This window comes from Thermobia domestica, chromosome 13, assembly GCF_964235325.1.
Source record: "Thermobia domestica chromosome 13, izTheDome1.hap1.1, whole genome shotgun sequence".
Taxonomy (NCBI): Eukaryota; Metazoa; Arthropoda; class Insecta; order Zygentoma; family Lepismatidae; genus Thermobia; species Thermobia domestica.
In genome coordinates, this window is record NC_137466.1 from 184,425,300 (window position 1) to 184,497,388 (window position 72,089).

At 35.0% G+C, this 72,089-nt stretch overlaps 1 protein-coding gene across 1 annotated transcript; it reads left to right on the forward strand.

Annotated features, from left to right (window-relative positions):
* Positions 1–26,016: 26,016 nt before the first annotated feature.
* Positions 26,017–28,395, forward strand: LOC145667886 (uncharacterized). The gene is made up of 2 exons (XM_081735317.1): positions 26,017–27,577; positions 27,839–28,395. Exons 1-2 carry the CDS (start codon positions 26,017–26,019, stop codon positions 28,393–28,395), a joined length of 2,118 nt encoding a protein of 705 aa, XP_081591443.1.
* Positions 28,396–72,089: the final 43,694 nt, after the last annotated feature.

Consider the following 72,089-nt stretch of genomic DNA (forward strand, 5'->3'; position numbering starts at 1 on the left):
GTATTAAGAAGTCACCTGCAAATGTTTCTCAAAATAATCTATTACAAGTATGACATAATCAGTATGATAATAAAATAAAGAAGAAGAATAATCTAGAATTTCTCAAACTTCACTTATGTGCCTATGGAGAAGATGCATTTTGAACACATCAAAATAGATATAAGAGATAATACAGGCTCTCCACTGGCATTCACTTTCGGAACTATATGCCTTAAACTACATTTTCGACCAATGTGCCATCAACAAATATGAATAATCCATATTTACAATATTATCAAAACCAAGCTCTTTCTGGAACTGGAAAACGTTTATGTTGGATCACCTTATCAAGTTGGACAAGGTATTGGAAATTTCCTTAGGGATTATTTCGTCTGTCATGCTATTAGCAAAACCGGGAGCTAAAACAATAGAAAGGAATCTGGAGCACACGTTATTAATGATGTCATCATCGATAAACAAGCTATTAACAAATCCTTTCATCAACGAATGGGTGAAGCGAGGTCCATCTTTCAAAAAATCTAAAAATAAGCTGAAACGTATGCTACGATCTGGATATCAACGAAGGAAAAGAAGAATTACTCATCATTCCATCTTTAACCCTTCATCATTACACATCATCAAACGCAAGAAGAGGAAGAAGAAGAAGGGCAAGAGAAATCAAAGAAAAATCAGTCTTATGAGAAGAGGAAATTATCACACGATACATTTAATTAAATCTTCTTCAGGATCATCACAGCTTTCTTACATAATCAATCCTGCGAGTGTGTAAAAAGTGAGCTAGATCATTTTTCTACAAAACCAACGCAAACCAGTATACTAGATAATCATATTGTAAGATATAAATCAATCAGTTCACTAGCTGTTAATGCATCTATAGAATTTGTCATCTCATGAACAAGTGATGAATACATAGATTTACCGCATACTCTCTCTTACATTGAAGTTCAAATCGTTAAACCTGATGGATCAGCATTTGTGAAAGTGATAAACCTGTGCCTCCTATTAATGACTTTTGAAATTCTATGTTTAGTGAACTGGAAGTGTATTTAAATAACAAGCTGATTTTATTTCCATCTCATAATCATTACATATCGATCATACATCGAAAAACTGTTAAATTATGATGATTCTGCTAAAAATACTCATCTTCAATGTGCATTCTGGTTTCAAGATACTACTGGACATATGGATGCAACATCTTTTGGTAAAAGGGGATTTCAACAACATTATCAATTAACAAGAACAGTGAAAAATTCAACATGCTTGGACATCTTCATTATGAATTTTTAATCTGGATAAATTTTTAATCCAAGAAGTAGAATTACGCATCAAATTAATTCCTGCAAAGCCAAATTTTTGTCTTATCGCTAGTGATTCATCTGTTGAGGCTAAAGTGAATATATTAGACGGTGCTTTACATATTGAAAAGATTGATGTTAGTCCTACAATAAAACTAACACATAACAAGCTTGTACAATCAACAACCGCCAAATATCCTCTCACAAGAGTGCAAATGAAGTCATTCCTCATTCCAAAGGATCTTCAATCAAAAACCAATTGATAATTTATTTATGGGAGTATTACCAACTTGAGTGATTGTGGAGTTTACTCAAAATGGTGCCTATATAGGAACGATAACTTCAAATCCATTTCATTTCAAACATTTTGACATCAATGTCTTCTCATTATACATTCATGGAAAACCTGTACCTTCAAAACATTTACAACCAAATTTCGAAAACAACCTCTATGTTTCTTCATATCATACCTTATTCTGTGGATCAGGTATTCACTTTTCCAATCATGGCAACAACATTCCTCGCCTTGACTTATCTCAAGGATACTATATCTTTGTTTTCGACATTACGCAAGATGGAGGAGCCAGCGCTGTGCAGCATTAAAACCTTATGCGGCATGGATGTGATCGTCTGAAAGTCCATTTTAAGAATCCTCTACCAGCACCTGTCTCATGCAGCAGATATGGCGAGTTCCAGTCACTCTTAAAGGTGGATCATCAGAGAAACATCATCATGGATTTTAAAGGTACGTTATTGTTATTATTATTTAAATACCGCAACATATATGTACTCCCATGCGCAATTAAAATTGCGCGTATACTGTATATCACGATTTTTTGCATTTATTCCATTTTCCTTACGTTTATGGGTAAAATTGAGTTATTAGTATGTGGAGATCATAGAAAGCAATCCATCTAAGGAGATATTTCCAATACATATAATAAAATAATAAAAATATAAGCAGAAAACGAACTTATGCTCGGGTTTGTGTATACTGGCAATCATGATTTCTAAGTATTTTTTCAGTAGCAAAGCACGATTGCGGAGGGAAATTGACAATAGGCAGTGAACGAACTGGCGGAAGGAATTGGAAAGTGGAGTAAAATATTGAATTTATTGGTTTAAACCTAGCGTCTAGATGGTTTGCCAAATATAAATTAGCTTCTGTCGTACGGAAATCTAGAAACAAAGAGGAAATCCCCTGTCCTGAGGTTGGAAGTGACATACACTATGGATATTAGCATTTATTTGTTAAGAAAAAGAGAACAAGCAGAAAGTAGTTCCGTGGTTGGGTGGGTAGCGTTGTAGATTAGTAGTTCTTACACAATTTTGACACTAGATCGAATCCCATTCCATCCTTTGTTTTACAAAACATCATAATTTTCATGTTAATAAGAACAGAAGCAATATAATAAAGACATGACCTATTGATATTTTGCTGTAATGACGTATTTATCCAGGATTAGAGTGCTATTGATAATAGCTATTGTTTTCAGTTCATGCTGTTGTATAGCTTCTCTCTCTCTCTTTTTATTTTTATTTTTTTTTTTTTTGGAAAAGGAACAATTTTGTTTCCAACAAAGTGTGAAGGATATATACGGACAGAAAAAGACATCTTAGTACCAAACGTGATTTATCGTGGTGAAATGGACTAGTTTGCCATTATTTAAAAAAACTAAAGTAAATTATTGAAGTTGGCTTCTCTTTTGCTTTTAGCTAAAAAATAATTTCTCTTTATAAGACTACACCATATAAGGCATGTTGTGTGATCATACCCACAAATTTAGCTAGGGAGTGAAAGATAATTGTTTATACAAACATTTTACGGGTTTAGGTGCGTGAAACACCAATACATCATGGTCTTGCTTATCCGACCCTGCTTTGTTCCACATACCGTATGATCCGACATATCACTGCAAATAGCACCAATCGGCAAGAAGAACTGCAAGATGTGGTCTTAATCTATTTTTCATGCTCTGGAGTCTATCGCCTAGCGTGCCTGTCTACACCTTGACTCATATGTCTATCATTCTGTGCAGACACGTTTCCAGGTTTTCTATTCGGAGGGGGCCCAACATGAATCCTCGTTAGCACGTAATTCTAATGTTTTAAAAATATCAATAATAATAATAATAATAATAATAATAATAATAATAATAATAATAATAATAATAATAATGCAACAGTACTGTATTTATCTTAAACTTTTTCCTCCTTTTCATTTATAAACCGGTTTACTTTGGAAACTGCATTATAGCACAAACACAATGAAACATATTTTCGAGAGAAATGTAACTAAAGAAAACTGCCTGCTACGTATATAACATAACAAAAATATCAAGAAGACATTGAGTGTATCGTTCTAATATATTAAAGTTATAAACAAAACGGAAACGAAATGTTCTTTAAAACTGTTCTTTAATTCCACCTGGTATAGTATGTTCTTAGAATTATAACAACAGCACATTGCCCAAAGTTTGGACACTGACTCCAAGTAAACTGATATAAAAGAACCTCTTGCTCAGGTAAGTTCTGTAGTTCCGCTTACGCTCTTCGCAGGAGGGGCGGGGTTCAAATAGCTAGCCAATACACGAGGAGAAGCAGAAGAAGAAGAAGAGGAAAAGGCGTGTTTCGTCTTGTTTCTTCAGCTGGTAGTCGTCCAAGAGCATGAGCATAGCAACATACTAGTTTAGAACGGTTTCAGTCCCCTGGAAATGTTACCAGGGCCAAAATTTTCCCACGGGGTTGAACAGCTTTTACTCTACTACTATTCCATTACGCAGTATTGAGCGGATGAAAAACTTTGATGAAATTATTCAAAGAAAACAAAATTCACAATTAGCGTAATTTAGAAAGTTGCATAAGCCAATATAAGTTCACGAAATAAATAATACATTTTAAACTACTTACCGTGATGGTAATTAGCCTTCAAGTATATAGATTTGGATATTATTTCGTTAGGCAGGTAAGTTCCATTTTCCCAAACTTTTTGCATACTTCCAGCATGTTTCTTTAGCGTTAGTAGTCCGGAAGGATTGGAGAAAGATCTCATATTGAAGTGCGACTGAAAAGAAAGCTTGTATAACATAACAATTCAGCAAATGGAATTACTAATATGTTATCAAAATTAATGGGAAATCTTTATTATTGAAAGCATAAAAACATTTTAGTAATAGTATTGATAAATTATGTGGTGCGTTAGCATGTTTTAGTTTAGTGCCTAAATTGGAAAGAATATTTACAGTACTTCTTTAAAAAATGGAGAACAGTAGTATAATAGTTAGAGAGTTGGATTCAGGTCCATGAGGTCCCGGGTTCGATTCCTGGGCGTTCACCAAGCGTCGTGAGGCGAACTGGAGAGTCACGTGACTGAAAGACGTGGCGGCCACTAGGTTAGAAACTGAGTCGCACTAACCACCTGCTCTTCGCTAGGCTGGACGTAGTTCATCCAGTCGCTAACAGATGGCGTTGGAGCGGCTCAAGCCCATAAGGGTTGTTACGACAAGTGGTTAGGTTTGTTTTTATTTATTTTGAAACACCAAACTAAGCTGATGCATCAGTCCAGTAGACAGGGAGTGTACGACAGCCAATTTCGATTCCTTATAATTGAAAGAGATAATACGAAACTAGAAATAGAAGACTAGGGTGATGAAGTATACATACAGCCATGGAGGCATCGAAGTCTACTACGTCAAGTAAGTAGTTATGACTTAGCTATTTATATATATTCAGTAAAATCTTTAATTAATAGTTTCCCGACATAATGACATTCTGACTTCTCAACTTATAAACAGAGGGAATAAAGGGATCCAAATCATTATTACTACAGTGAAAAGAATCTACTTACTTCTCTAAGTCTCCCTCTGTATGCTGGATGGCGACACACCGTTAGGGCTGGAGGCTGGACTTCTTCAGCGAGGACCAACGAAGTGCGTTGTGAGATTTCAGGATTTTTGTATTTACTGAAACATTCCCTTAGCTGCAAATGTAATTATAACATGTTATAAAATTTTGAAACCTGATTTTAGGTACTAGAGCAATAATTATTTACAATAATTATTTACAATTATTCTGCAAATAGAGGAGAGTAGTAGTCAAAGACCAATAAATAAATTATGTTTATAACAAAAGATGTTCTTAGGTAATAAATATCAAAAGCAGCGAGAAAAGAGAAAAATGAATGTTGGGCGTAAAAGTTGATCAAATAAAGAGTCATGAACTAAAACGGGACATTGCTGATTTCATGCAAACATATACATCGAAAGTTATTCAGTCTTATGTAGTGAATATATGATGCTTTAATTTTGGTGGACATACTGACTTATATTTCTATGTTTCTTTGATAGTTTAGCTTTTTGATCTACCCTCATACAAGGGCGCCCATGTTGTGGTTTCCAAGGGGGAGGGGAGCAAGTATAAGCGACGTTTCAAACATAGTTTCAAATTTTGCTGTAACTAATGTAAAAATTCTATTGGTTGTTCAATATTCCCAAGTACAATTTCCTCTTAGGGGGGTGGCGAACACCCCAATTTGCTCCCCCTGATGGGCACCCTTGCCCTCATACACAAATATGAAAAAGTCATTACACTCGTTATTGCTATTCACTGGAGTTGAGCGTCCCTTTCCAGCATCGAGGTTATATGATGCATGCATCTATAGTTTAGGGTGGAATCCGAACCACCGTAATGCGCTCATTTTTTAAAACAAAAACATACCACAGAGAATTGAACCCAGACTTTGTGCACCAAAGGTTCGCACAAGGCAATAGACCAGCGAGAAGGACTACGTTATATTTGTATTTATTATATTTCATATTGTATCATATTCCTTTCTTAACATGATTTTCTTCGTATATTAGAACAAAATAATCTAACATGTGATTGTCAATAACACAAAGAATGTATATTCTTGGAGATACTTATTATGATGATAGTCATATTCATAAAAATACAACGGTACATGAATTGATACGGAAACGGTTTCTGAAGATTCGTCTTATAATTAGGACATTATTATTATTACTTCTTAATACTTTGCCTTAAAATCCCGAGCACTTAATGTGAAAATTCTTGTAAAATTCAATTCGTGCTTTAATTCACTTTCTGTTATTTTAAAGAGGAAAATTCGTCTTGGAATTCGGACGGGGCTTTTCAATAAGTTAAGTTCGAATTCCAAAATATTACTGTAAGTGCTGTTGTTCTCTCGTTAAAAGTATATCTAATCATTAGTTTTATTGCTAGCATGTGGGAAAGAGGTACTTAAAAATTTAGAGCTACTACTTTTACTGAAGACAATGTGTTCAGAATGCATAGAAGTTTGCAAGAGTAAATTTTTGCCATAATTTGCGGAGGGAAGGAAAATATAAGGGATAGTCTAAAACCTTGCCCTGGGAGAAGAAAAAATTCTGGAAATGTTTGATATTTTCCTGGTGTCTGATCCAGCTCGTATGGCAAAGAAACAACTTCATTACAACTAGAAAGTTTCACTAATTAAAGTTAAAGAAATATCAAAGGAATTAAGATCTATTATATTGGTCTGAAAGTATGCCCCATTAGAACAAAAAAAACAAATTTTAACTTTTAGAATCTAAGGTCTGCCTTAAAATAATGCCCTTACAAGAAATTGGATTTTACATTTGTCATATTTTATGTTGTTCGAAATTGTTATTTAAAACCCTATTTTTACACTTATGTATGTATCTAACCTTCCGATATTACACTAAGCTCTTGTAGAACATAGATAGTTTTCGAAGTACTTTGGTAGTAAATGGTAAATCAAAATCAATATTTTTACGATGTTTTCTTAATACTAGCCCACTTTCCATTTTACTTATTGGCTAGAGTCAAATCATAACTCACAAAAAAAAAACATTGGTTAGAGTCGAATTTCACATACTTACATACATATTTACTAGAAGAGATCTGAAATTTTGTACACATACATAAAAGCCAACTATAATACAATATGTTTATATAGTTTTAAAAGAAAGAAAATAGATACAATAACAAAAGAAAAGTTATAGAATACCTGAAAAACCACAGCAACGAAGCAGCTGAGAATGAAAATACATCGAAATACCATTTCCTTGTTTCTTTTAATTCTAGTTGTAAAAGAAATTTGGGTTCTTCTTCGTTTGATGAATGCTCGTTGACGTAGAAGTAGATTAAGTGTATTCAGTTGAAATGAACGTTTTTGAATATCATTATTACTAACACTTATTGTATTAAGCTTAGGTTGATTGGTAATAATAAATCTTGTCGGGTCTTTTACCATTTTTTCCGCTGTTGTTAAAATTTTTCATGCACACTCAAAAATGTAAGGAGTCAAGAAGGTTACTGATAATATAAATGATATTTGTAATAAAACATATTATCCTGATTGTTTACTTAAGACATTTGTAAATATTAATTTTCATTTGTCAAATAATTCAATGCCATCCACATTTTCTGAACCGGAATAATATCAACAAATAATTCTGCTTTGCTCATAAAAGTAGATAAAGCAATCTATTAAATGTGGTAAAGCTATTGATGACCATTTTCTTCTATTGATTATTCACAAGTTCAGAAATATTTTATATATGAATAATAAATTCGACACATTTCGTCATTTCATCTAATAACACAATTTATAAAATGAAACTGTTAATTCTTTATAAAATTAACAATTCGTCTTTACTTCCCTAGGTAAGAAGAGACAACCTTCTAAAATTCTATTACATACACTCATGTCCTACGTAGTACTGATGAGACAACCTTGAGGGACATAAATGGTATTTACTCATTTACTTTACAATAATTGTCAATTTGACATGTCTCGTTGTGTGTATACAGGAGAGTGACGTAACGTGCTAACCCCTCATAGACGACAAAGATCGTTAAGAACGAGTGGAATGTTCTTAAAAATGAAAGCAAATAACATTGGATAAGAAACACAAAGTAAGAAAACGACTGTATTGGGAAGTAGACAGCTCGAAAAGTTTGCGAACACGAAATTCCGAAAGGAATAATGTCAAGATGACAATACTACAGAGGTGCGTGGGCAGACGGCCTACAAAGAAACATAACATGGTCTGACAATACTACAGAGGTGCATGGGCAGACGGCCTACAAAGAAACATAACATGGTCTGACAATACTACAGAGGTGCATGGGCAGACGGCCTACAAAGAAACATAACATGGTCTGACAATACTACAGAGGTGCATGGGCAGACGGCCTACAAAGAAACATAACATGGTCTGACAATACTACAGAGGTGCGTGGGCAGACGGCCTACAAAGAAACATAACATGGTCTGACAATACTACAGAGGTGCGTGGGCAGGCGGCCTACAAAGAAACATAACATGGTCTGACAATACTACAGAGGTGCATGGGCAGACGGCCTACAAAGAAACATAACATGGTCTGACAATACTACAGAGGTGCATGGGCAGACGGCCTACAAAGAAACATAACATGGTCTGACAATACTACAGAGGTGCATGGGCAGACGGCCTACAAAGAAACATAACATGGTCTGACAATACTACAGAGGTGCATGGGCAGACGGCCTACAAAGAAACATAACATGGTCTGACAATACTACAGAGGTGCATGGGCAGACGGCCTACAAAGAAACATAACATGGTCTGACAATACTACAGAGGTGCGTGGGCAGGCGGCCTACAAAGAAACATAACATGGTCTGACAATACTACAGAGGTGCGTGGGCAGGCGGCCTACAAAGAAACATAACATGGACTACCCTCAAAACTGGACTGTTGCTGCATGGACTGCTACCTACGTCATAATTTTCACATGTTCTGGGACTGCTTGTGTGTGAACAGGGAAATAAGTGGTATCTCTCCCGGATAAGATGCTGAGTTAATTTTATCATGTAGTTGTTTCACACTTAAAGGTGTGACAATGGTGGTTTAGACAATTGGCACTTTGACCAATCAATTATATCAACTTAGTTGCCTGCGTAGACCACAATTTCCGAAACTATGAATTCTCGTGTGACATTAGGAGATAAGGAACTTAAAGATCATGCTTTTAAAATTCTCCTTCAACCAAGTGTCCTCACATTTGGGTCGTTATCAGAAATCATTGTCAGAATAAAAAGATATGAAAAACCAGTGCATTTATAATAGTATTTGTGCAATTATTAATTTTGTACCAAGAATGTATGAAAAATTGGGCTCAAACAAAAAAGATTACAAACTCACAACATATTTGATAACAGTGGAGTGAGAAGGACAATTAGTATGGCCAAATATTATGATAATAGTCAACTAGCAAACCCGCGCGTTGTGCGCAAGTGCAGGACACTATTGTTGTCTGAATGATTGAATATGATACAAAATTAAAAATATTTATGGCTATCAAAGTACTTTTAATAGCACGTTAATAATATCTTTCATTGAGAATTTCTAGATAATTACTTGAATTTAAGACGTCCTCGAATCTAAGACGCACTCAGATTTCGCTGGGTTCGTAAGTCAGTCACTTTTTACAATTTCTAAAGCACTCTTTGATATTGGCCATTTTCTTTGATTTTTATATATCCTTCTCCCCTTCCCATGTTGCAGGGCACGGCATCGGAAGTATCATTGTTCAACTCAGGAACCCCAAGAACAGAAGTGTCACTGTTCATCTCAGCGACCCCCAAAACTTCAGATTCGACACTAATATCGGTCATTTTCGATCATTTTCAAATGTCTCTCACCCTCCTCTAAGTTACACGTCAAAATGATATGACATAAACAACCTCAGATTCGAACTTCATCTAGATTGACAATTTCAAAAGATCGGTCCGGATATAAGAGCTATTAAGTTTTATTCATTTTTATATATGTCCCGTTCCGATCCCCTTCCCCTAAGTTATAGGCCCGAACCTCATCTATGTTAAAACTTTCATCCAGATTAATCGTTTAGTTCAAGAGTTATTAAGTTTTATTTTTAAGCTCCTCCTCGCCCTCCCCTAAGTTCTACAATCAAAGCGAATAGATAAATAAAATCCCAGGCCCGAACCTCATCTATGTTGAAAATATGATCGAGATCGGTCGGGTGGTTCAAAAGTGCTGAAGTCACATAGTCATTTTCATTATTTATTTTTTAGATATACATCTCCTCCTCCTCCTCCTCCCCTACGTTGCATAAACAAAGTTAAACGGTAAAAATTATTGCAGGCCAGATTGTCATCAATGTTGAAAATTTGATCGAGATCGATCAGGTAGTTCAAGAGTTATTAAGTTATATATATATATATATATATATATATATATATCCGTTTCCCTCCTCCTGCCCTAAGTTCTAAAATCAAAGAGATATGATTAAAAAAAACCTCCCCAAATTCAAACTTCATTTATGTTGATATTTTAATTAAGATCGGTGGTTTAAGTATGATGAAGTCACAAAGACAGTAACTTTTAATTTTGTTTTTTACATATAAGTCCCTTTTCCCCTCCTCTACATTGTGCCGTCAAAGTAAATTATGAAAGCATCCCAAGTCCAAACCTTATCTACGTTGAAAATTTAATCAAGATCGGTCGAGTGGTTCAAGAATAATTAATTTTTATTCATTTTCATATTTTTACCCTCTTCCCCGTCCCCTAAGTTCTACCATCAAAATGAAATGACAAAAAACTTCTCAGGTTCGAACTTCATCTATGTTGAAAATTTGATTGAGATCGATCGGGTGGTTCAAGAATTATTACCTCACGAACATGGTCACTTTTATTTTTATATTTATTGATTTCCCCCCACCTCCTCCTACTCATCCTTTACGTTGTTTTGTCAAAGTGAAATGGTAAAATCTATCAAAGGCACGAATGTCATCTATGATGAAAAATTGATCGAGATTGGTCGTTTGGTTCAAGAGTTATTAAGTTTTATTTATATTTTTATAGTTCTTCCTCCTCTACCCCCTAAGGTCTGCCGTCAAAGTGAATAGCCAAAAGCACTCCCAGGCGAGAACTGGATCTACGTCAAAAATTAGGTCGAGATCGGTCTCGTGGTCCAAGAGATTAAGTATCACAAACGTACTCACTTTCAATTTGGATCTAAAGTTTTTTCTTTCAGGGACACCGCTATTACTCGTAATATATAGATGAGTGTCACAGCAAACCCAATTTTCATCGCTGGTGACCATTCAACCTCAAATTTAACGTTGATTACTTTTTTTTATCATGAAAAAGAAGCTCATTATTAACTGTTCTTATTCTTCCATTAGTTTCAGATATTATGAAATAAATTCATTAGCTTATCTATTCCTACCAGATGGAAGACCTAAGTGCAATAGTAAAAATGTTCCTGGCCTATTGTTCATAAATTTCGCGGGATGTTACATTCTGCGATCCTGTCTAGAAGTTCATCTAAAAATTACTATAGCTTTCATATTGATGGTTGAATGTTCAAAGTTTTACATACCAGAGTCGAATAGATCGTTTACTGCAATTGGAATATTAACTATGTTCTACTTCAAAATTACCGATCGGTCCAGTTTGATCTTGTATCTAAAGTCAGATTCAGTTGTGATGTTCCAACTTATGAAAGTGAGAGATTTCAACAAGAGCATATCAGGTCGAATTACTATTATTGCTTAATACTTACATATTTAAGAATTAAACACAACAACACACCGAACAAGGCTATGCGATAATAATATAAAACACAATCACGTAACAGTTTCAACACTGTAATTGTGTCTTCGTCAGAATTTCACTCCTTTTCTGAAGTGGAAGAGTAGGAGTGGAACTCTGATGAAGACATAGTTACTGTGTTGAAACTGTTACGTGATTGTGTGTTTTATATTATTGTTTTAACAGCGTATGCGGTGAATAGCCCCTTAGTACAACCAAGGGGGGGGACTCTGAGACCCACAGCACTTTCTTTACTTATAAATAGAAAAAACAAAACACTAAAAACTAAGCAAGTACTTTTTATGATGAATGAGGTCAAGCTTGACTATCTTTTTTTTTTTCAGATTCTATTTGCAATTAGAAATGTTAGAAAATGTAACAAAAATAACATGTGAGCCTCCGAGGTCTCCCACCTTGGTGTTCCTAGGGTTAAGTCACCTATTTGAAAATAAAAAAAAACATTTTGGGACTTGTTTATTCATTTAACAGTCACGAACATTGGTTAAAAAGGAAATATTTAATTTAAAGAATACATTTTTTCATATATTGTAATGTGAATACTGTATTTTAGTCTTTCTCAACCAGTGGAAATGCTGGATTTGAACATACGTTAGAGTCGACCTGTATGTGTAAAATTCTAAAATACATCACTTTTGCATCTTGAAAAGAAGTTAATGTCTCAGTTGTGACAAACTTGGTATTTGCGATTTGTTTTGAACGAAACTCTACATGTTGGTTAAGTTACAAGCATTTAAAATGATATGTATGGCTCTTTATTTGTTTTAAATACTGTATGGGAATGTAGTGAATTTCCCCAATATTATACTCCTTTTTTTAATTAAAAACTGAAAAAGTAGACATTAATTCTCTTGACTTTACAGTATTTTTTAGGGTTTTAAGACATAACACGCAGAGTTTAGAATGCTTTCTTAAGGCAATTGCAATATGGGTGTGCAGTGAGTCTGTCTTCGAATGGCAAACGGTAGTAGCAGCGTTGCTAACCGTAGCGGAATTCCGCTACGTGTTGCGACTTTTCGTTGCCCTGGCGACAAAGCGGTGACGGACGAAAAATACGGAAAATGTAGCGACTTTTGAAAATGATCTTAAAACGTTCAATTTTCCCGCATAGCTTGAAAGAAGTGAACAAATTAGGTTACAAAACATGTGACAAAATTTAAGCAGTACGTGTACAGTTCTTCGCTCCAAGTGAACTTTGTGATGGAAAAACACCTTGTGTGAGGGTATTCTCTGGGTTCTCCCGTTTCCTCCCACTTTCTTCATTCCACCATTGCATTCATTTCTCATCATCATCGTCTCCTTTAGCCTAGCCTGCATAATCGTGGGACGTAAAACTGAAACTTTTTATTGCATTTTCTTCATGTATAGTTCTAACGAACAGGATGTGCCAGCTAATCAATCTGGTTAAGAGGTAGATGACGACTCTGATGTTGAGGATTAACTGCTGGACGTAAACTACCTTGTGCATTTAATGCTTGTCCAGGCCTTAACCAGAATATTTTTTGGGGGAGAGAGGGTCCACTTGTAAGGTACAAGTTCTGTTGAGACAAATGTTTAGAATTTTATATACAGTTAAGTATTATAATATTTTATAGAGTTTCTTGGGGGAGATAAATTTAAAAAAAATATCAAACGAAAATTCACTTTTTCTTGAAGGTAATTATAATAAGACATTTTATAAATTTTATGTTTGATACATGTATCAACATTATTTGCACGTTAATCTTTGTTTAATTTGGTGTTAAGTGACATTATTGTAATTATACTCTCATTACAATTTAGAAGTTGTATGCAGTAACGAATAAAACATGTGTCCCTTTCCTTTCATTTATTCTATTTTTAAAACAAAAATGTTTACAATTTTAACTGATGTTACACAATGGTAATATGTTAACAAAGAACATTATAATAAAAGAATGATGAACATTGACCGTGAGTTTTATTTAATAATATTAATTCAAATAAGAGTGAATTTTTGTTTAATTCATAAAATTTAAGGGGGCCGCGGTGGCTCAGTGTTAGAGCGTTCACCTCTGGTGCTTGGGGTCCCGGGTTCGATTCCAGCCCCCGCCAAGTGAACTTTGTGGTGGACAAACACCGTGTGCGTGGGTTTTCTCGGGGTTCTCCCGTTTCCTCCCACTTTCTTCATTCCACCATTTCATTCATCACTCATCATCACCGTCTCCTTTAGCCTAACCGGCATAACCGTGGGACGTAAAACTCAAAGATTTCATTTCATTTTTTCATAAAATTTAGTGAAACACTAAATCAGGGCTTTCCATTTAGAATTTAGGCCTATTATTAATGTGTGAAATATTTTGTAGTTTTTTAACAGTGTTTTTAGTTTACCATTAAAGTTTAATTTTATAATGTAGCGGAAAATAGCGGAATTTCAGTAAGGGTAGCGGAACGTAGCGGAATTTTTACTGAAAACTAGCGACTTTTCCAGCTGTCGACCTGCCAACACTGGGTAGTAGTACAGCCATTTTGGTGCGCACAGGCGTGTGATGTTCGGTACGAACGCATTTGTTTATACCAGTGAAACATTCGTTCCGTGCGTAAAATGTGAACAATTAATCCGATAAACGTAGTCAACATTTTAAATCAAGCAGTGGTGGAAAAATATAGTGTCGTGAGTGAGAATGGGGTAGAAGATAAGACATTTGCAGGTACATTGCTTGCCTATGTTTCCAAGAACCTAAAAACGTGTTCGGACCCAAAGTGAAACTACAGTTAGCTAGACAGACACCTTTCAACATTGGTATTGATGCAAGCAAATGAGGTAAACTCATTCGCGAACAGGTCAAACGGTAGCTAAAAGACGTGTTTATTCGTGATGTGAAAAAGGATTCCCTGCTGTTGCTTGACTCGTGGAGTGGACGGGTGAAGATGTGCAAGAATTGCTACACGAGAAAAACATTCGTGCTGAAGTTATACCCCCAAAGACCACTACATTTATTCAGCCTCTTGATGTATACTTTTTCTGCACTATATGCTGGTAATTCAGAGACTTTAGGATTATCTTCGACATAAATGGTGTTATGTCTGTGGCCAATGCCCCACGCCCCGGCCAGGCTCGGCGCGTAGTGACTCCAGAGACCATTGCAGCCGTTGAAGCCACGGACGTAACACCATTTGCAAACTTCCGGCACCATTCATAGATTTGTGGCTGTGACAAACACGCATCTCCATACTGAACCTTCATTCGCCTAGAAATGTCAATCGGTTTCACACCTTCACTTCGCAAAAACCGAATCACAAAACGCTGCTCCTCGATGGTGCATGTGGCTAGTGGGGCTGCCATTTTGGAACTGTTGTTGCGCCGGTGTTTGTGCATCTGCCGGCTGCTGCCACCTAGGAGACATCCGGCATACTATCGTAAACAGGCATGCCAACTTACAGCTCACTGGCGCCATATGCGGATTTTTATTTCTACTTTTATGGTTTTCATTTGACTTACCCTCGTATATACAATGTAGCGCGCTTCGAAATAGGTATAATTTGTTATAGTGCTGCTATTCCATTTTTTCGCTACAGGCATTTCAATTTAATTAACCATTTCTCTCACTAGGCTCAAGATCTGATTGGTATATTGGCTATTGTACATCAAGTGACTACTACTGCATTTGTTAAAACCCAGCAACTGCTCGCACGATCGCATTTTATAACACAAATTTAACTCGCACAGTTTTTATATGTTCCTGTAGGTGAGAGAGCTCTTAACTCTGAAGTGAAAACAGATATGTAAACTTCGGTTATGGAAATGGATTCAGGAGTAAATTTCAGTGCTATTTGATACTCCATATGACCCCCTTGCCATTTATCATATTTGACCGCAATTCAATATGCCATCTTTCAAAATGGCGATCATGCACTGTAAGTACTCGCACATATAGATGCCCTAAAGTCAGATCTACCAAAAGCTTCTTCATTTTTGTGCCAAGAGAGTATTCTTGGATATTGCCTACTGGATTTCAAGATGACGTCGTTGTAGCAGCTCAACGAAGCATTTGCGCATCAAGTGACTATTACTACGTTACTTAGCAACTCGAACTAAGTCTTGTCACTAATTTTATCAAAATTTAACTCTCACGGTTTTTGGACCTTTCTCTTAAGTCTATCGAGAATCTAATGTTGTAGTTTGATAGTTAAATTTAATTCTGTTTTCTGAAAATTTATAATGCACAGTTCCAATTATCAAGAATTAGCAAATTAAATGTAAGTTGTTATTTAATGAAATATCTTCTCATCGAAGTGATTATTAAAATGCCACAGTGAAATTTATGACTATATTTTATTTAAAAGAACCATTTGTACTGAATAGTGACTCTAATAAAGCTACCTCGCAAATAATGTTAATCTTAACCATGTATTCTGAATCACTCAACTGTTCTTATATTTAATTATTTTGTGTGAGTATTTTCTTACTCGGCACCGGACGTGTCCAATTTACTCTTAGACACGTTACACAAAGTTCAGAAGGACCTATCTATTTCGAGTGGTTGACTTTATAAATTCTAAAAAGAAAGAAAAAATAGGTGTAGAAACTTGGTGCAAACTGAAATTAAAAAGAACTGTACAATCAAGTAGACACTGTTTAAGATTAAGCTGTTTCCATCGGGCTATCGAAAAAAAAGAAAGAAAAAAAGAAAGTTCTATAAAGTGTGTTAACTTTGCAGTGACCTTCCAACTGGCAGTGTGGATACTCGTGTATTTGTTTCTATACGCGTGTTATAAGCTTTGTAAAAGTGGTGAACTGAACAGAAAGAAAAGATAAGTTGTGTTATCAAAACTTGTGATAAGCCTGTTTTATAACGTTGTAATGGCTAATTCAGGGTATTCTGTGGAACATAGATCGCAACTAGTGTTAAATCATTTTGAGACTGGAGATACAGGAATTTATAATCATTTTCCTGATACAGTTTTTCGTCAACTAGCTACGGAGTTTTAAGTGGATCACATTCTGGGGTAGGTAATCCATTCGTCATGCATACGAGTACAGACAACTTTGCGGAGCGCAGGTCTTTGCTACCGACAGAAAGCGATAGTGATTGCAAAAGTTCAGTTATGTACGAAACAAACATAAAACAATTTCGTAGTAGTGATTGTGACAAGGTGACCAGAATTCTTACTTGCATAAACGAGACGCATACGAATCAGCGACGGGGGTGGGAGTGGGGGGTAACTATATGATTTCCAGATTGAATTTTGGAAATCAGCAGTGCTTTCAATTTACAAAATACACAAGTAAGAGTGATAACACAGAGTTCTAATTTAAGTACTACCCAATAATACTTTTAACTACTAATAAACTACTTACCTCATTATTGAATATCTGTTATTCTCTACTATATCATTGCTTTCACTACATCATCTATAGCGTAATTTTCACTGTAATTTTTTGATGAATGGATCTTTAAAAGTTCTTTGTTCGTTTGCACTTAACAATTTGTAGAAATTGGTACAAGACTGATCAAAATTAATCTTACTGGTCAGCACAGCTTCCAAAGTATCTGTAAACAGTTCAGTTTTTTATCACTTGTCCACAAAGCATTCATGTGCGAGAATACACGCTCAGTTGGAGCATTAGTCCCGGGTAAACAGAGAAGGAACTTTACAAGTTTTAGAAGATTTGAGTACGGTACATTATAAGAACAGAAATGGGAAAATACTTCTACCCAGCAGTTGTCAGGAGATACTTTATTTGAGTTCCACTTAAATGAATCTTTCCAATGAGTGTTGGTACGGAAGAGTGTAGAGTTTGTATTAACCATTTATATCTTGAATAATAATTACGGAATACCTGGGTCATTTTTGCTTAAAAACGGGACATTTAGGCGTCCAGTTTGAGAATCAGAAAAAACGGGACAATGATTGAAAAAAGGGACTGTCCCGGCTTAAACGGGACGTCTGGTCACCTTGGATTGCGAGGATCAACTCTGATACTTTCTCCTTTCGTTGATCACTCGGCAGAAGTAGTAGATAAAAACAAGTTGTCGTCTTATAAAAAAGAAATGGAATGTTATGAAGGAAACAGGAATCCTTTTGTAAATATGCAGTCTACACAAACTGACTCTATGTTATTAAATGATTTTCGTCCATTTAGGAGTAATTTAGATAAGCTCATGATAAGCGTAGCAAATAATACATTTTGTATGCAGAGCAATGAAATTAAATTGTGTGATGGAAATGATGATTTCCACTATTTCAATTTTTGTTAGATATTGAGCATTAAATAAGGGAAATATTTTTCGGAATGAATCTGTAGTTATGGTGACACTAAGCAAAAGTAAGTTTAATTTGCGGAGTAAAATTCTCGAGTACATGAGTCATTATGATATTTGGATAATGTTTGCTCATGTTATATTTCTAATTTAAGTTCTTTACGTAGACAAGCTGTAGATCATAAATATGTAAATGCTATGCAAACTCGCGGACAGAATGCAATAGATTTTGTAGAAATTGTGAAAAATGGATATTAAATACTTCTTGGTAGATTAGATAACAATCATGTAAGAGATATTGTATTGGGTGGTCTCGATCCACGACTTGTAAGGGAGATGTTTGGGCTTCGAGTCCCGAGTACCTTAGAGGTTCTTGAGAATGAATTACATTCGTATGTCATTCATATGAAAAATTTAAATAGTTACAAAAGTATTAATATTTTTTCTGCAGCAGAAGAAAAGTTTTAAAAAGGGAGTCTTAGAAAGCCTATAACCTGTTTTGAGTGTGATGGTCCGCATTGTGCCAAGTAGATGCAATTTGAAACATGCGTTAAATACCTCTAAAAGACTGAATAGTTTGCAGCAATATTAAAGTTTTTATACTTTTGCCTAACGGTGGATCTAAACCCGCTGCAATTCTACTTCAAATTGAATCGGGGTTCTCCATGCCGAATCAGTATACTCTAATTATGTAACTACTATTGTGTAACTCTAATTATGTAACTACTATTGTATGTCCATTTATTTATTTGACGTAGGTTAGAATGTTACAATAACATCTTAATGTACATTAAGATCATGATTGAATTATGATAATGAAAATGTATATACCAGTACAGTGTAGAATGAGTGGTGACACTAATTTCGTTATACATTGCTTTCTATGTGAATATATCTAAAATATCTGCCACCGCTGCCAAATCAATTCTTTGTAGATATATAATTTAAGTATTCTGATATTTATATGATTACAATATAAGAATGTATTCGTTTTATTCTGAAGAGTAAACGTATAACATTGACCACAATATTAATAAGAAATAAACAAAGTTTCAAAACTTTTGTTTAACATTAAAATTGAAGAACAGCATTACATGTATTTTGTTTGAAGTTTGAAATATTTTAAATTCAACTCCAAATATATACGTAAATATCATACATTCAACATTCACTGTAAATTTATTATGAAAGTCTGGGAAATATGTTACATCAAACACAAAATAATGAGAGTATTCAAATAAATTATACAATGAAAATCGTAGGATCATAAAACTACATAGACAATGTGAAGACCCATTACTTACAGTTCTTTGTCAGACATTCTCTATTGATAGTCGTATAAAACGATAATCTGAAATTTAACACCTAATGTGGTTCTTTAATTTCGTCAGATATTGCATTAAATGATTAAACAAACTTAAGACAGATACTCCAAGTAGAAAGCCCAGAGATCCACCAACATCAGCAAGCAATTGGGACGCATCGTAGGTGAAATACTCTTCAACGTGTTCAACCAAATTAGAAGTTACTCGAATATTGATGCTGCAAATCTTATCCATTCCCAGATTGGTTGGATTGACATTGAGTCTTATATTTTGATAGAATTTGAAATGACAAGATTTAAAACAAGAGCAGTTCTCATACAAGTTAGCGTTTATTGTGATATAATGAAGAATGATAGTAGAATAAGATTGCGGTTCACACTCTGGGAGATCTGGTATCTGAGCCCATGGTAAACTGCAGTGAAACATTTTGGCTATCCCATCCTTTGCACACATGATCGTACACTGTAATAGAAATCAAAGCGAAAGTAATGAGAAATATCATTTTAGTGAAGTAAAACTGCGAGTGACCGATTTGAAAGCAGCTTATACTATACTCGTGTTGTATTTTTATTTGCAGTATCGGTTTCAAGATATGCTAATAAAAATGTTACTTCGGGGGTATATTTCTGAAAGTACTAGTCTTGTAATACTGATGGTGTAGCAGCTTGACTGCTACACCTGCTACAATGCTACATCTGTTTCACATGCTACACATGTGAGCAATGGTGTTCGCCCAAAACAAGGTTTCTTAAAGGCAGACTCAGTAGTAATTACATGTCCTCCTTTATCTTGTGCAGAGTGCGTGCTTGACCACGTAATATGTGATCAAATATGTCCTTTATGTTCCTTTTTCCAACTGTGTTAAAGTGTGCAGTTACATAAAGATATATTAGAAAATCTTAATATTAATTGGTTGTGGTTTGATATGAACGTAAGTGGCATGGCTATATATTCCGGCTACGATAAACCTATTGACCAACACATGACTCTCATAAAAATCGTAACTAAAATAGTGTCCCACAATAGTCCCAATTAAAATAGTATCCCACAATAGTCCCCTGACATTAAGATTTTATTACTCTAGGGAGTAAATTTTCTGGGAGAAAACCTGGTCCAAGTATGTTCAGGAAGTAGCTTTTTAAAGTTGACTGCAGCGCTTCGTAATAAAACATGAAGTTTTGGTCAGCAAGTGTGCTTATCATATCTTTGGGCCACGAAAAGCAAATCTCAATGGGAGCCGGTTCGCGATGATGCTAAAGTCTATTCGACAGTACGGCAGTCTTCCGACATAGGACTTAACAAATCAGTGACTAGTTACGTCAAAGAAAAATAACACTTATACAACGAAACAAAATATGATGACTGGTGATGAAGGACAGATGACTCAAAGACTCCAACGGTAAGAAAAAAGATATCAGAAAAGCAAAGGAAGGAGCAAAGCTGGATACAAAGAAAGTACACTAATGCCCTGTCTACCTTTATAGTGGTTGTGGATGAATGGGTTTTAATAATTTTGGACATAACCGAGAGTACATAAGATGCTAAATGTGGGAATTAAATGGCTACTGTTTGTTCTTCATTGGGAAATGAATAACATTATAAATCGTACGAGTTCAACTGAATTCATCCGATCTGGTTCAAACTTGTATAGTATAAAGCTTAATCTGCTATTTGGTTCCAGGGTTATTGATCCTAATGTATAAAGCTTAACCTGTTATATAGTTGTCAAATATTATTGTGTGAAAAAGTTTGGTTTAAGTTATTGATCCTAATGTATAAGGCTTGACCTGCTTTATAAAGTTGTCAAATATTATTGTATGAAAACTTTTGATTCCCGAGTTATTGAGCGCCAATATTTAAAGTTTGACCTGCTATATTTAATTATCATATTATTTTATGGAAACTTTTTATTCCCAAGTTATTGATCGCCAATGTATAAAGCTTGATCTTCTATATAAAGTTGTCAAATATTATTCCGTAAAAATGTTTAGTTCAGAAATTATTGATCGCCAATATTTAAAGTTTGACCTGTTATATATAATTATCAAATATTATTGTATGAAACCTCTTGGCTCCCGAGTTATTCATTGCCAATATTTAAAGTTTGACCAGCTATATATAATAAACAAATATTATTATATTAAAACTTTTGATTCCCGAGTTATTGATCGCCAATGTATAAAGCATGACCTGCTCTATAAAGTAGTCAAATATTATTGTAAAATATTTGGTTCCCGAGTTATTGATCGCCAATGTGGGGTGTAGACGTAATTAAATTTTGGAAAATTGTTATAAGTTTTAACAGGTTTGTTTAAAGAAAATCATTGAAGAACAACGTTTTTCCGTAATTAGGACACTTATACGTTTTATCCATGGCTTCGTACCTACGAGCTGAGATAGAACATGGGACTCTTCGTGTAAAACAAAGTACAATGTTAGCGATCTAGCCACGAAATAAACTTACAAAAGAGCCCCGAAGGAAATGAAATTAATACTCACTTTTGTAATACTGTAGTTAGAGTCACTGATGCATGGATCGTGAAGTTTATTTATTGAGTGAAAATACTGAATACGAAGATCAATTGAAACGTCTTCGCCAGAATTCACTTTTATCAAATTTTCCTTCATACCTTCTACGTACAATTCTGGAAAGCAAACAAAAATAATATATCCAATTTCTCATGAAAAAAGCATGCTTGATTGTATGTTTGTGTTCGTAATTGTAGTTTGTATTATAGTTAATCTTGCGGGGACGATTCTTCGAATATTAGTTGTAGGACAAACGAAAGCCTCTAGGAATTCAATAACAAAACCTTATACCAAGATGTGGCTACACTAAAATATGATAAACATTTGCAATTAATTGATTGTTTAGAACGAAATAAGGGTAAGAGGAATTTATCTTTCGCTGAATTTAATCAAGGCTTTGGATACGAGGTTACGTAAAAGTAAAAACAATTGTCTAATAATTTCTAACGTATTTACTAATCTCAAGGTATTACACTCATTCATATCTCAATTATTTGTAGTTCCCAAGAGGGAAGACTACGAAAGTAAAGATAATACGTGAGAAAGTAAAGTAAATAATACTTATTTCTCGTCAATTGTTGTTGCTGGTGGCTCATGTCAAGATTAGATACGTCAATATATCACACTTCAGTTTGTGTACAAACAAAAATTTTACATGCAGAAAGGATACACCAATGATTCAGGCATTTTTACGCCCATTGACTTTGGTGGGGAGACTGGTACCTAAACTAGATACACCAATATTTTAAAATTTCTTTCATGCACAAACGAAACTTTTGTATACCCGAACATACATAAACGATGTACTAACGATTGAGATCATTTTGCGGTGAATCGACGAAGAACAGCCCCTCCAAATTATTTTGTTAATATTTTAAAATTGTTTTGTTTACAAACATGCACAAACTATTACATTTATTTTAGTGATATTCGGCAGAGATGCGGGGCTATCTACATGGATGTTCTTGATTCATTAATTTATTTTTGCGAAGATACGGGCAAAATCTCGCGACCGAAACATCGCCGCTCAAAATCTCACGGAGTGAAACCTCGCGTGGTTAAAATCTCGCCTGATGAAAACTTCGCCCCCAAAACCTCGCGGGCCATAATCTCACCCGACTAATAACTCACCTGAGTGAATCATCGCGTATCTAAAACATCGCGTAGCCAAAACACCGTTGCCCAAAACACCGCGGGCTAAAATCTCGTCTAGCCAGAATCTCGCTTGGAGAAAACCTCGTGGGTCAAAATCTCACCTGGTCAAAACCTCACAGTCCGAAACATCGTTGACCAAAATCTCACTTGGCAAAAAGATTGGTGGACGAAACCTCGCCATAGAATTTACCCAATGAGTTTCTTAATATGCAAATAATAATAATTGTAGAGACTTTTATAGTGAGTTTGTATCATTGATATTACATTTGCATAACGTTTCTCTTTTGTCTTAAAAAACAGTTTGTGTGTGTGTGAGTGTCAGCAAGTTGAGCACCAAGAGATCCATACAAGACGGTCCTCCGGAATTCGTAAAAAGACAATATAACAGTAAGTTGTAAGTGTTTCAGTTGTTGTGTAGTTAGTGCAAATAAACATTTATTCATCTATCACAATTAAGCTGTTTTGTGAACATTTATTCAACAAAAGACAGAATCATTGGTCAACTCCGACCGGATCACAGTGAACTAGCGTGTGATACAAACTGTGAATGTGTATGTGAACAATTGTTACAATGCTCTTTGGTTAGTTCTGTTCATGTGTGCAGTGACATTTATTAATTCTTCTGGAAACTATGTGAATAGACATAAGTGAGAACACGTTCATCAGTGTGGACTTGTGTGTGGACTTGTGTTTATTAGTTAGTGTGGACTTACAATATTTTTCAAGATGGAGGACTCAGACAGAAGCAAGTTAGTGAAACAACGTGGTGTGTGCAAAAGTCAACTGACAAGAAATCAAAACTACGTAAGTAATATTAATTCAACAACTACAATTAGTCAGGTGAAAGTACGTAAGACTGCAATGATTGAGTTGTATACAAAATTCGATGAAGTACAATCACAGTTAGAAATAAATTACGAACAAGTAGAGGACGATGCATATAGGGAAGAGTTTGAAACCAGTTACTATGATGTATTAGCGCAACTAAAAAATTTTATTATTCAGCGTAGCCAGGCATCTCATTCAAATAATTCCTCGAAAAATGAAAATAAGGTGTCAAATGATCAATTAAAATTGCCTCGTGTTGAATTGCCATCATTTGAAGACGATACGAAAATTGGCTTTCATTTTCAGACAATTTTAAGGTTATGATTCATAATAACGATAACGTGTCAGTGTTGCAAAAGTTCCATTACCTTAGGAGTGCATTGAGAGGGGAGGCGTATGATTTAATAGCGAATCTGTAAGTTACAGAAGCTAATTATAAAATTGCATGGCAATTATTGAAAGACAGGTATGAAAATAAGCGTTTGATTGCAGCTACTCATGTCCGTAATTTGTTACATATTAAATGTATCACAAAGGAAACTACATCAGAATTAAGAGAATTTATTAATACAGCTACTAGTAACTTGAATGCATTACGAGCTTTAGATTTGCAAACACCACTAAAAGAGGTTTTGTTAGTTCAACATTTCGTTTCACAATTAGACAATAACACTAGGCGTGAGTGGGAGTTACAAATCACAGATCACTCTTTCCCTCCCTTATCAGAGTTCTTTGCTTTTTTGGAACGTAGGTGTCAAGCATTTGAAACTATAAAAAATACACCATCGCAGGAAGTAGTGTCAAGGTCAAGGGGCGATAAAAATAGACAGAGTGCTGAACCAAAACAAAAAGAAAAAACAACCAAATCATACGTGACAACAGCTCAGTCTTTCTGTAACTTTTGTAAACAAAACCTAATACATCAGTTGTTTAAATCTCCTGCATTTTTAAACGCTAAAGCAAAAGAAAGACAAGACTATGTTCGAGATAATTTATTGTGTTTCAACTGTCTCAAAAAAGAATGTAAAGTAAAGACGTGCAGATCAGGTGGCTGTAAACGCTGTTCCAAAAGGCATAATACCTTGCTGCATTATGATGTAATGTCAAAAGCAGATGAGAAAACCAGTGTTGCTAATTCACAATCAAGAAATTTTTCGAATCATTCTAATACTAATAGGGAAAATATGACACAAGGTTCTTATTGCATTTTCAAGGGAAAACCAAATGTTACTGTTATGTTATCTACTGCTATAGTAAATGTACGAGATGCAAATGGTAAATTACATTCATGTAGAGTATTATTAGGTTCTGCCAGTCAAAGTAATTTTGTGACTGAAGATTTAGTTCAAAGGTTGCGTCTACCTAAAAATAAACACCGAGTTCCAATTCAAGGTATTAATAGTGTGATTAGTGAAACAAAGTATTGTGTAGATGTACATATAGAATCAAGAATTCGTGAATTTGCAATTGATGTAAACTGTTTAGTTTTGCTCAAAATAACAGATAACATTCCAAGTAGGCCAATAGATCATGCTGTTTGGAACTTGCCGACAGACATAGTGTATACAGATCCTAACTTTCACCAACCAGATACTATTGACATTTTGTTAGGCGCGGAAGTGTTTTTGGACATAAACTAACTAGACCAGGGAATTATCCAGTAGTACAAGAAACTGAATTTGGGTATATTTTGGCGGGTAAAGTTCCTACAACAAGAGATTCTAGTATACCACAAGTGTCATTTTTTGTGCAAGAAAGTAGCCTTGATAGACAGTTACAGACATTTTGGGAGCTCGAAACTATACATTCAACAGTCATGACTCAAGAAGAAAGGCAATGTGACCGACGAAAACACTACCAGAGATAGCAGTGGTCGGTTTGTTGTACGTCTGCCAATTAAGCCAAGCCATAAACCTTTAGGAGAATCATATAATTTAGCTCTTCGTAGATTTTACCAGCTAGAAAGACGGTTGCAGCAGTGTCCAGAAATTAACGAACAGTACTGTAACTTTATGAGGGAATATGAAGAATTAGATCATATGAAACCAGTGAAAGAAAAACATGAAGATAGTGGTATGAAATGTTATCTGCCACATCATGCAGTATTGAAACCATCCAGTACCACAACAAAGCTAAGAGTGGTTTTCCACGCTTCTGCAAAGACTTCAACAGGGGTTTCATTAAACGACATACTCATGACAGGACCAACAATCCAGCAAGATTTACATTCAATTGTCACGAGATTTCGAACCTTTCCTATTGCTTTTACAGCGGATATTCAGTCAACGTATCGAATGATTAAAGTGCATGAAGATGACATTGGACTTCAAAGAATTCTGTGGAGGTATTCATCAGTGGAACCAGTCAAGATTTATGAGTTGCAGCGGGTCACATATGGTGAAACATCATCACCATATTTGGCGACGGCGTGTCTTCGAAAGTTAGCGGAAGAAGAAAGAAGTAAATATCCTCAAGCAGCAACAGTATTGGAACGTGATTTTTATATGGATGATGTAAGCTCAGGATGCCATAACGTTGAACAGGCGTTAAAGCTTCAGAAAGAACTTATTCAATTATTGCAAAGCGGTGGGTTTACTTTAAGAAAATGGTGTGCGAACGAGCCAGCATTGTTGGAAGCAGTGCCAGAAGAACATAGGGAAATTCACTTACCGTTTGAATTTGAGTCCGAGTCAGGTGTTTCAACATTGGGTTTATCGTGGAATCCTGCATCAGATAAGCTTCTCATCACCAACAAGCCAGTTAAAGAATGTCTCACGACCAACATACCAACCAAACGTCAAGTGACTTCGACCATAGCAAAAATATTTGATCCTTTAGGACTTATAAGCCCTGTAGTTACTCCGTTCAAGATTTTCTTACAACAAATGTGGATCCATATGATCAATTGGGATGATCAAATACCATCAGAGCTCTATCAGCAATGGTTAGACCTGTGTCATCATCTTCCAAGTGTTAACGAAATACAAATTGAGAGATGTGTAGTACTGAAGAATTATGTTCATGTCGAGATACTTGGGTTTGCTGACAACAGTCAACTTGCTTACGGCTGTTGCATATATGTTAAAACTGTGGACATTTCAGGCAAAACTACTGTTAAACTTTTGGGTTCTAAAGCGAGAATAGCTCCTATTAAAAAGGTAACGTTACCAAGACTTGAACTTTGTGTGGCAGTACTTTTGAGCAGGTTGTATCACAAAATAATTCCGATATTAAACATTTCAGTGGATAGTACTTACTTCTGGACCGATTCAAAAATAGTGCTTGCATGGATATCATCTCCAGCTGCCAGATGGAAGGAGTTCGTGGCAAACAGGGCTGCAGAGATACAGGAGATCACATCAGTCAACCAGTGGCATCATGTGTCGTCAATGGACAATCCAGCCGACATTATTACACGGGGAATGGATCCGAAACAGTTGAAAGAAGCAGATATTTGGTGGCATGGACCCGCATGGCTTGAATCATCTGCATGGCCCGAACAATCAGAAGTAGTAGACGAAGATGTTCCAGAAGAAAGGAAAGTAACGACCATATATTTAGCCAGTTATGAAGGTGAGATAAGCTGTCTAGAGAAATTTTCATCATTATGGAAACTATTTCGAGTTATTTGTTTGTGTCGTCGTTTTATTTACAATTGTAAAAATCGCAACGAGAAGAAAGTAGGAACTATTTCCACTACTGAAATTAGTGATACTTTACAACAATGCATTAAGCTAATCCAACAGGTTAGTTATTCGCAAGAATTCAAGGACTTAGCTTCATCAGGCCAAGTTTCATCCCAAAGTGAACTTAAATCTTTGTATCCATTTATAGATAATGAACAGTTGCTACGAGTGGGAGGACGGCTAAAAAACTCCGACTTACCGTATGATAGCCGACATCAAATCATCTTACCATGTAAAGAGCATCTCACCAAATTGATAATTGAAGCTGAACATAGAAGATTGTTACATGCTGAACCACAGTTACTGATTTCATCATTGAGGCAAAAATATTGGATCCCACGAGCTAAAAAAGTCGTTCGATCTATCATTCATCAGTGTCTAGTTTGTATTAAATTGAAAGCGTCAGCCTCAGAACAACTCATGGGTCAATTACCATCAGCACGAGTACAGCCAGCTCGAGCTTTTATTCACGTAGGGGTGGATTTCGCCGGTCCCCTAATGATTAAGCAAGGAACTAGATCTCGTAAAGTGACAAAGGCGTATGTTGTAATATTCGTGTGCTTAGCAACCAAAGCGATTCATATGGAGTTAGTGAGTGATTTGAGTAGCCAAGCATTTTTAGCAGCTCTTCGAAGATTTGTATCAAGAAGAGGCAAATTTTCGAACATCTACAGTGACAACGGAACCAATTTCGTTGGAGCTTAGCGAGAACTTAAGGAGCTTCAACAACTACTCAGTTCACAACAATTTCAAAACTCAATTCAAGATGTTGCAGTGCAAGAAGGATTTACATGGCATTTCATTCCACCCAGAGCAAGTCATTTTGCAGGCATTTGGGAAAGTGCAGTGAAGTCATTTAAGTTTCATTTAAGAAGAATAGTAGGTTGCACGATTTTGACATTTGAAGAACTCAACACAATCATAACACAAATAGAAGCCTGTTTGAATTCAAGACCAATCACCGTTCTATCCAATGATCCCGATGATCCTTAATTTTTTTCGTCAGGACATTTCCTTATTGGTGAACCTTTGATGAGCACTCCTGAGCCAGATCTAGTGGACATTCCGACCAACCGATTATCAAGATGGAATCACCTTCAGAAGATGAAGCAGCATTTTTGGAAAAGATGGTCTCAGGATTAACTACATGAACTCCAGCAGAGAAGAAAATGGACAACAAAACAACCTACTATTGCTATTGGAGATGTGGTTCTAATCAAAGAAGACAATACTCCTTCATTGTCATGGAAATTAGGTGTCATTCAACAAGTGTTTCCGGGAAAAGATGGACTAGTGAGAGTAGTGAGTGTAAAGTGTAAGACAGGGGCTGTTAAGAGACCAATTACTAAAATTGTACCTTTACCTAAACGTGATAATGTGGATTGTGTGTAAGTTGATTGACTTGGTTCAATCAAGAGAGGGGAGAATGTAGAGACTTTTATAGTGAGTTTGTATCATTGCTATTACATTTGCATAACGTTTCTCTTTTGTCTTAAAAAACAGTTTGTGTGTGTGTGTGAGTGTCAGCAAGTTGAGCACCAAGAGATCCATACAAGACGGTCCTCCGGAATTCGTAAAAAGATAATATAACAGTAAGTTGTAAGTGTTTGAGTTGTTGTGTAGTTAGTGCAAATAAACATTTATTTATCTATCACAATTAAGCTGTTTTGTGAACATTTATTCAACAAAAGACAGAATCAATAATAATAATAATAATAATAATAATAATAATAATAATAATAATAATAATAATAATAATAATATTTAAATAACATGTTTACTTTAGAGATTAGAAGCATAAAAATATTGACAGGTTTACAATGAATGGGCATATACATGTAAAATAAACCGACAATCTCCAATCCTTGGATTTGAAGTCTCGGGTGACTTCACTGAATAAAACAAACTACAAACACTATATGTGTTCAGGGCCTCAATGAAAGAAATACGTTTATCTTTGACTTTGATCAGAAACGTTTAATGACGGAGAAAGGGCTAATTAAAGTAATTAGTAGAAATGATTGTTACTATAATTATCTTTAATTAGCCCTTTATTCTTAGCCCTTTATTAGCGTTCTCGATAAAAAGTCGCATGTACAGTTTTTTCTTGTATTGAGGTCCTGCACACGAATGCCAAGTTTGTCGGTTGCTTTATTAGTGTCGTCACCTTATGACAAATTTCACTAATTACCCTTAATTATCAATATCTCCGTAGTTAAGCGTTTGTTACCAAATTTCCAGATAAACCTTTTACAAGTATTGAGGCTCTGCCCACGTATGTGAAGTTTGAGGGTTGTTGTGACGAGGATTTATATTTAAGACAAATTTTCCTACGAAAAATTGTGTCCCGCGTAGTTTAGGCCAGGTGAAATTCTGTGTTGCAAGATTTAATACAGAGAGGTTTTGGAAGCCGGGATTTTGTCCAGGTGAAATTTCGGGACGCAGGTTATTTTGCGGCGATGTTTTAGTCATTCTAGATATTGGCCCGGCGAGATTTTGAGTTGCAACGTTTTAGGGCTAGGTTTTAGCCAGGCGAAGTCTTGTACCCAAACCGTTTTTGCCACCTTTTTCATAAGTGGTGGTATATAAGAAGAGACCCGTATTTGAAATATGATCTTAAGATCCTTATGAGAAAGATAAATATTCTGTTTTCTCTAAACACAAAAATCAAGCATTTATGAGATTGAAGAACTAATATTTTACTACATTCTTAAGTTCTGTTTTCAGACTGATTACCAGAATTGTATATGGGGCTACTTACTGTACATATACAATTAATAGAATCTGAACAATTTGGAACATTCTCTGTAGTTCTTAGCCTACTAGTCAATATGAGACTTTCATATTTATGTTTACTTTTTATATATATTATATTTACCTGTCCAAGGATCCGAAAGGTCATGAACAAATACAAGATAATTCACATCTTTGTCATTACGTTCTTTATCAAGTAATAGCATATAAAATCCTTTATCCTTCTTCACTGTGGCATTCATGGTGAAAGTGTAACAGCTTCCATAGTTAAAAGACAACTCCCTTTCCTGTTTAAGATTATAAGCTTGAAAATTAAGAAAACAAAGAGATTATTTGCTCCATTAATATCATGATTTCCAAGTTAAATCTTACAGAGAAATCGATTTTGGCTGACAATTTTCCCTGACAATTTTTATAATCAGGTTTTTGCTCACTAACATTCGACACTGGAGCTTTACTGATAAGGCAATCTTTATGTTGAAAATTGACAGACAGAGGCAATGAGGACCTACTCTGGTCAAAAGAACACTTAGAAATTAACTTTACATATACACAATATTCTTCGTATATGTAAATCATTGAATTTGATCGTGTCAGACAACCATTTATGTGTTGCATAAAGAATAGGCCTATTTCGACTCGTCGACTTATTAAATGCAAATTTGATTGTATTTTCTCTCAAATTCCTTTCCATTGCCACAAAAACTCAGAAGCTAAAAAATTGAGATCTGAGTTCGTCAAAATAACAGGCCACACTTTACCTACCACTGTGCAATTCCATTTGATAGGCACTACACAAGTAAACACGTTAACTTCGCAGAGCACGCATTCACGTCTACACATTTCCACGGTGAATGAGAAACTCCACCACTGAACTAACAAGCATTCTTCGTAACATGCTTTAAGGGATGTATAAAGGGCTCTCAGGACAATGACATTCATATGCGCTGCAAACGCTATTTTTGTTCTACTTTGACTTTTATTTTAGTACTCAGACGAGAATTATGTTCTCTTTCTTAACTTTGAGCGAGCATTCTTTTACATATGGAAAGTTTCTTTTACGTATGGAGATGAAATGTTCTTTTGCGTATGGAGAGCTAAATGACAAACAAGCATGTGCTGACATTAATACAAGGTTTCGAAATATTGTATCATTAAGTATTTCAATCAATGTTGCTTTTTCTTTACATTTGGTAACAAGACTTATTATATTTAAAAGAAGAAAAACACATATGCAAAATTTTTCCCGATTGCAAAGGTTGGCTCGGAGGTTCGAATCTGGTTTACTTTTTTCCGAAGGTACCTGAAGTTGTAATTAGAAACATTTTCCCGCGAAACAGCAATAAAGAGTCCGGCCAACCATTACGAGACTAAGTATACAAGTGTTCGTGAATGTCGGCCATGTTTGTTGTCGGTGGAGTGTCAATTTTTGCATTTACAAGGATTTACGTGTTGCTCAGGAAGTACGAATCAGACGAACACTAAACAAAAACGAATGTTTAGAGGAGAGACTAAGGTACACGCAGAACATATAATTTTGCTTCTAAATAAAGATATAGTGTTGAAAACCAATACATGAAATCACTGGGAAAAGTACAGAAATTACATTTTTAAAGAGGCTGTATTTTGGAATGGCATAAAGTGAGGGTTCATAAGTTTTGTGCTGAATACTATTGCATGTAAAGAGTCTATAAAGATATCTACACTTACGGTACTACTGGCACCATATATTTATGGGGGTCGAAAGTTGATGTTTGTGATTTTGATGCAATGTTTGGGATTAAATATCTCAGGAGGGCAAAGTGCCAAAAATTAGTCCTTAGGCCACAAAATATTTCTGTATGTGAAAAAAGTGCGGACATGGTAAAAAACGCGAAGAAAGTAAACGCGTGACAATGGTCGTGGCCCGGAAAAAAATAAATGTGTTGATATGTTTCATGCTAGCTCTGAGAAAGTACGCATGGTTCAGCAATTAGGTCCGCTTTTGTTTGTGTTCAGTTGTGCAAAAGCATGCGAGTGGCGTTTGTTCCATCTTTCTAGCTCCATGATCATTGCCAATATATCTTGACCATCCGCTATAACGGGAAAACAGAGAGGGAAAAGCAAAACTGTGCAGGAAGCAACTATAAGGAGGGTACATCTATGTGTCCATTAAACAGATAAATCCAACAAACAGTGTGGCCAACCCAATATAAAGTTTTATTTTTCAAATGGCAGTACGTCAGATTATTAAATATTTCAATTCAATGTGCCAAATGTAAACTTAAAATAACACTTTTATTTTTCAGTGATACAAACTATGGATGTTATAGTAACACAAACATCCAAAGTTCGGAAGCCTCTAACGCAAATGCAGCATAACGGAGATGCACAGAATTATGCACATCAAAAGGACTTTAGTGTTGGATACCATGGTCATAATATGACTTGTTTCGAATGAACAGGAAAGACGTTACCGAGGCTTGAAAATTGTATTGTTTTTGAAAGCCTTTATTTCCAAAAACTGCTGAGATAAGTATCATATCTACTTAGTTGTATGGTTTGTAATGTATGTGTAAATTATTTGTGCCTTTTACAGCACTTCGATATCTCAAACTGCTAAGGAGATATTGTGAACGTTGCTGAAGTGTGGAACACTAATTAAATGAGAAACCATTTCTGATTTAATATTTTTGCAAAAAAGTTGTAAATGGCTATATATCATGTGAGTAGTTATTAAGTCAGATCAATTTTCACGTACCGGCTAGAACAACACGGTCTAGTGATCTCTTTCACACTCGAGCGGCGAGAGTTAATATTGTTCAAAAGTTACTTCTAAACCGAATTGTCAGTACTTATACACAGTTACTAGAAACTGTAGGCCTAGACGTTTTCTTTACGTTCAGATCGTCTATAAACAAGCTATTTTTGTAATGTTGCTGTTGTGCTGTACCATCTTAAGCTCAAATTGTTATTCAATTGTTGTGTTATCAAAATGTTAAAATGCTTCAGTGTAAAATGGCCAAATGCTGTATCTGAAACCTATTTTAAATAAATAAATGCTGTAATTACCAGCACTTGTTGTAGTTACAGCTACTAAAAGCTATTGCTGTAATGCTACAGAAGAGAAGGGTAACAACAATAGTTTTAAACGTTTTCCACAAATACGCCATTTTCAGCAGGATAGGATAGATAGGTGTTCGCAACCTTGTGAACACATTAACTTCCGTAGCTGGGGTTGGATTTCAATGATACTGATACGTTAAGTGCGTTAATACCGCGGTCCAGTTCGACGATGGGTGTTTGCCCCTTACCATATAGAAGTGGCAATGATCATAGAGCTAGAAAGACGGTACAAAGGCCACTCGCAAGCTTTTGCACAATTGAACACACACAAAAAAGCGAACCTAATTCCTGAGCCATGCGTAGTTTTTGGGATCTAGCATGAAACATATCAAAACATTTAAATTTTTCTCGGTTATGACCATCATCCCGCATCTTCTGTCTTCACGTTTTAACCATGTCCTCACTTTTTTGTCCATGTAATATCAGTCATGATTTTTTTGCAATAATTTATTCACATACATAATTACTTCGTTGCCTAAGCAGCAATTTTTAACATTTTGCACTCATGAGATATTACGCCCCAAAGATTGCATCAAAATCACAAACTTCAACTTTCGACCCCATAAATCTCTGGTACCAGTAGTTTCATAACCCTTTCCGCACGGGAGTAGAAATTCTTAGATTATTTTCATGAAACCGGTTTTTCCATACTATGTGAAACATGTATAGAGCACTTTTATTAAAACAATGCATGGGTCTAGAGTAGGTTGTGAGAAAGTGGACCCACACAATTGTGCGTGTTTTGAAGCCGTAGTGAGCGCGAAAAATGGAAAATTCTCGTTTGTGTAATACAGAAAAACTACCAGCACAACTGTGCGGGCTCGGGCGGAAAGGGTTAAGTAGATATTTCTGCAGACTCTTTATATGCAACAATAGTGAGCACAAAACTTATGATTATGCCCCCAATTTATGCCATTCCAAATTACAGTCCCTTTTAAAAGTGTAATTTTCTGTACTTTTTCTAGGGAATTCATGTATTGGCTTGCAACACTGCATATTTATTTAGAAGCAAAAGTACCTCAGTCTCTCTTCTGTACATTCCTTTTTTTTTTTTGACTTTGTCTGATTCGTACGTCCTGAGCAACTGTAGTTTTCGTAAATGCTTCCAAATGCAAAAATTGACACTCTACCAACAACAAAGATGGCCGCCATTCAGGAACGCTTGTACATACGATAACATGAATGATGTTGTTGACCTTCTCATACACAAGGTTCATCACACTCCAATTTCTATAATTTTCGGAGATTGTCGAGCAAGCATTTTCTCCATCTTTGGATCACTTTAAGTGGATTTTCACGGATTTAACGAGCCAATAGTTGAAGCCATCTCTTGAAATGGTATCATAGAAGTGTAGCCTCGTCTTGGAAAGTGTAATGTTTTCTATATAAAGAGCTCTATATACGAAAATTCTGTCCTGTCTCATGGGGACATCTTAATATTGTACATTACTACAGTTTATTGGCCCGTGAGTATCATTGGAGTTATTAATGTGGTCAGCAACACTGGCTGGCAGGTTGAAGGCCATTGCTCTAAGGACTGTTGAGCCAGAAGTACATGAAAAGTGGAGAACCTTGTAGCACCGATTTATCGGCTTGCTCGGGTGGTGGATTAGCGCTTAGGCCTAACAAAGAACAAGTTTGGACAAGAATTGGTTATCAAAAATTCAGTACGACAAATAAGCAGTACAGTATCAAGGAAGAAGAAAGAAAAAAGTAAAAGAAAGAAAAGAGAAGGACATACTCTTTTATGTATGTTTTCGTTGTTATACTGAAGGAAGGTTTTAGCCCGTTTACCTGAAAGAGCTACTAATTAAGGGAGAAATGCATTAAGTATGGGAAGTGTGATTAGTTGTCTTCATGTGGTTCAAGAATACATGAAAAAATATTCCAGATGATGGTGGTGAATATCTGAAGTAAAAGAATAGAGGGAGAGTTGTGATTATGCATATAACGTACTGTATAAGAACTTAGTAACAATGACTACGTTACAGACTTATTCATATACGACCCAATAACATTTATATTACATAATCATCTCTGATTGCTTGTAATCAACATGCTAGGTCGTTATAAGGATACATCTTTTATATGTAGTAAGTATAAGAATGCAAACAATACCTAAGTCTTGTTATTAAAAATTTAAAAAATAAAGACACTCAAGAATCTAGGTTGAATAACAAAAAATGGATCATTTCAAAATTTTGACGGTATTTTTAACTGACTTCTAAGAAAGGAGAATATTCAAAATTCTACCAAGTGCCTTTTTTCTGGACACTATTGAACTTGTTCGTACCCTGATTCTGAATAAGAAACGAGTGACTGTTAATGAAGTTTCAACCCATATGCAGATTAGTGATAGTTCTGCATATAGCATCAAGCATAACAGGCTCAACATTAACAAAGTTTGTGCGAGATTAGCTCCGCGATAACTCGATGAAGAGCGCAAGTAAAACCGTGTGAGAATCTTTTAGCACCTACTGGACCGTTATGCTAACGAAGGTGAAGCATTTCTCAAACGAATCATCATTGGAGATGAAACGTGGAGTCATTACTTTGAACCAGAGAGCGAATAATTCCGGGAAGATATCTTCCCCGGCAACAAATAGCAAGAATGTCAATAATGCGGACCACACACAGGAATCTGGATCTGCGAAGGTGACACCAAATAGTGTGAGCTGAGAACACTGCCTTATGGAACACCGTTTCCTACAGAAATAACTCTCAGATATTGACAACGACACGAACTTTAAAAATACATTCATTAAGAAAATCTTTCAGGAATTTGCCTTGTGGTGACGAAGACTTCAGTGATATAACTGTTTTATAATTCTGAAACCTCAAATTTTGTCATAAGCATTTCCCAAATCAGAAAATACTAGAACAATGTGCTGTTGAAGGAAAGAAGTTCATGTCAGGCTTTCGAGTTTAGCAGGGTCGTCTGAAGTGAATCGAACGAGGCGAAAATCACACTAAAACTTCCCCAACACAGAGTTTGATTCTAAATACAAAACGGAACGCGTATTAACCCTCCATAGCCCGCGTAGTCAATTGTAACATCAGGGTACGCGCGCGGAGTCTCACTCCGCAATATTTATTTATCTCATTTTAATGCGTATTTTGATTTTGAAGCGATATTAAGTTGCTTAATAATTTTTTTGCAATATTTTAGACGATTGCCCACGTACATTTTACAGCACAAACTCTTTTAACAGTTCTAAGAAAACTAAAATTTCTCTATCCGTGGAGTCTCCGCGGCGCGAGCTACGGCGGGTTAAACGTGTACTCAAAGAGTTTACAGATGCAATTGGTAAGAACAATGAGTCTGTAACTTAAAGAGGCAGCTTTCTCTGGTTTCAAGGTGAGAAGAACCAGAGTTGTCAACAAACATTTTTTAATATTTATAAACATAATAAGTTAGGCCTGTACAGTTTTTGAATTTTAATTCCTGTAGTACTTTATGTACTCTTTTTACTTGCAAAGTAATGCTTAGTTACATATGTTGTGTTCAAGTAGCTTCCTTCTATTTTAGGAATAGTTCGTCTCCAAAGCTTAAACGTTGCAGTCGTTCGACAATGAACAAGTCAAACTAAAATGTTTCAAAATTAATATTACAAATTGCAGGAGTATTCTACGAAATTGTGAAGCTTTTGGAAAATTTAGAAATATGGTTTGAGTGATTAGGATAGGTGTATAATTTTTTCTGAATTAACACCACATTTAACTATGCCATTACGCACTATTAAGTGGATGAAAAACTTTGATTAAATTATCCAAATGAAATGAAATAAAATAACAATTGGCATAATTTAGGAAGTTACATAAGCCAACATAAGTTCATAAAATAAAAAAAATAAATTTTAAATTACTTACCGTGATGGTAATTAGCCTCCATGTATGTAGATTGTAATATTATGTCGTTAGAGAGGTAAGTTCCATCTTCCCAAACTTTCTGCATACTTCCTGCATGTTCCCTTAGCTTTATTAGTCCGGAAGTATTGGAGGAAGTTAGCATATCTAAATGCGACTGAAAACAAAGCTTGTATAACTGAACAATTCAGCAACTGGTATTATTAATACAATGTTATCAAAATTAGTGGAAAATCTTTATTGAAAGAATAAAAACGTGTTTGGTTATGGTGTTAATGAATTATGTACTATTTTAGCATGCTTTAGTTTAGTGTCTCCATTCGAAAGAAAACTTACAGTACTTTTTTTAAAAATAAAACTAAGCTGATGCATCAAGATAGTAGAAAAGGAATATACGATACTCAATTTCCCTTCCTCGTAGTTCAAAGAGATACTATGATACTAGAAATAGGCAACTAGGGTGATGAAGTATTTTTATGGCCATGGAGATAACGTATACGTCAACTGAGTAATTATGACTTAACTATTTCTATATTTAGTGAACTTCTTAAATAAGTTAAAGGTAGCCAAGAAATTTTGTCTCTTTTGTGAAGGTTTGTGTTCAATTGGCCCTCATACCGTGAGTTGAAAATGAATAGAATAGAGATAAGGCGAAGGTCAGTTGGTGTGGGTATGTTCAACATACTACTTGTCTCTGGCAGTTCAGTTACACCATGAACTTGTGTAAGGACAGGTTGAACATGGGACCACCACAGGGCGTTATAAGGGTGTATATGCTGTACGAGTTCAAACTAGGGTCAAACGCCGTTGCAGCAGGGCGGAAAATATGTTAGACCTTTGGTGAGGGTGTCATCACTATGCGGACAGTGCAGCGGTGGTTTAACAAGTTTAAGGACGGTGACAAAACACTCTAAGACGCAGAAGACCTACAGACGTACAAATTGAAGATTTTCAGTCAGCAATTGAGGTGAAACGTGACCAGACATGTGAGGAACTGGGACTACAATTCAGTGTGAGTGGAGAAACCATTCAGCAGCACCTCCATCAACTTGGGAAGCACTACAAATTTTATCGATGGGTCCCACATGATTTGACTCCGGGCCAGAAGACAACGCGAGCAGACACCTATGTTTCTTAGCTGTCTTGTCTGAAGAAGGAGCCATTTCTGGATAGGATGTTGACATATGATAAGAAGTGGGTCCTGTACTAAGCTTCACGGTGCCTTTGTCATTGATTAGCATCCCATGAACCGGCTCTAAAACAACCGAAACCAGCACTGCACCAGATGAAGATCCTCCTGTGTGTTTGGTGGATTGCATGGAACTGCTACTAGCTGATCAGAGCATGAATGCAACTTTGTACTGTCAGCAGTTGAGTAGTGTTCAAGAAGAACTCAAAACTCTGTAGCCAGCACTTCTTAAGCGCAAAGGAGTCCTCCAGTTACGACGCTAATCCCCACATGGATAGGATGACCCGGGACACCATTCTACGCCTTGGATGGAAAACACTATTGCATTAGCCATACTTCCCGGACATTACACCGTCCGATTATCATCTGTTCCACTCCTTGGACAATCACCTTAGAGGACGCCAGTTCAAATCTCAAGTAAAGATGCAGAATGCACTTGACACCTTCTTTGCTTTTGGGCCCACCAACCTGTACCGCGATGGAATCCATTGTCTTCCAGAACGTTGGCAGAAAGTCGTTGATGCTGATGGGGACTATTTTTGATCTTCCAGGTACTTCTTTGGTATCATAACGATGTTTGAAGGTGGTGCGTGAAAAAGAAACAGAACTACCTTTGCAGTTTTAAGATATAATGATATTTTGGATTCTCAATTTATGAACAGAAGTAATAAATCGATGGAAAGCATTATTAATACAGTAATAAGGATCTACTTACTTGTCTAAGTCTCCCTTTGTATGCTGGACGGCGACATATCGTTAGTGCTGGAGGCTGGATTTCTTCATTGAGGACTAACGAGGTGCGTTTTGAGATAACAGGATTTCTGTATTTGCTGAAACATTCTGTAAGCTGGAAATGTACAACATATAAGATTATAAAATTTTTGAAACCTGATTTCATGTACTGGTGAGTAAGTTTGGTATACGAATTATTTTGAAATCATTCTGCAAATAGAGAAGAGTATTAGTCAAAGAACAAAAAAGAATTATGTTTATGACAAAAGATATGCTTAGGTAGTGGCGAAAGCGGAGACAAAAAGAGAGAGAGAGAGTTTATGCATAAGTGCTAATCAAACGAAGCGTCGTGAACTAGAATGGACTATCGCTGATTTTTTGCAAACATTGGAAATTATTAACCTCTACGTAGACAATACTTCACGCTTAAGGGTTGATGTACATACTGACTTACACATTCATGCTTCTTTCACAGACTAGCTTTCTCTCCTACCCTCATACAAAATAAGAAAAAAAAAAGCATGAGATACGTTGTTTCTGTTTCTAGAAGTTTATCATCGATACGTCCTCTTTCAACGCCGAAGTTATATGACGCGTGCACCTATATTTTAAGATAGAATCTGAATCCTGTAATGCGTTCATTTTTTTCTAAAAATCTTCCAAAGAAAATCGAAACTGGTCCTTTGTCATCAATAGACCAACGGAAAGGATTACATTAAATTTGCATCAGTTATATTTCATATTGTGTTATATTCCTTGTTCGGAATGATTTTTTCCCTCACATTAGAAGAAAATAATCTAACATGCGATTGTCATTAACTCATTGGAATTATATTCATGAAGATATATATTATGATGGTAGTCATATCCATGAAAATAGAACAGGATGTGAATTAATATGGAAAGAAATTCGATATATTCTTCTTATATCATAATTAGGAAATTAATCATTATTATTTCTTAATATTTTGCCTTACAATTCAGAGCACTTAATGCCAAAATTGCTTTAAGAATTCAAGTTCGTGGAACCCAGGAATACAATAATCCATTTTATATTATTTTAAAGACGAAAATTCTTTTTTGGGATTCGGAGGGGGCTCTTCAATAAGTTAAGTTCAAGTTCCAAAGTATCACTGTAAGTGCTGTTATTCTTTCGTTAAAAGTATATCTAATCGTTTATCTTATGTCTAGCATGAGGAAAAGAGATACGTATAAATTTAAAGCTGAATACATTTACCGAAGGCAATATATAGTTGAAACATTTATTATATTTGTGTTCAGACTGCATAGGATTTTCCAAAAGTAAATTTTCGCCATAATTTCCGGAAGGAAGGAAAATATAAAGAATATTCTAAAATCCTGCCCTGGGAGAAGGAAAAAATTCTGGAAATGTCTGAAACGGAATGGTCCCACAAATTGTCGCTAAAATCTGACTGCCGCATAGCACATCTGATAGAGCATGATGAGAAATTAACATGAGCATAATTTAAGGCGCTATGGAAGACAGAAGGATAGAAGCTACTGGGCTTCAAAATTTGAATATCCAAAAAATTATATCATGGAATTATGTACGTTTAAAGTAAAATATCTTGAAAACCGTTAAAGCAATGAAAACAAAAGTTGCATAGTATAGTGAGAACAAAATGTCCTATCGAAAACCACGAACAGTGTTGCCCAGGAGAAGGAGTAGTAGCAGTAGAAACGCGTTAGAAGCCCCGCAGGGCTCGTTTTGTTCCACGTTGACAACATGATATACATTTTGTTACCAACTTAAAACAGTTGGCTATAGTAGCGCGCGATAAAAACATACTTTCGGGAGCATTATTCTCCCGATCGCGTCGTGTTGGTGTTTGTGATCGAGCATGCTAGCGCATGGACTATTAATGGAAAGCACTTTTGACGAGGGTTCAAACCCGGACCAAAGAAAGTTTTAAATTTTTTAAAATTTTAATATCACTTTTGTCATTAAAATAACTCGTTTCCTCTTGTACGTAATATATCATGCATAAATAGGGATTTAATTACGTTATGAAACATTGCTTAGCGAGCGTTAGGAAGCGAAATGAGTTAAAATCCCCGCAGGGCTTGTTTTAATACACCATCGCCCCATAATATCATGTTATCGGGTGGATGACTTAGATGTAAATTTAACCTTACCCGCATCCTTGTGACCAATTTCAAAACAATTAGCTAGGATAGTGTGAAAAAAATTGCTGTCCACAGTTCTGTTTCTTAATTTACCAGTTTTAAAACAAAGACAATTACAAATCAGAGAGTTACAAAGTTACAAGTAAAGAAAATTAAAGAAGATAGGAAGAAAAGAAAGTTACTAGTATACCTGGAAAATCACAACGACGAAGCAAGTGAGAATGAAAATCCATCGAAATAATGTTTCCTTGTTTCTTTTAATTCTGGCTGTAAAAGAAATTCGGGTTCTTCTTCGCTTGGTAAATGCTCGTTCATGTAGCAGTAGATTATGTGTCTTCAGTTGAAATGAAGGCTTTAGATCATCATGATTAATTACACTTATTTTATTAAGCGTAGGTTGCTGGGTAATAATAAATCTTATCGGGTCTTTTGTCATTTTTCCGCTGCTGTTAAAATTTTCATCCAGAGTCGAAAATGTTAGAAGTCAAGAAGGTTACTGATGAAATAAATAAAATTCTTAATAGAACTATATTTTTCTGATTCTTTACTTAAGATATTTGTAAATATTAATTTTCATTTGTCAAATAATTCAATGCCATCCACATTTTCTGAACCGGAATAATATCAGGAAATAATTCTGCTTTGCACACGAAAGTAGGTAAAAATTAATTTACTAAATGTGGTAAAACCTTTGATGATAATTTATTTGTTAATTTATTTGTTTATTTGTTTTATTTGTTAATTCACAAAATCAGAAATCCATTATATATGAATAATAAATTCGACATATTTCATCAATTCATCTAATAACACAATTTATAAAATGAAACTGTTAATTCTATATAAAATTAACAATTTGTTTTTAATAGATAAAAAGAGACACACCCTTTAAAAATTCAATTACATACAGTCATGTTGTCCGTAGCACTGAGACAAACTTAATAGAGACAATTAGTATTTACTCGTTTACTTAATTATAATTCGCAATTTGACGTGCCTCACCGTGTGTACACAGGAGACTGACTTAACGTGCTTCTCTGTAAAAGAGGACAAAGATCGTTAAGAATGAGTGGGAGGTTTTTATACAGGAAAACAAATAGCAATAGATATGAAACAAAAAGTCGAAAATGATTGTATTACTAAGTAGTCAGCTCGAAAATTGTGAAAACATGAAATTTCGAAGGGAATAATGAGAAGATAACAATATTACAGAGGTGTGATGGCAGGCGGCCCTAAAAGAAGCATGGACTATCCACAGAACAAAAATCAAACACAATGAATCTACTCTTCTCCACCACGACAATAATCCTAAGAGTCAATGACACTGCGAGTTTCCTTTAGATACAGTCCTGAGTAATATGTAAAGTTACTTAACTGTACAAAAGAAGTGAATTAAGGAAAATCTCAGAGACGATGATTACACTGTTTCCACTTGTCCTATTACACAGATGACATCAATGAACCTTGGTTTCATTGCTAAGGTCACCATGCTAGATGCCATGGCACGAGGGAAGAGGTCTTTGGCTCTAATCTAATCTAATTATGTCGCTCAACGAGGCACAGGTTCACCCTGGCAATCCAATCCTCCACTAATAATTAATTGAGGAAGTTTCTAAAATGTGCTGGTGTGCCATGCTATTGTGAGCACAGTAGCTGGTTAATTGTTATTGGTACATTGTCTAAAAGATCCAGTAAGACAGGACAACAAAAGATAAAAACTACAGCTATCAGCAAGACCATGCAGGGTCTCAATGCATACAACTGATTTTTGCATGGTTGAATGGTTCTTGTTACGTATTTTTGCAGACCAGTTACAGCCTTACTCTTGTATATTATTATCATATTGGCACTATTCGTTTTGAAAGTTCATGATTCCATACTCTTCAAATTGCTACATATCTTTTTGGTTTGCTTTTATGTACAGCTCCCTCATGAGTCGTCAATGATCTCTTGTTAAGCAGAATAGATTAGTGGTAAAGCGTCCAACATTTTTACAAACGATCCCAAATTCGATCTCAGGGCAATTGAATTCATTGCTAATTCCATCATGTTTTTTTTTTATTTTATTTTGAAGTTCTTTCATTTCTTCTGCATTCACATTCTGGCAATTCTTGAATAACCATAAACATTCACTTTGATTAACCAATTGTCTCTTTTAGCCCACAGAATATAATCGTTCTAACTCTGAATAAATATTTAATTTACTTTGGTTTCGCTCGCTACTCTATACTCATGCAAAACTTCCAAAAATAATAGTTGATATCTCAATTCTGTTCGTGGTATCGATACCAGGAAAAGGAATATTTGTTATTTATTGGGACGTCACTTCATCTGTTATCAATGAGGTCAACTTTTGTTAATGGAATATCCGGAATGCTTCACTTCCTTAGGATAATTTTTTGCGTTGTGATTAGATGATTCTGAATCAAGCACTTCTGGACATAGGTTTTTATAATTCTACGATAATTACACGCAGCCTTACTGTGCGTCTAATAGCTTTGGAAATGTTACTCTACACCAAAGTTCATTTTTTTCTGCTTTCGGCTTGTATATGTACACTCATGTCCAAAATGATTGTCGCATATCTATAACTGTCTTCTTGTAAGAATATAATTTGATAATGATTTTGCAAGGTATTTTTAACACTGATACTATATGTATAATCGGGAAATGTGTATTTTGTGGTAAATGTTATAGGGAAAGAATTATAAATACGAAAATTAGAGTAAGTATAACAAAATGTTGCTAAATGGACAAGAAAGTTTTACTTTCGTTTTATTGTTCTTATTTACAGCTCTTTTGACATGAAATCTGCCATATACATGTCTTTGGAGATTATATACATACTAACATTATAAGAAATTCCGGGCGAAATCTGATTATCAAATTGTATTCCTACAACATATTTATTGACATGCAACAATAATTTTGCACATGAGTGTACGTATGTATGTGTTTGTTGAGTACTCAAATTCGTACTATATATATATTTTTTTCTGAAGTCAGTAGTGTTTACACTTTGCTGTCGATCTATGCTCTGCTAAGAAGAGCACGAGAAATCAGTGCTGAGATAATATTTTCATTTCTTCATGCAATTAATAACTTTGTATCAAGAATATATGATAAATGGGTTCAACTACAGAGTGTTACAAACTCAGAAGTATATGCTTGATAATGGAGAAGTGAGATGGATAATTGGTATGGTTAAATATTACAATAATTGTCAATGAGCGTCACAGCAAACCTAATTTTCATCTCTGGTGACAATTTTATTCCAATTTCAATCTTGTTTATTTATCTTTTTATCATGATAGAGAAGCTAATTATTAAATGGTTTGCAAGGTATCTTTTTCATTAGTTTCAGATCTTATGAAACTTATTAATTTCGTCTATTTGTACCATATGAAAGACTCAAGTACAATAACAAAAATGTTTCTGACCTATTGTTCAAAAACTTCACGGAATATTACACTCTGAGGTCCTCTTTAGATGTTCATCTGAAAATCACTATAGTTGTCGAATGTTTGAAGCTTTACAAAACAGAATCGAATCGATCGTCTACAGGAACATGAACATTTAATTTGTTCTACTTCAAAACTGAGATTGACCTAGTTTGAACTTGTCTCTAATGTCAGATTCAGTTATAATGTTTCAACACTGCAATGTGAAGATTCTCTTTTACACAATTGCATATCAGTCTGAACGATTATTATGGCTTAAGAGCCTGCCTTACTAAAAATAATACAAAATTTACTATTTATTTTGATTATTTATTCTTAAGTGAAAGGAGGTAATGAAATGCAACTTACCACAATCATAGATAATGTTACTCTATAACAGAAAATATGAACCTGAGGAATTTTTAGTGTTACCATCCATAACAATTACAATGTTGCCAGAATAACAACTCGCCTAAGATCTAAGTTAAGGCAGCAAGTAGAGGAACGATCTCAACTGGATTTGGTTAGTATCAAGTTGTTTTGGTTTCCTGTGAACTACTTTTTAAATAACATTATTATTTAGTTTAAATAACTGTATGTTAAAAATATTTTGCTTATTACAAACTAAATACAACAACTATTTAAAAAGTAGTTCACATGAAGCCAAAACAACATGATAGATAATCAAAAGCAATTGAGTTCGTTCCTCTAGTCGCTGCCTTAAGTTAGACTTTGGGGGAGTTATTATTCTGACAATACTGTAATTTCTATGGAGGGTAACACTGAATATTCTTCAGGTTCATATGTTATGTTGTAGAATAACATTATTTATGATTGTGGTAATTTGCAAATCATTATCTCCTTTCACTTATGAATAAACAAGCAAAAGAAAAATGGTGCATTTTATATTATATTTAGTAAGGGAGGCTCTTCAGCGATAGTAATAGTTTGGATTGATATGCTATTGTGTAACAGAGAATGTTCACATTGCAGTGTTGAAACATACATATTTACCAATGCTCACATATTTAGCAATTACATGAACTAATACATGCTATCAAAATTCGATTTCTTTTTGCTGTAAGTGGTATAAGCAAAGCATCTTAAAAGCGGAGACTTTACAATCAAGAAGATAATAACACACGAGTTATTGATTATATATTGAGGGAAATTTTTCTTGAGTTACTGACACCTTGAAGAGATCCTATTAAATATTTCGACTACTTGCCTACCTTTCAGAAGCTTCGTAAAGTTTGGTCTTATAGTACAGGGTGTCCAATATACAATGCAACCCGGAGTTTGGGATAGTAGAACTTTTGAACCGGAAGCGGTACACAAATAAGGGTTATACCAAAATGAAGCCTTATTCATGCATATATTTTAAACTAGGAAGCAACGATTGAAATACGCTAGGAACCATAGTGTTGCCAGAAGAAACCAAAGGTATAAATCAATTTTTTTTACAATACATTTAAATTGACTCATAACTCATATGTATAGATGTTCTGTCGTTAATTTTCGGTTTGTATAGTTGGAGTAGCTTGGAAACTACGAAATGGAAAACAGAATGTTTCATTTCCACCGATAACTAATCGGATGAGGCCTCTGTAAGAGGTTACTAGGGTAAACGTGGTTTTCATAAATTAACATTGGCAACAGTGCTGATGTTTCAGTGCATCAAAAGGTGTGTTAAGGATCTGTCTACATTATGCAATTCCTCAAAACAATGAAAGAGAAACTTTGAAATTATCATGATAAAACTTTTACTTACATGGCCCCGGCAACATTGCTATTCATCACGAACTGAGTTGTCAGTTCTACGGCATATTCTGGAAATGTCCTCGGTTTGATTCAATGAACAGCAGTGTTGCCGGGTGCATGTAAGTAAAAGTTTTATCACGATAATTTACAATTTCACAATTTACTTCCATATATCAGTTAAATGAATAGAAATGAATATGAGAAATAATTCTTTAGATTTTCTCAAAATCAAATAAATGTATTATTATTTACGATTCAATGAACTTATTCCAGCTCCTTCGTCGCTAACAGTTAGCGTACGTGCCTTTGTCGTGGAAGATTCTGGTTCGATTCCCAGGGGGGTGCTCATATGATTCGGATTCCATGTTTATCAGTACGTTCACGTCTCATCTTGCCTCGCTCCTGAAAGTGGAGCTAAACTGAAATTCAACTCAATTCAATTAACTTACTAACTCAAGTTTTTCTAACCCTCTTGTTTACAAACTTCTTACTGAATCCCTTACAGTACAGAAAAAAAACTGCCAAATTTAGCTTTGCTTTTTCAATAATTACGGGAAATAGTATGTTCCTTCGCTCTGGGATTAGCGAAAATCTTCCGATATGAATTTTCTTAAATTCGTCATTTCGTGATTTTTCCCTAGATAGAAATCTACCTCAGTCGTTTCTTGTACCGTCGCTGAATTCACTCTCTTTCATGGAGACAAAAAGATGACAGGCTTTGAATTCATCTGTAAAAATAATTGAGGAGTTCTATGTAATAAGGGTTCATGTTTTGAGAAAATTGCATGTAAACATTTCAAACATATATATATATATATATATATATATATATATATATATATATATATATATATATATATATATATATATATATATATATATATATATATTATTTAAAGTTTGTACATTTGAACCCTACAAGAGAAACATGAATTTATTCTTTTTCTTCTACAACATACAAAGAAACTGACAGTTTGTTTCATTATAACATAAATATGAATGTTTTAAAAAGGCTTATATAGGCCCGTTTTAGAGAGAACGACTTTGCAGGATTCTCGTGTATATGTCTCGTAGCAAGCGTGTGATATACTTTGTGAAAATGAATTAAGAAACACAATTGCAAAGTAAGGAACACAGTATAAAGTAAACAGAACAATATATATGTAATAATAATACATTAAAATAGTCCATGCACTACCTAGAAACTGGACATGTAGCAGTTCTGGGTGCTGTAAATAGTCTATGCATTATGTGGGGGTGGTAAAACATACTCATGAAGATCATCTTCTGCATCCCCGTTGTCTGGTTCTTAGTTTACCGTTTGGGCTTGACAGAACACTTCCTCGCACCAAGCAACTACATCTGGGTCCAGAAAATGGAACAAACTCCGTACATCTCGTTCTTTGGCTGAGTACGTCTACTCTGTAGTAGGCCTGACAGCAGGGCATCTTCTTGTTCCTTTGAACCACTTTCTTAAAATTGAGCAAACAACTCTTCTTGTTCCTCAGCATTTAAGTTCTTTTATAGCACCTGTCCACTAATGCAAATTACTTTTCGGCAATATCTTTTTTCACTACTTTTTATATACCTCTAACATGAGTTCTTTTTCTTTTCCTTTGCTTCACGATCGCTTTTTTGATTCTCTCTTCTGTTTCTTCCGACTATATTCGAACTTGTACGAACTCGTGCTAGCACACTGCGGCGTGTTCAAAACTGTTCAAACAACTAGCCTACTAACATAACAGCAGCAGATACTCGCTTTTGTACTCTGTTCCTTCACTGTAGCAACATCGAGTCTTACGATATCGCTATGAACTTTTGAAGGTTTACAGAATGACTACCAAAGAATTTAAAAATGCAATCTCTCTAAAAAAGGGCCTATGCCGATATAAGCCCCTATTACATAGAACTCCTCAATTCCCTTCTCGAAAATTGAAGATACTGCACCAAAATCGAATGGATATCCGATTATCTCCGTATAGTGCACTACCATAAGTGACCCTACAATCTGTTTTTCTAACGACATCCATATTATCTCAACGTTATATAAAGTGGATTTGCAGTTGGGTTAACTTATTAGATATACGTAATAACGTCAAGTGAGAATATCACTACTATATCTAGTGAATAACATTTTACAACCTTATTAAACAAGAAAGACAGTTAACAAAAACTACACGAGTTCCTGATTAAAGACATTTATTCAATTCACTGGTTATACAAGTAGGTTGTACCTTCTATAAGCTAAAAGTAGTTGCTATAGACCATCTTTTCTTCCTAATATTAACTTCCTTTGTTTTGAGGTCAACAACAACTGTTCTTTTACTATTGGCCTCATTCACAAAGATTTCTCACATTAACCTTTGGACTTCTAATTGTTTCTTTAACATTGCAAGAAAGTATGTAATTGCTCAACATGTTTGGCTAAAGCGTATAACTTACGGTGGTTCAGATTGAAAGTTAGTGTGTGCCATAATATTTGCTACTTGAAGTTGGTAGACAAAAAGTTGGTAGGAGATGTGACTGACATTTAGTAGTGTCAGTCCTAGATGGCAGTATTATAGATAGCAGATCTTGCCTTTTTCTGAATTTGGAGGTTAATCTTATCCCGGGTACTGTTAATTTTGAGAGTTGCACGTTAGGGTGTCTCATAAATATGCTATTTTATGTTGGTGGGCACAAATTAACCCTCGTTGGTAGGAAATGTGACTGACATTTAGAAGTGTCACTCCTAGATGGCAGCTTAAGAAATAGCTGTAAGTCTTATCCTGTGTACTGCTCACTTTAGCCCCTGTAGATTTTTGAGAGAGTTTCTAATTTGTTTCTTTTGCTAGATGTATTTAATATTAACAGGTGAGCACAAAATATCCCCCCGTGGAAGTCCGCGTTACCAAAACTACCTTGGTATTGCGAGGGTTAATCTTAATATTAATAATTCAGTACACATGGTTATGATACAAAAGTTAACAATATATAACAATACAACGTTAACACTCAGTACAATCAACTATGATATACAGCTTCAACGACACAGTTAATCTGTAATACAATAACATTCCAATTTAAGATTCGAAAAGACGCTTAAACAGAAATTAATTTGTCCATATTTGTATTCGTCTTATAAATTTCCTTACTTGTAATTCTATATTCTTCTAATCCCTTTTTATTTCCTTTACTATATATTATTTTAATCATTTCTTGTATCACCTATTTCGTCTTTAAACATTCCATTGAGAGAAATCAATCATTATGTTTTAAAAAAAATCTAACGATCTCCGTAACGAAGTATAACGATTGTCAAAATTGTAGATTTGGAGGATTACTCCTTTCAATGTTAGCTCATATGACCTAATATCTTTATAATTATATATAGGTTACTTTCGTTGATTCAATAAATTGCTAATGAAAAATTACACAAGAAAGTTTATTACAAGCAACCGTTTTTGGCGTACGTGGTAGCAATGTGCTACAAACATATTTGCATTTTAGAATGCTGATCCCTTGAGCATGTGTCTTAGCAAACTGTTCTGAGGCCTGAGCTAGAACTAAATGTTCAAATTATTGTTCTATCTATGTATATAATATATCTATAAATCATAACATTTGGAATGAATTTTCTCTTTACGTGAGTTAACATTAGATAATACTTCTATCGCAGTCAATCCTATTCTTAGTATACTCTTACGTATGATATTTAAAGTACGACTTCAATATCATAAGATATTGAACCAAAAAATTAAGAAACTTAGCACAGATACCCCTAGCAAGGAACCCAGCGATCCACCAACATCAGCAGGTGACTCGGATGCGTCATACGTGTAATACTCTTCAACGTGTTCAACCAAGTTAGAAGCTACGCGAACATTAATGAGAGTTGTATTGGTCCGCATTTTTCTTGGATTGACACTGAATCTTATCGTCTGATGGAATTTCGTATGACGAGGTCGAAAACAAGAACTGCGCTCATGAAAGCCGACACATGCACCAAGAAAATGGATATCAAAAACTGAATAATATTTCGGATGGCATTCAGGTAGACCAGGCACATTAAGCCATGGCAAACTGAAGTTACAAGTCTTGATTATTATATTTTCTGCACATTGCAGAATGCACTGTAACAAAATTGGAAAAGAGTTTAGAGTCTATTTGTATATTTTATACTGAAATATTCTAAATCACTATAATCAGAAACAATCTTAGTCTAAAGTTTAGGGTTGGTAGACAATGAAAGTACAAACTTATCGAGTTCTCTTGTAGTTATATTATATAGTTAGTATACGCGACATTAACGCTGGAGCAGTATTTCTGACTAGAGCAGTGTTTCTTAAAGTGTGGATCGGGGGTTTTCTCGGCGAGTTGCGAGAAGCTTTTTCCTTTTAATTGTGAACATTTATTTTGATGCAGAATCATACGTTGTGAAGTACTATTCAGAAAACGAAAATTCGAAGCGTTTGTTAATGAGGTTAAAACTGAGTGGTTATTCAGAGCCCTTCCCTTTTATGCAATCAATAGAGATGCTGGGTTAAGATGGGAAGAGAATGGGTAAGTTCAAAATCTGTCACGAGGCAGGGTGTTGGTACGGATTGTGTTAACTGTGTGTTACTTTTCTATGAAAACATTTTAACCCTTTTTGCGTATGTGTACAATTTCATATGAAACAGTTAGTGAGAAAGAAATTTACATTGCACCTGCTCGATCGTCACCGACCGATATTCTCGTACCGACTGAGTCACTATATTCATAAATTTACATTAGTTTGAAATTGAGATATTTACGATAGACATAAAAGAAACCAACTAAATTTCGATTTATGAAAATTTAAACTTCGAGCTCTACTTTGTAACATTCGTGGTCGCTCGGGGTGTTCACAACATCCCCAACTAAATTTCATGTTAATCACTCATACGAACTGTTATTGAACGAACTGTAAATAAGATGTATGATTTACAAAATTTATTTGCTTTGAAATATACCACCATTACGTAGAATATCAATGTGTATTTGAATGAAAGTAGGTCGTAGAGCCACAAAATACTTTTTATTATTTAATGTGGGTCGCGGTAACAGCAAGTTTGAGAATCACTGCGCTAGAGCGTGGCCGCGGTGTCTCGGAGGTAGAGGGTTCATCTCTTCTGCGTGGGGTAACTGATTGAATACCACCTCGCACCAAGTACACTTTATGGTGGACAAACACCATGTGCGTGGGTTTTCTTCAGGTTCTTCCGTTTCCTCCCGCTTTCTTCATTTCACCATTCCCACTTTTGCCAGAAAAAGAAAGTTTATTATCAAGAATAAGATAGAATGGGGCAAAATGGGAAAGGGATGTAAAAAGGACTACCCTGACAAGAGACAAAGAAACGCTAGCTTTTTTTTAGTTGGAAGTTCTTTCCGATAAATAGTTGGGTTTCTTGAGGGGGTGGCAAGAAAAAGTTTTAATTGTTTTAATATTTTGTGGTTTTATTTTTTTTAATAAAAAATATGTTTGAAGTCAAAAAAAACAACCATACTCTCGGCTTTATTTTTATTGTAGTGTAACGGCGATCTGTAAGCTATAGAAAACATGAATTTTGCCTGACTAATATTATAAAATAGACTGTATTTACTGATCGAATTTGTTATCGTTGCGAAGAGGTTTGGAGATAATGGTGATTTTGATGTACTATGATTAGATAACTGATTGAAAGATTAATTTTAGGATTGATCCACTTGACAAATAAATCACCCATCTTTTATTTTATTTTTTTACATTTTAAAATTAACTTACATTGGTTTAATCATATCCTCAATCTTGTAACGTTAATTAACTTATACCTCGATATGATTTAATGATGAGATTTTGAACAACGACGTAAGTCAAGTGGCAATATAACTATCTCTATACGTATTACGTATTTAATTATGTATTTAATAATATTATGTATTTAATGTTATGTATTCAATTATCGCTACAATCTACAAATTAAAATAAACGCAACAAATACAATAAAACAAATCATTCTAAAATGTAAAATAAAATATATTTTTAAGAATGTTACTTTAAAACTTACTATTTATGCGTGACAAAAAATAAATGCATGGGGAGAGCGCTCTCATATACAGTGTGTCTGTAAAGTCGCGTAACCCAAAGTTTGATTGCGTATACCTTTTAATCGAAGAATGATAAAGACCTAAGACTTTAAACAAATGTACGCATGTTGTATGTAGATGTTTCCGAGATCATAACCAATGGTGGAACTTGTAATGTTTTTGTGTGGTAACGAAAGAAATTAGCGGAAGTATAAAATGAAAAATATACAAAATGAAGGAAATCAATATTCAATTGCAGAAAACTGATTTCCTGCGAGTGAATCCCTGTGTATATGTACAGTATGCATCAACATTTATCCATTTGTGCGAAAATGTGACAAAGTTGATGCAGTGTTGCCATGTAAAAAGGCCATTTAACGCAAGCCCGTAAAATGGTTGTTTTTGACAGTAACGTGGACCCTGGCAACACTGCTGTCGTAAAATTACTGCAGCAGGTGTGTTTAACGTTAATTAACGATAAGCAATGAGAATTTGCACATAATTGATAAATGTACTAATGCATAAATGTACTAATTTTCATTTTTGTTTAATTAGGCCGCTTATCTTTTTTTCTAACGGTAATAAGGAAGTGCTGCACTACAATTCGAAACTAAATCACCCTATAATCAAAATTTTTTTGTTAAATTTAATGTATTTATTGGCATAATGTTTTGTTAACGTTTTATACCTCACACCATTTTCATTGTTAATATTTTGACCCCATATCTTTCAAAAAGACTAAATTTTGCCGAATTTATATTAAATTTGTAAATAAATAAAATTCTGTATTTGACAATATCTATGCAATATGTATAAATAATATATATGGGATTTTTTTTTAAGGTTACAGGGTTAGGGATTGGTACTTTAAACTTTATTCATCTATTTTCATCTATTTTCATTTCAAAATGGTATGCTGGTAGAGTGTCTCCTAACCCTAGCCATTAGAGGGTTACGCCCTCTCTTTGGCACAGAATTGACGACACTGGTGGGTTTATAGCATATAAGATGGTCTAAGTGCAGTTTTATAAACGAATAGTGCTGAAAGTAACAATAAACAAAACAATAATTGAGTGAATAAATTTAAATGTGCAGATAAGTAAACAAAATACATATATAATTATATAATTGGCGCAGGTAGAAACAGAATGGAACTTTGGCATGGAAGCAGTGCGTTGAATTGTTATGAAATAAAGATGATAGTATAAAATGAAATGCAGTGCGTACACGCCACAATGAATGTTATGTTATCGCCAATGTTGTGCACTATCATTATACTGTAAAGTAACAGTGAAGTGCTTATGAGATAATTGTGTAAACTCTTAACTTAATTCGTTAAATTCAATTGTTTTATTAAATTAAGTTTATCCACAACAGAATCATGAACTCTTAAATTTCAACGAAACAAAACTCTTATTAGTGATGTACATTTCTAATCAGCTTGAATAAGCATGTATTTCTTAATTGTCGTTTCTGAATTTCTCAATAAACACGGCTAGTTTCCTTCTTGCTTTTCCGCGTTCCCTTCCGCTTAGCCTGACACTTCCTAGTTGATTGAATGAAGAGGCATCATTTTTCGATTAAGCAAAACCACGGAGGACACATCGACAAGGGGTATTTGCCACAAGGTTTTACCCCTCAAGGTTTGGGAAAGTGCGAGATAGTCGTGAGAAACACATCGCATCATTGGGGAATGACCAAATTCATGTCTTAGGAATACCATTCTGTTGTTCATCACCACAGATTCATTTGAGCTTAACATCTAACTAGTGGAATGGAGATGTAGCAGAACATTGTAGAAGACGCATCGTGAAGAGAAAACTTGACGCCCCTAGTAGTTCAACAGGATTGAGATTCAGTTGTTGACTGATTCTAGCATTTCCAGGTTCCACCAGAGAAGGTCGTTCATCATCCCAGATGACCAGGACGACGCCAGACTCATTGGAATATCAGGCTAGTGCTCATAGTGCTACTTCTTTTTATAGTTTAATCGTTTCTCTTTCTCTCACCCTTCCCACATCTAGTCATTCTCAAAGTTGAAACGTTTGAATTTTATTTAAATTCAATCATAACTTTACAGTTAAGTACCGTGTTGTACATCAGTTTCATCCCCAATTGTAACATTCATTTTGTGAGTGTTTTAGAGCACATTTTCAGCTACAAACTGATGGCACATCGCGGCACATGGTGGAGATGCTGTTAGGCTTACGCCGTTTAAACGATTCCCTAGAAACATAGCTCATAGTCATTAGAATTATTGGTTGCTGATTTTTTTTTCTTTATAGAAAAGTACAATTCATAGTAGCGATAAATAAGTCAGGCATCTTAGAGATTTTTTGATGATAAATGATATTCAGCTGAACATAATGAAGACACATTTTAAGTAAAGAATATAGTGTAATTTATAGCTTTTTGCTGAGAAACAGTTTGAGCACTAGCGCAAACCCCGGGGGGATGAGGGGGACATGTCCCCTTCAATCTTGGAAATGGGGGGATTGTCCCCCCTAATAATCCGATTTGAAATGTGTTTCTTGAGGAGAAATGTGATGTTTTGTGTCTGATTGCCACAAAGGAAAGTGAGATGAAATTGATGTTCCCACAGAATAAGCCTCAAATCTACTCGCCTCCTAATGTTGAAGACAACTCTGCTCCTTCTGATCCTCCATAGCACAGTTTTTCAACTTTATAAATATTTTGAACATCGCCTAAAAAATTATGAGAACGGTCTAACCCCCCCCCCTCCAAATTTGAAGACAGGTTTGCGCTGCTGAGTTTGAGTAGAGTTACTTTTAGCTCACCCGCCCACCCTCGCTACGTTTGTGTATTTGTTCATTTAGAGTAACCTCTGTTTCATTGCTTCTTTGTTCGTTGATTTATCAGTGAGTGAGAAGAATTACGAGTGATTTTGCCAAGTTGTTACATTTTGTTTTTCTTTGTGGTAGCATATAAGAAGTTTGATTTATATTTTATTGTGAATAAATGTAAGAAATTTGATTTATTTATACCACTATGCATTATATATGCATAGTGGTATAAGATTTTTATTTATTAGTATGATTAGGAATTGTGATTTAGAATAATAGATATATTGGGAAATTTAAGAGTTCATGATTCTGTTGTGGATAAACGTAATTTAATAAAATAATTGAATTTAGCAAATGAAGTTAAGAGTTTACACAATTATCTCACAATCACTTCACTGTTACTTCACAATACTTTCACGAAGGTAAACTATAATATATTTAAAAACATACAACATTTAGAAACATTTAGAACATTATATTTTCCTTACTATTGACGCATTGTAGAATTTATTATCCCTTATATTCAGAGTAAAATTTACCTATAAGATTTCTTAAGAGCAAGACTTGCAAGACTCTTGCAAGCAAGACCAAGACTAGGTGTGCAAGATCAAGACCAAGATCAATACCAAGCGCTCCAGTGCAAGACCAAGATCAAGACCACCCGGGTCCTGGTGTTGGTCTTGCATTTTCTCATCACTAGTAGTTGACACAAAAGGGCTTGGACGCTGTACAGGATTCCACACTATGACTACCCAGGCCACAATTCGAATAAACAGCAGCACTGCATTACACGAGTTGCTGTTGTGTCCGAAGTGTTGACGTTGGAAACACCGGAGGGAACCGGGAGTATATGGACGGACTTTAAGGAGATAATAATCAGCCTTTACGTACACCGGAAATATAGGAAAACTGAAAGTAAGAATTAATAACGGGGGAAGCAAGGAGTTCACCTGTCTTCATACTTTTAATGCGAGCTATCTCTACAACTTGTTGATCAGGCAGCTCTAATTTAATCTTCCCCTCTGTGACGTTTAGGAGATTTCAACATGATATCACATCGTGAGAGCCGTTCAGTAGACGAAGGAGTTTTACCGACACGTTCACTGGTCCAATGTTAAGGTGGATCACTAGGTTTCTCGGTGCTATGCTAAACGCTGCTTGAAATAGTGCGGAGTTGCCAGATAGTGTCGAGTATTTACTGATGCCAGATAATAAAGGGAGTAATCATGGAATTCTGCTTAGTTACTTACTGGAGAAATTATTTTTCGACCCTTACCGCGATTGCTCTTCTCGAACTGTAACGCTAGAATCCAGAAATTTTCTGACTACTACAGTAACATGAAAAATGGCCAAATAATATATCTATTTCGTGGTAAGATTGTTATTTTAAAAAAAATACTTTACACATACAAACATTTCATGGAACGGAGCACTTCTAGTAAGATCTAACAGCATGTGCAATCTTGTGTACTCATTGTAAAATTAATCAAATATTTTCTTTTATTTGTTAACATTTTTCGATATTAAGAGACACAACCAAATGAATCAGTGTCTTGTACTTTTGTCTTTTAGTACAATATTTATAATATGTAACGTTTCATTGCGCAGTAGTAAAGAGAATGAGCTAAAAATATGTACTGACTTCCAGGTTGTGATCCACCTTAATCAATTTGAGTAGCTTCGCTGTTTGCTTCTCGTCGACCGTTCCCACCAATAAAGTGTCATTTCGTAATTTCTTGATATCTTTAATCTGTTTGAAGTTATAGGTAATAACTTTATTAATGAGGAATGGGGGCAAGCTCTTAATAGAACTAGGGGCAATTTGCTTCAGCATTGGCACCATTACTATCTCTACCTTTAATTACCAGGTATTGAACTACAGGCATCGCGATACATGTCTTTTCCACACTACCTACACGTTGAGAGTTTGTCTCGCTCTAGCCTATTTTGGTCTTCTTACAAGAGGGTGAGCCAAAACAAGATTTTACAATTATTTTAGTACCCATAAAAAGTTGATATTTATGAACAGAAAATGTGTATAAACGCCGTAACTTCACACAGGGGTGCTTGCGAGGAGATCTTAAGCTACTTTCCTGGCTATTCCCTAACTAGTGTCCTCACCGTAGGCTCAGTGATAGAGCGTTCACCTCTGGTGCTTGGGGTCCCGGGTTCGATCCCAGCCCCCGCCAAGTGAACTTTGTGGTGGACAAACACAGTGTGCGTGGGTTTTCTCGGGGTTCTCCCGTTTCCTTCCACTTTCTTCATTCCACCATTTCATTCATTGCTCATCATCACCGTCTCCTTTAGCCTAACCGGCATAACCGTGGGACGTAAAACTCAAAGATTTCATTTCATTTCATTTTTTGTCCTCACCGTAGGATCAACGTGGGGAGGACGCGGTCAAAGGAAATGGGAGTGTAAGAAAACCATTCCCGTCGAGAGAAACGCATGGCGCCGGGAAAAGTAGAATTGGAAGTAAAAGAATAAATCTGTCGAACAAAAGGATTGAACTGAAATGGATTCATATTATTTAATTTTTAAATTTATGTCAACTTTGCTAGATTATGTGTAATCTAACTAATGTTCATATTTCCTTAGAATTAAAATTCCAATTCGAACAAATACTTGTATTTAGAACGGTGTATTTAGCTCCTATAGGTAGTATCGAGCCTGATTAAAATATATGCGTTCATTTCTTATTAGACTAGAGAGATGGTAATTAAGAAATGGAGCATGTTTTTCGGACCCAATATCCCTACCATCATCACACTGTCTTACCGATTACGCCCTATAGAAACCAACATTAAAACCGGAAGTGGTTGTAGATTTTTACCATTTTCGATTGCAATAGAGGAGTGAAGTCAAAAACAGAACCTGTTCTTGAGGTACTGAATCCGATGAATGGAAAATAATACTTCTTGTCATCTATTGCCGTTTCTTTACTATTACGATCAGTACTGAAACCAAAAGCCGTAGTTTTCCACAACTTCCGGCTTGGATAAAGCAAGCAATGTCAAGTTGACACTTACTACTGGAACGGTGAATCCATTTCAAAAAGTCATATCTCACTGTCTGGTACTTCTTTTCTTGTATGAGGATCAATATTGTAACCTGAAGTAGTAGCATATCACACTCAATTCTGGTTCCAATGCAGGAATAAATTTGGTGATACAACATACCCTTGCGGTGCTTAATCCATATAAAAATCTGTTTCTGGCTATATATATTACCGTCTTTTTTACTACTGCAATGAGTGTTGAAACCGAAAATTGTAGTTTTTCACTACATGCGGTTTGAATAGGGGAATAATAGTCAAGATGATACTCACTCCAAGGACTCTAAACCCATATCAGAAACTCATATCTAGCTAATTATTACTTTTTATGGTGTATGGAAATCAATATCAAAACCGGAAGTGGTAGTAAAATCCTGCCATTTCCGGTTTTAGTTGAGAGGTAAAGGTGGAGATAGAACCTATTCTTGTGATGCTGAACTATTGCGAGAACAACACTTCTAGCTATCTCACACAGTTTGTGCTCTGTAGAGATCAACGTTGAAACTAGAAATGGTCACTTTGTACCATTTCTAGTTTGAATAGAAGATTAAGGGAAGATACTGAAGCTAATCTTGAGCACTGAATCCACTCAATAAATAGAGGATTAGCGGAAGATACGGAAACTAATCTTGAGATACTGAATCCATTTCAAAAACGAATAGAGGATTAAGGGAAGATAGGAAGCTAATCTTGTGATGTTGAATCCATTTGAAAAAAGAAAAGCAGATTAAGGGAAGATACGGAAACTAATCTTGAGACACTGAATCCATTTGAAAAAAGAATAGAGGATTAAAGGAAGATACGGAAGCTAATCTTGTGACACTGAATCCACTTCAGAAAAAGAATAGAGGATTAAGATAAGATACGGAAGCTAATCTTGAGACACTGAATCCATTTCAAAAAATAATAGAGAATTAATGGAAGATTCGGAAGCTAATCTTGAGACATCGAATCCATTTCACAAAAGAATTGTAGATTAAGGGAAGATATGGAAGCTAATTTTGAGACACTGAATGCATTTTATTAAAAACAAATCTCACTATCTCCCACCTAGTGTACTCTTACAGTTATTGGCACCTAGACAGGCAGACAGGCGGTCAGGCACGCATAGCTATTACACAAGTATAAGATTTCCGATGCTTAATAAAGAATTGCTTGGAAATCGAATAATTCTATTCATGTCAACGTATGGTTCTAAATGTTAATTCTTGATCTATAGCTTCTTGATGCATATATTTTTGAACCATAGGTAAATAATTCTGGCTTAGTAGTCGTATTTATTATCTATTCCTTCTGACTTCTAAACAGTCTGAGGGGAAAACCATGAGAATGCCAGTGAGATATGCGAAAAAATTATGAGTTCAAGTTTTTTTAAGTTCGAATTCAGTACGTTCCGTTTCTATACTTTGCCAATTATTGTCGATTTAATTATTATTCATAATAATGATTAACTAAACATTTAAGTGTTATTGTGCCACTAATAACATGTGTAGACTCTCATGCGTTTTGCGCGCTCATTGATAACCTAATGATCCTTCCCCTGATAGGTAATATTTCTTACGTGAATATGAAGCCTCTGTGGTTTCCAATAAATTGTACTTGGATTAAACATTTCAAGAGCACTAGTATCTCAGTTTCAATTTTAAAAAGAATGGCGTTGATAGTTTTCTGTCAGCATTAAATTGTTCACAGTTAAGTATTTAGATTGAGTTTTGTTTAGCCAAGATACAGCTCTTACAAGAATCCAAAGTGTAATAAACGGGAGAATCCCGAGAAAACCCACACGCACAGAGCTTATCTACCACAAAGATCATGATGCAAGTATTACATATCATTGTTTTCAATTTATCGTGAATAGCGATTTCGTATAGTAAATTATACAGTGTGGCCACAAACTCCCGTTTCCCTTTAAAATAAGTAACATAAACTACTAACTGTACCTTGATAACTGCACGAAAGAACTGAATGGCATGAACAACACTGCTTTCGAGAACTTTATTGAGATAGGAAACATTAAGTATCCAAAGGGTCAGTCTGTCGACCACCATTCTCATTGTCATTCTCATGACAAAGGCTAATACGCCGCCAGGTTCTGTGCGACATTTTGCAGAGCATTGACAGGTGAATGAAAACTTGTTTCACAGCTTCTGTCTGTTCAGCAGGGACGTTGTAACAGTTTTGTGTAACGATGCCCTTTATAAACCCACATAGCGCATTATCACAAGTGGTGAGGTGTGGGCTTCGTGGTGCTCAAGCAAGTGGTACGTTCAGATCCGGACTACCACAACCAATCCAACATATAGGAAAGCCTTCCATAGAATATTCGCGTGCGGCGAGGGCATAATGGGCAGGTAAACCATCATGCTGAAACCAACATCTCCTTTTGGATTCCGTGCTCCTCCAAGAGAGTAACAAATCAGTCCAGATATCGCTGGTGATTCGCAACAGCTATCGTTCACACAATGTGAAAGAATGGAAAATCTTACATTAGCATATATAAAGGGGTAAGGGGAAATCTTACATAAACATTTATCAAGGAGTAAAGGGACTTTGTGGCCACCCTGTATTTTGGATTTGAGAAATGTGAACTCTATGAGTAAAAAAATGTAAAAGAAATCAATATTTCTTTTCTTTATAGAAAATATGCGCGGAAACCTCTGCAAATATTCTTAATATAGAATTAATACAGCAGACGAAATAAAACCAAAGTAATTGTGGCAAGTTCGTTTTGACTTGAGCAAATAACTGTCCCTTCACAAGTTGATGAGGATTATGGTTCAAGCTTAAATCAATGTGATTGAGTCGTACTGAGTGGTACTTTACGAATCTGTTTAAGTTTCTTTGCAATTTATCAACTTCAATCATTTGCTTCTTGACACAATTAATGTGGTATTCAATATTTGCTAACGTTTTACTTCTAATAATCAAAAGACATGTTTAATGTGTTTTTACTTGACATCGCATGTAAGAATCTTCAAGGAAAATTATGATAAGACATTTTTAAAAATTGTTTCGTAAAAATCAAGGATATAAAACAGGGGTTTCGAAGATACTTATCATTCCTTATAAGAAGTAAAAAAATACATAAATTCAACAACAATACTAACAACTCTATTCCTTATACATTACGTAGAAATCCTTTCCCTATGAAAGAAACATCACAGTCAAAAATGTCCACGGAAGATTATTTTCCCAAACAAAATACCAGTTTATGGATTTTTTCCTGTTTGAAAACGCTATTGATTTTCATTTGCACTGCTATAGTGTCTTTCCAGGTATTAGTGATTTTATAGATTTAACACAATAAAATAAAATAATGAAATAAAGTTATAGGTTATAGAAGAAAACATAATATATATGAGATTTTTAAACAAATGCAATTTTATTCCCATCTGAAGATGGGCGGGTCGCAGAAGGTAACACCTTCTCTTGAGCCATGAACATTTATTTATTTGTAATTTGCAATGGGAGATGTGTTACTAGATTCATTGATTGATCGATTTTGGTTGTTTACAACATAAAATTACAAAATACAACATTACAGAACGGTACAAATAAAACAAGAAAATGCTTTCTACTAGTAATTAACAGTCGTTCTTTCAGAAAATATGTTCGCGGGGAGTCACACTTACTATTCCGGGGGGCACTGCTGGTACTATTCTATTTGAAATGAAATGAAATTTTGAGTTTTACGTCCCACGGTTATGCCGGTTAGGCTAAAGGAGACGGTGATAATGAGTAATGAATGAAATGGTGGAATGAAGAAAGTGGGAGGAAACGGGAGAACCCCGAGAAAACCCACGCACACGGTGTTTGTCCACCACAAAGTTCACTTGGCGGGAGCAGGACTATTCTATTTATTATTATATTAAAGACGTATTATTTTGGTCTCCTCCGGGGGACAGTGACCCCCAAAAAACATGTCTGGAAGAAACACTGGTAATTAAGCGCTGAAGTGCTGAAAGGGTTTCTCCATTCTACGTTAATAGTTCAGAGAAGAAATCTGTGAGGATGGTGAACTTGGTGACCAAATCTGGGGCGGTTTTCAGCTTTGCCATGTAGGCGCGTAGCGTGTATATTATGTTGGTCAGGTTTGAATTTTTCAGAAGTTGAAGAAGTTCTTTAATGTCTTGGGTGATGTCTTCAGAGGTTGAGTTATCATCAAGAGACGTCTTCGGTGTTGAAACTGCAATAGTGTGTGATATTGTAGGCTCAGGTATTGTAGCAGATGTGGCAGCGGTGTCTTGAAGAACTGGTGAATTTCAGATTATGCTTGCTGGTATTGTTTTCCTTTTTGCTTGTAAAATTTGTTGTATTTGCGGACATCCGGAATAATTAACAGGAAGAGTTCCTTTACATGAGATTCCCAGTTATCATTAATAGTGAAGAAGTTTGAGCGAGTTTATGTGAGAAATACAAAACATGACAGTGATTTCGTTCTTCTTATTAAGATTAGTTTATACATTATAAACACACAGTTTAGTCCTTTTACTTCTTATTTATGTACACTCATGTCCAAAATTATTGTCGCATGTATACAAAAAGGAAGTAAAGTTATGGACTGTAGGAATAATTATTTAGAACCGCTATAAAGTGAATTGAAACCAGTGTTAGAGTGGGTAAGAGACAGACAAAAGACTTCGGCAGTTAAAAACTATAGAGAAGTAATAAACTACACCAGTAATGCTGAAATTAATAATGATTGTATTTTGTTTAGTTTAGATGTTAAGGCCATGTTCCCTAGTGTAAATAGAAATGCTATACTTGATACAATTAAGAGAATTATGGGGGGAGAATGTGTTAAAGGCTGGAAATGAGAGAAAGTTAGAAAAGCCCTCAACTTAATATGGGAGTTTGGTTTCTGTAAAGTTAAGAATGACATATGTAGCAGTAATGCGCCATAACGGGTACACTGCTATTTTCGAAAGGGTTTAATCTTACTTTGATGCGGAACTAAAGGCAAATCATTTAGTTAGCAAGAAGTATTCAGTAAATTTCAATGTGATTAACAATTTATTTACAATATATGTAACAACTAGAATAATAGCAATAACCAAATATATATATTTAACACATAACAAAACAAACAACACTTTAAATTGAAGTCTTCCCCTTTCAATTCTTTCGATAGCGGTGTGAACAATTCCACAATTTAACGCCCATGAATTACTACTATCCAAATAACATTTTAAACCTTTCAGTTTTAAATCCAAAAATCTTTCATCTATTTTAAACGTTATTTTCAATATAAATAAAGAAATAGTTACGTGTGATCCGATGAACATATCCCTCGGAATCGAAATATTAATCGGTCCAAAATGGCGCAAAAATAAAAAGGTTAGAATTTAGAACATACTTACGGTCCCGTTGAATATGCCACATCAAACCCACACTTACAAAACGATTATATAATTAATCACATCTCAGGCTTTAAATTCACACCACTTCACAGGCGGATCTTGAATTAATTTCTAACACTCATAATTACGAAAAATGCTTCTATTCAACTTAGCAAAATCATTACAGTTTCTAACTTGTATTCTTATATCCGAAGTGTAATTTTAGATCCGTCGACGTTTACCTGTTCTTCTGTTCTGACGCTAATCGCGGGTTGACATTTCTACCACAGTTCATAGGTGGCGCTGTTAACTCTCGATGAACAAACGAAGCAACATATATCATAGTTGCTAACTGTATGTGGAAATAACTAATCAGCTGTTTCAGTTTCCAGACTAAAGTTCTTTTTTTTCTTGGAGAAATGTTACATATAAAATTCCCACGGTCGAGTTTTTTTTCTCAAAAGAAACTGGTTATAAAAATTTCGAAAAGAAAAAATATTGTTTATCTTAATCACTGCATGCAGAAGAATTGGAACAAACTCACCACGAAATTCACCAATGTCTCTCACAAGTAGATGTCAACAGGAGCTCCATTTTCCATTCCATGAAATCAGATGACGAGTGTCCATCCATTACAGAAGAGATGACAAATAACCAGTATGTTGCGCATACAGAGTTTTTCCATCCACCTTATGACTCAGATTGGGCGTCAGATAAGAACGAAAGGGATTTACATAACGAGGGTGTCGACGTTTACAAGGACGTTCACAGCCATGGCATAACATACCCAATTCTGAACCTGCAGAATTGAACAACAAGCACAGTATACAAAAAACACAACAAGATTACATTTATAAGTTTAACACAATAAATAATGACAAATTCTTTCTTAAAATTTTCATATCTTTACAAAGTCATTGTGATTATTATTATTGTTGTTACTACTTATTTCGCAGCTATAACTAGCGTTACAATTTTCAGAATCAAAATTATCAAGCTGTCTAAGATAGTTAGTATTGCTAAAATTGCAAGAATTGTTAGAATTACTAGTATTGCTAGGATAATATTTTTTAATGAAACTAACATGCCTTTTTATCTTAATATTCTTATCAGCTACTAACTGTAACCAGACGGTGTTCCTTGTTGGGTAACTAAGGATTTCAAATGGGCCATGGAACTGACTACTTAATTTTGGTTGAAATCTCTTTTCAAGAGAAGCCTTTATTATTCTCTTTACAAGTACTTTCTAACCTATTGGCAAATCTACGCCCCTATGTTTCTTTGAATAAATCTTCTCCTTTCTTTTCCAGGCCTTTTTAATGTTTTCTACAATAATTTTACTTAATTCTTCTTTATTTTGCGAATTTTCAAGAATACCCAAGTCTAAAATCCAATTAATGTCCAAAGGATTAAACATTTTGCGTCCTAAAAATAATTCACTCGCTGTCTTCCTCGTTTCACTATTCTCACTAGTGTTTAAAGCAGAGTTTCCCAACCTTTTTCAACTTGCGGCACACTACAGGTGTAACTTGAATTCTTGCGGCACACTCATATAGATATTATTATTATTTATTATTATCATTATTATTATTTGTAAATATAAAATACAGTGGTATTTTTTTGTCTTTGATTACTGATCTCCTCACAGAGAAGAAAGCTCGACTACTGGTTTTCCCCTGTGATAAATCATTATGCATATTTTCCATTCTAATTTAAAACTTGACAGCAATTGCAATGGAATATAAAACTCAGGTTTCTAAAAATACAATTCCTTTTTCGAAAACTGTATCTAACCTTTCACAAAGAAGGAAGATCACTAAATAATGAACGAACAAACAAATCTCTTACTTTTAAAACATAAATGTAAAATGTAGGTAATTTGTATGCACGTTTGCTTTGTCGAAAGTATTGAATGATATTTTAAAATATCAAGTTACGAAATTGTCTGCAACAATAAAGAAGCAATAATGGTCATAACAATGATAACAAATACTTTTTTCAACGTTAAAAATGTACAGAAAAGTAAGTCAGTATGAAACTTAAAATTGTAGATTCATAGTAGAGGTTCATAGTAATGTGAAATACAAACATGCATTTTTCCCTGTCTTGCAATTTGATTGCTATAGAATTAATAATTTCGTTTCAATTTCCTCGCGGCACACCTGCGACCCACTCGCGGCACACCAATGTGCCGCGGCACACCGGTTGGGAAACGCTGGTTTAAAGTATATTGTACCTGATAAATATACTTTGACCATTGAGTTTGATTTTTATTTACATAACATTTTATTATTTGTTTTATGTTTTTATTTTGACGCTTCGTCAAATTACTGGACATGGAGTAAGGAGACGTATGAATACGTTTAATACCTAGACTAAACAAGTAACTCTTGAAGTATTCGCTTTGAAAATAACTTGCATTGTCACATATAAGTTTGTTTGGATACCCGTAGGCGTAGAATATCTTATCTAATTTTAAACAGATCAATTTCGCATTTACATTTCTAAGAGGTTCAATAATTACAAATCGTGAATAACCATCTGTTAATACCAAAACATTTAAAACCATTACTAACAGGCCAGGGACCCATTATATCTAAATATACGGAATTGTTCGGATATCTTTCTTTATGTGAGTAGTAAGTACCATATTGAGTGGTATTCCTGTCTTTACAAAATTGACAAATCTGACATTTTTGTACAAACTCTCGAATACTTGGAAATAAATCTTTACAAGTATATCTACTAGCTATCTTAGCAATCGTACGTTGCGATCCACTGTGGCCACCACCCACAGGGTCTTCGTGATGATATTTAATAATACTATATTTAAGCGACTCAGGAATAACCGCTCTTAAGCCACCATATTGTTTCCCCTTAGTTTTCTTTAACAATAATCCATCTTTAATCAAATAAGGATGTTTATTCTTACCACTCTCAATTTCTTGGATAATAGTACACAAAGATGGATCCTCTCGATGATGCTCACTCAAAGGTCTATGGAAAAATGGATTTCTCCAAAAATTTACAAAATTTAAATGTACATCCTTCCTATCTACTTTCTCAATTTCCATAATGTCCTTCGAAGGAGGGGTAAAATCGATATAATTATTCATTCGTGAAATATAATCCGCTAAATTATTGTGTCCACTACGCAAATAAACTATACCAAACTGATATTTACTAACCTTTTCTATAAGGAAACCATATTGCTTTTGACGCTTATGATTTCGAAGAATCCAAGTCAAAGCTGAATTATCACAATAGACCGTGAACCTTTTATGTAAATACATATCGAATTTATCAAGAGCAGGAACTAAGCTTCTTAATTCTAGTTCAAAAATGCTCTTGGACCAGTCTGCTGGGGGTATACGTTTACCAAGAAAATAAACAGGTCTCAATTTACCTTCTCCATCATATTGACTTAATATGGCCCCATAATTTTTAGTCGAAGCATCAACATGAATTACAAAGGGAGCATCCATATCTGGGACTCTAAGAATCACGTGATTTATGATAGCTTCTTTAATTTTCTAATTTCTCGTGGAACTGAATATGTATATATATGTACTCATTTGTATCATGTGATGTATTTTATCTTTTAACCCTTATATCTTTACTCACACTTCTAAAAAGTAAGATAATAACGGAAGTAGCTACAGCTTTGTATCTATAGTTTCTTATTGGACGGTTCAGGTTTCGTTAGATATATTCTCAAGCCACATCCTTTCCATTCCAATACTCAGACTGATGACATTACGAAAAAAAAAGAAAGAAAGAAAGAAAGAAAAACTTGAACACCGTTTGGACATGCGCACATGCAAGTTTACTCTAACGTTTGACGCATGTTTCTTAAAATTTAAGCAGATACGCTTGAAATATTCTCTTTTCAGGTTAGACAATGCTACATAAAATATCGTGACCCTGATATATTAGTGCGCTCAAGAATGGTTGTTGTTGAAAGTGTACCAAGTCCAGCAATCACAATATGCCGTTATCCAGGATTCAAAGAAAACGTAATGAAGGTGAGACATCAATAGTATTTATATATTTATGAGTTTTTTGATATTCACGTATACTAAGACATTAATTTCAACACAGGTTATACAAGGTAATGTAGATAAGCATACATTTTCAACATAAGTGTAGAAATCCATTGTTTATATAGTGGCTATTGTTTAGCGATGGGGTGCTAGCTTTCTCACCTACTCTTTTGCGATATTATATTTGGATTCAGTCGTTTTATGCTTTCATATGTTAAATTAAGTTACAGACAATATTGCCGAGCGAGCGTATGCGAGTGGTGGCGGGTTGGTGCCCACAGGGCACATTGATTTCTGTCTTCATTACGTATAGTTCACGTTCTTTACCCACATAACTCACTATCAAGTTCAAGCTCGGTAATTTAGATACAATTAGTTAAAATTTTCATCACAGTTACCTCAGACATCAATTGTCAATCACCACTATCAACACACGTCTCCTGTAAATCATCCCTCCTTTTTTTACCAGTTTTGATGCTCCATCTCTAAACAAGTACCTATACAGTTTTCTTTATCATTTGTAACATTTTATTTCACGTCTGATGCTCTTATTATAATATTCATGTTTTATTCTTTACAAAATAAGAGGAGAAGTTTATTAAGTCTTTGGGAGAAATTCGTGAATGCTTCAGTAAGGAAGACGCTATGGAACGAGTTAACCTACAACTTAAAAGAAATTATTTTAGCGTTTCATCCTAGAGACGAAACAGTTTCAGGTAAGACAGATTTTCTTTAACTTGATTTTTTATATTTGTGTTGGCACTAATAGCCAATGTAATTAATTTCATATAAAAATTGAGTACAGAATTTGTTAAATTGTCCATTTATTTTTATTATAATATACCTAGGTAAGCCAGCGCCTTTGATCTAACCTACTTTGTTGTTTCTAAAGACTTAAGGGATCTTTAGAATATTTTACCAAACAAGAAACACAAAACTAAAGGAAAATTAGATGGAAATATAGGTATTTACTTCTGTGAAAAAGGGGAGGCGCGGTGGTTCAGTGGTAGAGCTTTCGCCTCCGGTTCCTTGGGTCCCTGGTTCGATCCCAGCTCGCTCCGTGTGGAATTTGTGGTGAACAAACACCGTGCTCGTGGGTTTTCTCGGGGTTCTCCCACTTTCTTCATTCGACCATTTCACTCATCTCTCATCATCACCGTCTCCTTTAGCCTAACCGGCATAACTGTGGACCTACCTAAAACTCAGAGTTTCATTTCTTAATCATAAAGTTGGAGCGGCTTTTTTTCTAGAATGTGCTCGAGATGCAATAAAAGGTTTTGTTTCATTGCTTACAGCATTGCGCAGTTATCTTGCCTCCGCCTTCCTGTCCTGTGGTCAAGGTTCAGCCGTCCTAATTCTAGATTAATGGTTTCACCTAGCCACCTTCATTAAATTAACCGAGCCTTTAGCCAGAATATAATACAAGATAGAGATACATTAATATTCTGTCGGTATACCATGTAGCTCTGGTGTTAAAATGAAGCTACACTCCACTGAAGTTGAGAATGTGTAACAAGTGTAATCTTTAAGACTTTTTTGTTTTATTAATTGAAAAAAAGACTTCGTTAATTTTACGTTCGTAAGCTATACATTGCTAATGACTAGGACAACCCAAAAGCATGAAAACCTTAACAGCAACTTACACATATGGTTGCTACCTTGAACATGGTTGTGGTTGTCTAAGCGTCTAGAAGAAAAGCATAATAAAACATAATTTTAGAAAATGAAGCTTTAAATTATATAGCACAATTCTTGGAAAATGATATTTAACTGCACGTTTAACATATTGCATTAATATTGTTTAAAACCAATATTTACAATGCAAAATCATTGAGAACAAATAAGTAAGGCAAACTGGCCAACCATTAATCACATCACTCGAAAAGAACCAATTTCTTCAATACGGAATGTAGCTTCACCCACAAAATGTCTCCTTAGGAATGAAACCTTATAGGAGGAACATAACACAATAATATTTTAACGCAGAATATAATATAAATCACACTCAATAGTAAGGTTTCTTTTCACGGTGTTAATCCACTTTACGTTAATGTCCCTTCGAACCAAAGCTATGCGTATTCTATTTAACAAGGCAAAGCTTCAAAATTCGATGTGTTCCACCTGATACTTTAAGTAGCTATATCAACCCGAATCCGAATCCGCTACCAACAGACATCGTAGTTCCATTTTCTGGCACTACGGCGCTGCGAAACTGAAATAATATCATAAGTCTCGAGTTCTGCTTTTTTTTTTTTTTTTTAATCTTTCTCTCTTATTCTCTCTTCCAAATATCGTTACACCTTTAGCCTAACCGGCATAACTGTGGACCTACCTAAAACTCAGAGTTTCATTTCTTAATCATAAAGTTGGAGCGGCTTTTTTTCTAGAATGTGCTCGAGATGCAATAAAAGGTTTTGTTTCATTGCTTACAGCATTGCGCAGTTATCTTGCCTCCGCCTTCCTGTCCTGTGGTCAAGGTTCAGCCGTCCTAATTCTAGATTAATGGTTTCACCTAGCCACCTTCATTAAATTAACCGAGCCTTTAGCCAGAATATAATACAAGATAGAGATACATTAATATTCTGTCGGTATACCATGTAGCTCTGGTGTTAAAATGAAGCTACACTCCACTGAAGTTGAGAATGTGTAACAAGTGTAATCTTTAAGACTTTTTTGTTTTATTAATTGAAAAAAAGACTTCGTTAATTTTACGTTCGTAAGCTATACATTGCTAATGACTAGGACAACCCAAAAGCATGAAAACCTTAACAGCAACTTACACATATGGTTGCTACCTTGAACATGGTTGTGGTTGTCTAAGCGTCTAGAAGAAAAGCATAATAAAACATAATTTTAGAAAATGAAGCTTTAAATTATATAGCACAATTCTTGGAAAATGATATTTAACTGCACGTTTAACATATTGCATTAATATTGTTTAAAACCAATATTTACAATGCAAAATCATTGAGAACATAACAATGTAACAATGAAAAGCTTATTTTTATTTCTGTAAACTTTTCATGTAACCCTTTGATGTGGAGAAAAGAAAAAAAGGGAAAGAAGAAGAAAACTTTCCGCCAACAATGAACAGTACACAAGAACTCCACACTATATTGTTATGTGTACCTCTTGAACACTTTCTGCACTTTTTGGTGGCATCTTTTACTGTTCATTTCTGTGCTGCATAAAATATTAATAAATAGATCAAGATATTTATGATATTTAATGTATAGTAAATATTATACGTTTTACAGGATTAATGTAAGACAATGATAGACTTTAACAATAAAACATAATTTGGAAAAAATAAAGCATAATTAAACAAAAAGTAAAGCATAATATGGGTTGCTCTACTAATGACACAGTATTCAGGAAACAATATTTTAATATTTTGGACATTAACACTACTCAAAGGAACTTGGACATGATTTGAGTTGATTTTGAGTGAAACATCCCTTTCAGTCTTGAGACTATATGAGACAGGACCTACTGATGAACGTGGATTCCGAACCATGTGAGCTCGGCTGGGAATCGAATCCAGGTCTCTCACGCCAAAGGCGCGCACGCTAACCGCTTAGCCACGAAGGAGCTCTGCACACTATTTGCAGAACGTACCAGCACTTATGCAGTCTTTTCTGATAAAGTTCGAAAAAAGATGCTCGACCGATTTCAGAACACTTCTTCCACACTATTGTGATTCTCTAAAGTTAAATATGCTTAACAGAAGTAAAAAAATATATACGTACATTGCACATTTCTCTAGTCTTTTAGTGGAATATTTGGAAGCTTTTGGATATCATCACAAAAGAAGAAGCCTGTAAGTATGGAACATCATTACAAAAGAAAGTATGTAAAATGACCTTCTTTCTTTCATCAACATTATATAGATACGTAATTGCCAAATTTTTGCAACCAAACTGAGTGTAATTAATTTGAACGCAAGTCTGAACTATGAATAATTTGCACATTTATGGAAAATATGTACACTAAGAAACTCGTGAATATTTGTGAAGATGCTTCACGTAATAATCACTTTTAAATGTACTTAGAGTATAAAGCAAATTATTTCACTGATTAGAAAGTCGGAGCAAAG

Bases quoted from the DNA above. Each gene is read 5' to 3' on its own strand.
- LOC145667886 (XM_081735317.1), top strand. From the start codon at position 26,017: ATGAGGGAATATGAAGAATTAGATCATATGAAACCAGTGAAAGAAAAA. The intron at 27,578-27,838 runs GTGAGATAAGCT...ATCCATTTATAG, and splicing joins ATATTTAGCCAGTTATGAAG to ATAATGAACAGTTGCTACGA.